This window comes from Diabrotica virgifera, chromosome 3 (genome assembly GCF_917563875.1).
Source record: "Diabrotica virgifera virgifera chromosome 3, PGI_DIABVI_V3a".
Taxonomy (NCBI): Eukaryota; Metazoa; Arthropoda; class Insecta; order Coleoptera; family Chrysomelidae; genus Diabrotica; species Diabrotica virgifera.
In genome coordinates, this window is record NC_065445.1 from 59,585,021 (window position 1) to 59,657,109 (window position 72,089).

A 72,089-nucleotide genomic window follows, 5' to 3' on the forward strand; every position below is an offset into this window, starting at 1 on the left:
GGGTACTTTCGGCCCTCGGTTATAACGTAATCTTTCATTCTGCGTTTAAATTTTTCAAAAATACTTATTGGATTTCTCAGGGTTCGAACAAAATTAATCCATTTAAAAAGCATTGGAGCCGAAACTTTTCGCCTACCCCCTTAATCAGATTTGAAAAAATACGGACTGACATTCTTTTCATTATAAGTCACTTAATTTTTGAGCTAGAGACTTTTTTATTTCTGGAGATACATATTTTTAAGTACTTTAAATTATTTTCAACAAGTTGTCCTTGAAAAATGCATAGTTTTCCCGTCTTTTAACTTTGAAACTATAATATTTAGCACTTGACGAAGAAGAGCCAACATGTATAATAAAGTAGGTATAGCTCGATTACTATTGGTCTTAAAAAAATTTAAACTATCGGTTTTATTTATTTTTTCAAAAGGTATATTTTTGTTAAGTAAAGTTGTTTTGATAAAACGAAAACTTTTGGAGTTATTAGCAGAAAATTTTTTAAAAACATTGATTTGTCGATATAAAACTAATACTTTCGATAGCGAATAAATCGAAAACTATCAATATTATCAAAAAAATATATGGAACGTTTTTTGCTAAGAATGAACGTTTTTACCAACTTTTGCGATTATAATATAAGAAAAAATTTCCACCCCCGAGATGTGGTGGAAACCACCCCCATGGTAAAAGCGCCTTTCGGCATGATATAGATTTTGATCACTGGACTATCCAGTACTTATTCTCAAATTTTCAAGCAGATCGATCCATTCTGAAAAAATTGAGAGGTTTTGTCCTATTTTAAGCTTCATTACCTAGACTAAATCGTGTACTCAAATTTATTTTTATTTTTTGATGCAACAGATGACTTAAGAAAAAATAAGTTTTCTGTTAAATGGTGCATTCTACCCATACCTTTAATGGTAGGGGAGCAAAATATGCTAAATGTGCAGTCACTCGAGCGCTTTGGGGACCTATTGGGTTGTGAAGAGTAGGTCCTAAAACCAAAAAAAGTTAAGTAAAGTTTTCCATTTTAGTGGGCGCTTGCCATTTTTTAATTTAATTTTCCATTTTCAACAATAGTTTTTTCCGATTATAACGCCATCTATCCATAATTCGAAAAAATGTATCGAATAAAAGCTACTTATTTTTACGTAAGAAATCCAAATCTGCAACAAAAAATGGGGGCTCCTATTTAGGATTTTAAAGTAACCTTAACTTCACCTCCGTGGGATGTCGTGTGTGGTGCCATTGTGTAGATTTTTCAAAAATATTGCATAAGTGTATTTTACAGTTTTTCGATCTGATGTTCATTTCGCGAAATATCGCGTGATTCGTATTTAAAATATTAAATTTACCCCCCACCCCCCTCCGTGGGAAGTCGTGTTTAGTATCATACGATAGATTTTTAAAAAACATTGAGCACAAATTTTTTAGTTCTTCGATCTGTCAATTATTTCGCGAAATATTCGCTTTTTTCTTGTGAAATTTTGGGACTCGCCCATTTCCTTACGCCCGGATCAAATCGTCAGATTTTTGAAATATACACGATTTTGCATGTATTTAACTTACCTTATCTTAATCTGACAATTTCGAGTTTTTTTAAGGATAGATTTTTTTTTCGGGCCCCCCTTAACGAACTCCCCTGTGTTAAGAGCCAATATATGGTAGAGGTACATCTGCAGGGTACCAGGTTTCTCCCCATATGATAATCTGACGCGCTCGAGTAACTGCAAAAATCCCCGCTTGGGCTCCCCTACCATAAGGATCGTACTATTTTCCGTGACACCCTTTATTATAATTTAACTAAATTATTCTCTATGACAGAACGGTACTAAACATACATACGTGATGAAAGCTGTAGAAAAATTATATTTGTGTCGTTAATATTAATAGCTAAAGCAAATTTCTTCAAATTATAAATAATGCAAACCTTTTTGTTACTTTCATGGGAGACCTTTCTTTATATGTCTCATAAGATAATCGTTAAAGAATATCTCGGGTTAGCATTCGAAAGTGACTTTTTTTATATTTACGCTATATTTGAAAACGTGCCAGTTTTCAGCAGCATATGCCAAATTGGCTCAACACGTGTTCCATATAGCCGTCTTCTCTGCAAAGCTGATTTATTTACTTCTTCATAAATCTTATATTTCGTTTTATGTATTTCTTTTGTACATTATCTTAAAAGCTTTACATATATATGTTATTATACGTAATAAACATACTACTTCTACATTCAGGCTCTTCCTAAATTCATTTATTCAGACTAAATTTCCTATTAATTTTCAGACTAAATTCCCTATTAAACGATATTTTATATTAACGAATTATACATCAAAAAAAGCTTTTAAATCACAAGCCATACTCCGATACTCAACTCTGATTTTTCGTTATCCATAGTATAGTGAGCAGTGAGCATTTATTGGGAACGAAGGAACTAACATAGATGGGCATGTCGGTTCAACAATAATAATTGTTCAACCCAGCGTTGGTACCCGCAGGGTTGGTGAATCTATTCTTAGTGCTTGTTTCACCACCGGCCGTCTATCCTCCAGTTATAAATGGTAGATGGCGTTAGGGTACGATACGATAGATAGTACGAAGACTTCATTTTAGCCGTGAGTGTGCAGCTAAACTATTGTGAGGTGTGTCATACCTCATACCCCAGTGTATCAACGACGTGACTAAAATCCGTAACAGGATTATTGTTCTGCGTAAATCAGTAATACTGTACGGCTTCTGAAAGAAAACAATGTGGCTGTAGTATGTACCTGCTGTGAAAAAAAAATAAACGAGAGGCACTTCCAAATATGCTTAGAAATCTGCAGCACTTAAAAATAGACCAGAAAGAAGTTTGAAGTTCGCTTTCCAAACAGAGATTTTATATTATTTCTTATATCGCCAAGAAAGGAATAGCTATTTGTTTAACAAGGTAGCAAAGTCATACTTTTCCTCCCGGGAATGAAGTTTACTGCCCGACACGTAGCGGAGGGCAGTAAACATCCAAGGGAGGAAAAGCCACTTTACTCTCTGATATATATATATATATATATATTTGGTTTTTCCACCTCCCTCAAATAAAAAGTAATTTTTTCATTTTAAAGTTATTTATTTATGTAACTCATTAACAAAATTTATTAGAGAACTAAAACTAGCAAGTAGGTACAGTATAACTGTCAACTGTCAAATATAAGTCAAATTATTAATGTAAACATTGTTAAATCAAAATAACAATTAACTGTTTTTTACCATTCTACAAAATACAGGTTCTATAAATAAACGTTAAAATGTCTAGATACTTACGTACTAGAAAATAGATATTGTATAGGGCGTCAATTAGTTATTTGATCAATGAAATACCATGACGTCACTTTTACTTTTATTCCCTAGAGAGCAAAAGTGTTTTGTATCCCTAGGGATGAAAAGTACTTTGTCTCCCGAGGGAGGAAAAGAACAACTTTGCTTCCTAGAATGAAATCAGGAAATATATACTCTTATCCTCTTTATTTTCTCTCTGTTAATAGTCAAGGGCGCACCTGTTTTGAAATGGATGTTGAGAGGCGACTCATATTTTTGCAGAAATTGCTTGGCATTAACTCATATAATAATAATTGAGTTATCGGGCGGAGGTAAATTCCTCACCAACCAGTAAAAACATATAATTCGACAGGTATTTTCCTCACCAAATTTAAAGGTTCCTATTAATCCGGTAGGTATTTTCCTCACCAACTCACTCAGGTAATAAAATAAAAATATAGGTTTAATTTAAGAATGTCTATGAAAGCATCCGAAATCCGAACACAAGACATTAATTTCCTTACATTATAATAATAGTTTATATTATAGATAATATGCAAGAGGTAGAAATTATTATTTAATATTTACTATAATAAGACAGACACTTTACAAAATCCATTCTAGTCATTTGATTAGACTGACATCTTATTAATAAATTTACTACATTTTTCAATTTCAGCTTAACTTGTTTATTTTTGATAGGTTTTGCAATATGCAAACTTTAAATTTTAACATACGTATCTACCTGAAATTCTTTAATTTTTTCAAAGAAAATATATATGGATGGATGCGTATTACAAAACGATAAATTAAAATGCTAATGAAAAGATTCGCAAGCAATCGTAATACGAATAACAGAAGAATTTGCCTCTGTTCACAAATATTGGGAGAAAATGGCATTTTCGTCTATATAAGTTTCAACTAAATAATCAACATATCTATCTTAAATTTCATTTTCTGGTTTGCATGACATTAAATCAAACACAAAACAAGCTGATACGTCTTCTGGTTTTATATGTTAGGCCAAAAGTATGTTTGAGCCACTTGCCTCCTACAGAATAATTTTTATATTCTGATTCAGAAAACCAAAACATTTCTATACCAAGCTTGGTGTAGGTGAAATTTACAACCATGTATTTCAGTGTTCAGACACATTTCAATGATTGCATTATGTATAGCCTTTTCAAAATCTTCAAAAATTTTACTAGCATTAAACTGAATTTTGAGATCTTTAAAAATTTCTGATTTTAACGAATAAAAAATATTGTAAATCTCTGTTTTTTGTTTGGCAGTAAACAGTATAATAAAGAAATATAATGCCCATTAATTAGCCCATGAATAGTGAATAAATGCAAATAATATGTGGTACAGTAAGAAAATGTGCCATCCATATAATAAAATTCAATGTGGCCAAAAGTCTTATATTTGTTTCACAACTAAATACAATTATCCTACTTTTGACACAGTTTATAAAGGGGAAATTTTCCCTCTTGGTCTTGGTTATTTTTTGAGCACACCTCTTCACAAATTCTTGAACCTGATCAATATTGGAAGTAAGTCGACCAGGCATCATTTTTCGCCGATAATTATATATTTTTTCTTATGTAACTGACAACAATCGTAGTATTTGTTTCAGACAAATTAGCTGCAAGCATTTGGCGTATAATTTTTGCTGGTTTTTCAATATTCTCTTTGGCTTTACGTTTACAATAGTTAGAAATAATTTTTCGATCTAACTTCTGACAATCTGGTTTATGATTATGTTGTAGGCTACTTCTAGATATTGTAAAAGTTGCACCAATAGTAAAAAATTTCTCACCACAAGTTGTTTTATCCTCCAGAACACTTCTGCACTTTTTAAAACTTTCACTTTATAAAAAATAAAATTTTCAAATACCAATACCGAGTAAGGTTTACCGCGATCACTTTCTATTAAACATGCCATTTTTGACAAAATTCCAATTGTGACTAAAAATGATATATTATAATTAATTAATTTGCTTATGCCTTTTAGTAAAATCTACCTGAAATAACTGAAATAACCATTTCGGTCTTGGTGGGGAAAATACCTGTGGGATTAAGACATACCCTTCTAAACGCAGGTAAAAGATTATTTTGGCGAGGAAATTACACCCGCCGGAGTTATCCTCTCACTTAAAAAGTTCCGAACATTGTTTAAATAATCAAATTGTCAAAAAATGAAGGAAAAATTCGATTTTTTCTTTGTTTTTTGATTATAACTTTAAAAGTATTCACTTCCGAGAAAGTTGCACAAAAATAAAAGTTGCGTAATTAAATTTCCTGCAACATAGGATTGATTAAAATTTAAAAAAATTGTCACCCTTGTTGCAATATAGCAATAATTGCGAAGAAAACTATAAAAAACAAGTACATATTGGCAATGGTTTTTCAATCAATTATGCTACACTTAGGACCTTTATATTTTACCCAGAAAAACCTTATAATAGAGTAAAATAATACTGTATATTTTTTTTAAGATCAGATCAACATATTTTGCAAAATAAATTTTGAAATCCTGCTTTCGCAAAAAAAATTCATTTTTCAAAATGTTACAGGACTGAAAATAAAGCAGACAGCAAGTTGATTTCTTTTACGTATAGAAGAATATTGTACGTTTCATTTGCAATTTGCAAAATTAAAATCGGTTAACTACCACGGCGTCAGGAATTTTTTTAAATAAACATTTTGGTGCTACGCGCAGGACAGCGGTGTTCGATTCACACAAGTTGATTAATATATTATTTACTTACTCTATATTTTGTTGTATTTTAATATTTTATTTCCACAAAAATCAAACTAATTTGATTATTGTTTGTGAAATTTTGTTGAAACAATTGCATATGTTTAAAAATAATAAACTTTTATTCTCTAAGTAAAAATATGTGAACAAGAATATTGTTTTCTTAGTATTTACTTTTTGAGTTATCTGCGAAAAACCGTCCATAAACATGTTTTTTTTGTTTAAAAGGAACATATTTACTCGCAAATAACTCAAAAATATTGACTTAGTGAAAAAACTCTATAAAACAAGAGTTGCTTAGAATTAGTCATTTTATCCAATTCCGGGCCTATTTTGAACGTATATTTTTTCACTTACGAGAAAATATTTTTCACACCGTATTTTCCATTTTTTGCAAAATGGAGGGGATGTAGAATTGTAAACTTTTTCTTATATAATAATAGACACTTTCAACTACCTATTCCCAAATTTTCATCCTTCCTTTATTTTTCTTTTGGAGGTTTTCGTAAAATTTTGTGTTCCTTGATCGGGCTATTATTATAAAAAAATCTACAAGAAAAATATCAACATTAGCAATAGTTGTTTGTTATGATAAATAGATCAATATAACATAAAATAACACACGCAGTTTTGGAACGAAAACTCTCGTATAAATATTCCATTCATCAAAATCGACCGCTGAGTTCCATTTACTTGTAATAAATACATATATTTTTCAGGAAATCTAAAAAAGTGTTTCGCATTTGAAATGGATCCGCTCTGCCGTTCCTAGATAACCAACTTATAACTCGAAATAAATCTTTTCAGAGAGTGTTTACTGTTACTTTTTACATAACGCAAAAATTTATTATAATAGGCCAAAAGGATACTGCTCGACGTTGATAAAACCGTCAAAGAGATTAGAGATGCCTTTTAACAATTTTGCTTTACCATTAAAAAAAATTAAATTATATATTTACTTTTAGTCCATTGAAACGTTACAATTTTTAGGCCCTAGGCATTTTTTTAGAGGACGCAATTTAATTTTTTTTTAAATGTGTAGGGGTGTATATCGTAAACTAGCAACCCTACGGAAAACTTAATAAAACACAAAATGTAGCAAATTAAATTTTCTGCATTTTTATTTATATTACTTTTTATAGTCAAGTGACCAACAAAAAGATAAAAACCAAAATAAGTGAAAATTGTGTAACAAGTTTCCTTTTGTTTCCTTTTGGAGGTTATAACTTTTTTCCAGTTTATTTTACAATAAAACAACATTATAGCAATATTGTAGAAAGTTTTTCAATGAACAATTTCCACTATAAAGTTGTTAAATTTTATTTATTTATAAATATCACAAGGAAAAAATTCCTGTACTGGCTGTATACCATAAATCACAAAAATTATAAACCCTATTTTGTAAAAGGTATATGTATTTAAAATCCCTAAAAAGGGCTGTATCACAAAACGCTTTCGGAGTCAATATTGCATCAGCAGTGTTATCACCTAAAATAAATATAACTCTTTAAAGTAAAACAAACGTGAGGTTAAATTTTGACAAAGGTGAAAAAAGTTAATAGATAGTTATACTTACAGGTTTACATGCTTTAAACCACCAAAATGTACGGGTAAAAACCCTTAAATTGATTTTAAACAGTTGGGGTTACATTATCTTATCTTATTTTGAAAGATGTTTAAAATATTTCCAGATTGACCCCTGGCATCACATGACATCAACCATATTGGTTGGAAAAGTGAAGGTATAACTTTACATGGCAGAGTTTAGGTGACAACTGATCGGAATGACCCCCGGAAGGATGTCATTACCAGACTCACACCGCACCTTGACAGAATCTAATATGTGAAGTTAATTCAGCCAAAAGAGTATATATTGTATGTTAGTATGTAAATAATAACAGTAGTGAAAATATTCGTTGGGATTAAAAATAAATTTACCCTAAATAAGTATGATTGATGAAAGTTAAATTATAGAATCCAAAAGAAGTGAATTAATACTTTCTTTAGGGTAGGCAATTATCATCACACTAGCCTTAGATGGAAAATTATATTATTGGGTAAGCTGATGTTATTAGCTTGATATTTGGTGTAATTTATTAATAGAAGCATCCAACAAAACAGATAAAAGATGATATAATATGTAGTTTGGCTGAAGAAATATGTATTACTAGATGTAAATATAAATAAGAAAAGTATTAATGAGGAGACTGAGACATCCAGAAGACGAGATGAAACATTCATTTTTTATTTATTTGTCTACGTTTTACAGCGCTCCAAACTTGACCAGATTCTCGAATGCCCATAGCAATACAATAAAAACAAACCGTTAGGCTTACTTTTCTATCTACATATTTTTTTATTAATACAATTTATTTTAATCCTAACACATTAACACATTAACCGCTAAAATTTTTTGTTTGTGCCCTCAGGCTCCACGTGCACAATCTCATTTGTGAATTATATTTAACTCACTGAGCGCCTGGGCCAAATAAAGCGGGAGTTAAATACAACTCGCGTGGCGTTCTATTATAAACCTATTTTTGGTCCTTTTCCCCTCCAACTGTTAGGTAGAGACTGGAGGCGCGTTTTTTTGTGTGTTATCCACAGTAGGCCTAATGCACGGACAATTTCTAGACAAAATAATGTTATCATTAATGTATTATTAATATTGAAAAAGGTCTATATATTATAGCTATTTTTTTTTAATTTTTTTATATGGTCCAGCATTTTGAGTCAAGACCTGAATCAGTATCCGAGGTGAATATTTGTGGTATAATGGGAGTTAGAGTTGGCGTCATTGTCGGAAATTCATCTTTCAATTAATATATTCTTCAATTAATGTTGGTATGTCCACGATATTGCTGTAGCTTTCACCACCACAATGGAGGCACACTGCTGAACATTGCACGCACTTCCAGCTTCCATTGTTTCTGTAGAAGATGAATTTAATAAGCTTGGGGGTACTGGAGACTTAAGGGCCGGTATTTCCTACCTCACTTAAGCCAAAGCTTATTTTAAGCCTTTGCTTAAGCTTACATGCCTGTATTTCCACTTCAATTTGAGGCTTAAGCCTAGGCTTAAACCAAATAATTTTAAGCACGCGCGGGAGTTGGTTTAAGCCTTTGCTTAAAATTTGGTTTCTGTTTTTTGAGTTATTTCTATAAATTATTAATTAGAGAGCTATTTGGAAAGCCAACTTTTGAGTAATAACGTTATTATTAGATTATTAAATAATAATCTATAAATCTATTAATTTATTAATCGTAATAACCGTTATTAAAATTCTTACTACTTTTGGAAGGTGTAGGCACATGAAAATTATTTATTTATACAATGCTTGGTAGGTGTAGGTATATGTATTTTACAAAAATAAACTTACATTCGAATTTGACATTTTAAGGAATATATCCAATAAACAAAATTACAAAGACGGATCTATTGCTTATGCAAAATAACAATAAAAATATAACCAGAGAAAATATAGACAATAAACTAACAACACATGTACCATGTACACAAAATTAAGTAATTGACATTGATACAGATGACAATATAAAATTAAACGTCAACAGTAGTGGTTTTTACCTCAGAACAGTTAGTTCTGGCATTTTGACGTATTCAGAGGTACCAAACCAATTAACTTTTAGTCCTGTCGCCAGGGGGGGGTACAACGGCCTCGTTAATTCAGATGGACTTACCCAAGTTTTTTTTATGTATTTTGACCCGTAGAACACGAATTTTTTGGGTAACAGTTGATCCGGATGTCGATAAGATTGTTATAGACCAAGAACTTGAGGAATCAAATAACAGCGATTTTTGGCAAAACAAAACAATATTTTGTATTTTTTGGGTCATTTTAAGCAAAAAATATTTCTACAAGTTTTTTAGTAGGATGCACAGTTTTCGAGATAAACGCGGTTGAACTTTCAAAAAATCGAAAAACTGCAATTTTTAAACCCGAATAACTTTTGATTAAAAAATAAAATAGCAATTCTGCTTAGCGCCTTTGAAAGTTCAAGTCAAATTATGTCGGTTTTGATTATTTGCATTGCTAAAAATTTATTGTGTTATTGTTAAACAAAGCTACAAACAACTAGTGCGTGAGTGATGTTTCTATGATTTCTCATTTAAAATCGAACGAGTAGGTAGAATAGGTACTAGTGCAATCAAGACTATTTCTACGTTACATGCGTTAAAACACATGTAAAAGCACGGGAAACCCTACGTGTTTATAGCTTTGTTAAACAATAAAAAAATAAATTTTTACCAATGGAAATAATCAAAACCGATATAATTTGACTTAAACTTTTAAATGCGGTAAGCAGACTTGCTATTTTATTTTTTAATCAAAAGTTATTCGGGTTCAAAAATTGCAATTTTTCGATTTTTTTAAAGTTCAACCGCGTTTATCTCGAAAACTGTGCATCCTACGAAAAAACTTGTAGAAATATTTTTTACTTAAAATGGCCCAAAAAATACAAAATAGTGTTTTGTTTTGCCAAAAATCGCTGTTATTTGATTCCTCAAGTTCTTGGTCTATAACAATCTTATCGACATCCGGATCAACTGTTACCCAAAAAATTCGTGTTCTACGGGTCAAAATACATAAAAAAAACTTGAGTAAGTCCATCTGAATTAACGAGGCCGTTGTACCCCCCCTGGCGACAGGACTATTTACAGTTGAGCATCAGTTTAGTTAAGTAAATGATGGAAATACGGCACCCGGCTTAAGCTTTTCCTTAACTTTTGACACAGGCTTAGCTAAGTAAAAGCTTAAGTAGCTATTGAAATACCGGCCCTAGGAGTTTGGATTGGTATCCAAAATTTTCAATGCTTTTTCCAGCCCAATCTTCTAGATCACAATGTTTACCGAGCCTTTTGGTAATGACTGAATTTGGTGTTACACTCGGAGTCTGTGGAAACGGGCTGCATCTTGTGTTGGAGGAAGTGAGAAGATTAAATGCATATTTGTCACTGTTTTAGCGAATCGTTTGGATCTCAGGGTTTCCAGAGAATCGTCTTTATTTCCGCCACATAAAGAGACGAAAAAACGTTCGCAAAAAACACTGAGTAAAGATGATTCGAATTTCTCACTGACAAATTTTCCTCCCTCTGAGGAAATGGCTGCTGGACACAATTTACCGTATCCGACTTGGAAAGCGCTAAACAGACTAAGAACCGGCGTTTCACGTTGTGCTAGTAACCTGAAAAAATGGGGATACCAGGAGGACGATACCTGCGACTGTGGCGCGGTTCAGACCAGCCGGCATCTACTATCATGCACAGAGATGAGAGAGACCTGCACAGAACAAGACTTAATTATAGCAAATGACAGGGCCATCTATGTGGCCAACCATTGGAAATACAGAATTTAAAGTTGTTGGTGTTCCGGACACGGAAAGTAAGTAAAGTACTGACAAATAATTTTACCCAGAGGTTTCTTACAAATAAAACAACCCCTCATGATGCACGCTTAAAAAAAGTCAAAATACTTATTACAAAATTATAAATTTTTCCCACCAGACTCTCAATCGTATTATCGATAAAACTCAAAATACTTTTCACAATTTTTAATACGACTGCACACAGACACCGACACCGACTGATGTGCCACCTAGGATAATTTATAATAATAACAGCAATAGCAGGCAGATGTTCAGTCCGGTCTGGGAAAAGAATAATGTAACTGCAAATTTTGTCAATTCCTGTTTATTACGTAATTAACTTCTAAAATGTGGCTCTAACGGACCCGCATCCAAGCCATTTTCTCTCTCACACACACACAACTTCTAAAATACTATGCACAGATGATAAAAAACGACAGAACTGTAACTATGCGCTGAGCCACTAGAGGGTAGTTGCTTCATTATTGAAATACCCGATATGTTAGACCTTGTTCCGAATGCATAATGACGCAATTGTAGATAGGGTTAAAAATGAGGGGATTAAACTAAAATAATGAAATTCGAACTAATGGGGAATATAAGCGCCGTACAAAATATTTTAAAATCGTGTTTTCGTACGGAAAAATTTTAAGATTAACAATGACGCAACTGAAGAGAGGATTTAAAATGGAGGCATTAAATTTACATAATGAAATTCGAAGAAACAGGAACGAATACCAAAGATATCGTTCTAAGAATAAAAGCCATACCGATTTTCTTAGACGATTACTCTTCATGTAATCAATATTTTCAAAAAATTTAAGATGAACAATGACGCAACTATAGATAGGGTTGACAATGGTGGGATTAAATTAAAATAATGAAATTCGAACCAATAAAGATAAAAATGATTCGATGAAAATAAAAGCCATCGTTGTAAGAATAAACGCCATACAGACGCTTCTGGATGGCGTCTCATCCAGAGACGCCATCCTTTCATTACAGTATCGAAGGGGGTTACTTTAAAATTTTAAATAGAAAATTTGGATTCCTTTCGTAAAAAGAAAAAAACGATTATTCGAGAAATTTTTCGAATTATGGATATATGGCGCTATAATCGGAAAAAACGGTTGTTGGAAATGGAAAATTAAATTGAAAAATGGAAAAAAATAGATAACCATAAAAATGCCACAAGGAAATAGCTTCACAACAACATAAAAAATGGAAAGTCCCCACTACAATGGAAAACGTAACTTATTTTTTTTGGTTTTAAGACCTAATCTTCACAACCCAATAGGTCCCCATAACTCTCGAGTAACTACATTTCACATACTTGCCTTCCCTGCCATACAGTTACAATCCAAAATGAATTTAATATTTCACGAGGTACATATTTTTGAACGAGCTATTTTTGCACGAAATATTTTTGTCATACCTAGTGAAAATGTGCTTCTAAACTTCTAAAACTCGAATGTATGTTTAAAATATATAATAACTAATCTATTTTCAATGATAAATATTTACTTCTACTTTTTCTCAAATATCAAAACTTAAATAGCAAGTTATTGAAGTTTATAAGGATATTTACATTGAGTTTGTTATCACGTTCGGCGATATAATATATTTTGGACAAGAATAAAGAGGGTGCAAATAATATTTATAGCCTTTATAATATTTAGGAGTTTATGTATTATTTTTCTTGTGAGTATTTTTTAGGTATAAAATATATAGCTACATCTTTACAACTAAACCAAAAATACGATCTAACAAGGAAGAAAAAAACATTACGGCAACTTGAACCTCCAAATAAATCTTTTGAAATACTGTTCACTGTTCACGCTTTACTTTTTTATTTGTCCAGCATCAAATATCACAATTTACGACATGATAAATCTGCCTAAGGCAGTGCTGATATATCACGCAGAATTTTAAAGTAAATCACGTCATTTGTAATTTCCAAATGTAATGGTGATTTATCGGACGCCCGACAGTGTAAACATTATGCTTTGCGTTTCCGTTGGCGTATGTTTCAATATGTTTTGTAAAAATAACAAATACCGAGGGATACTTTTAACCGTTGTCCGTCATACTTAGAACCTCTATGTGTAGGTAGTAGGTGCACGGTAGTCAAGAGTTGTTTACTTATGGTTATTGCTTCTGCAATCTTTTTTGCACCACATAAAAATAGAAAAATTAATCATTTTATTTGATCTTAATGAGAAAAGGACTAAAAACATAGCTCGCAAACCAGGCAAAGATCAAACTTTTATTATTTATTATTTTTTAGATTTATACTTTTCTGTTATATCGGAAATAATCCGATTAACTAGATCCTATACGCTGTGAGCTCGTACGTAGAGGGGATATTTAAAAGTTCGTGAGCGACACTAGTGACAAGTCAGGGAATCTTTCCTGGAAATTTGACATAAATGTTAAAGTGAATAATTTAAAATTGAAATTAAAAACATTAATTAGACAAAATATTAGTTATACTTACGTTTTAAATACTGAATTATTTAAGTTTTTTTAATATTCCGTAATATGTAATTATAAATTAATCTATTAATTTTAGTGCCATCTACACGATAGTTGTGAAAGTATCCGAAGTAAGAAATTAATATTTCATCAATAGAACGTCAAAATGGTTAGCAAAATCTTAAAAAAATCGATTACAATTTATTTACTTTGTTGCGTTTTAAATATTAAGCGATAACAATTAAATAATAAATTTAAAAATTACCGGCGAAAGTTGCATTAGTAATCCGCTAGTGGCGGGCGACACCAGCGAAGCTCAGAGCGTATACAAAAAGGAATCTCAACAGTGAACAAGTCGACGGGTTTTTCACAAATCATCGTAAGCATTAATTTTCCTAAAATGGGATTTTTATCTTAAATGGTTCCTTACCATAGTTTACAGCTAATTCAAAATTATTTTTCTCATAATAACATCCTAAGTGTCTAAAATTGATTTTAATTTTTATCGTACCCACCGCATTTCAAGCTCATTTTGTGCCTTTGTTATCGTAAACGGCAAAGTAGTACCGACAGATGATAGTAAGCGCCATAAATCTTGTCGGTTAGGTTTGCATATTTTGCCGCTTACGATAATATTAAATGACCAAAATGAGCGTTAGGATTATTCAGTGTTATCTTAAATGTGTTAGAACTCAGTGCAAATTTTATTTCGCTAGAACAATTTAAAACGAAAATAGTGGTAGTTTTGATAAATCCTCTTATTCAATCGATGCGGTAAGTTTTCTTGTTTCTTCTAATTCCTTGTTTTTATGGGTTATTGTCACCGTCTATGTCGCCAGACCTTTCTGTACATCGCTAACAGTTGCTAATTTGCTGCGTCCATCTTTCTTGCCTCCTCGTCCACACCATCCCTCCATCTCAGTCTTGGTCTACGTTTACTCCTATTTCCTACTTGTACCTGGCTTCATATAAATTACATCTTACGACGCTCTCATAAGCTGACTTATAGTCAACAAAGAGACGAAACGTGTCAATATTAAATTCATTAGTTTTTTCTAAGATTTAAGGTAGCACAAAAGTCTGGTCAATTGTTGAACTAACTCGCCTAAAACCATTTTGATATTCACGAGGAAGTTCTTCCTATGTGTAGGTGCACGGTATTTAAGAGTTGTTTACTTATGGCTCCCTTCCTTTTGCAATCGTTTTTCAACACTAACCACATAAAAATAGAAATAATACACCACTGTATTTGATCTCAAAGGGAAAAGTTCTAATAAACATAGCTCGCAAAAGAAAGATCGAACTTTTATTGTTTATTTATTTTTTTTTTAGATTATGACTTTTCTGTTATATTGAAAATAATCTGATTAACTAAATTCTATACAAAAGACAAAGAGACTAACAAAGAAGCTAAAATGGGAAACAAAAGAAAAAAGGGAAGGCCGAGGAAGACATGGATGGACCAAATCGATGATACAGGTGAAAAGAGAGCCACCAATAGAAGTGCTTGGTAGAATTGGCGGAACCCTACATGCGACGCTCTGAAGAGCTTAAGGATTATGAGAAAGAAGAAGAAAAAGTGTTTATATTCGTCTTTTAACCTGTTAAACGTGCGGACTATGATTCCGCTTGTCTAAATATTTGTCGATTTCTGACGATTAATTACGATCTCGGTCGTGGCGTGCTCGCTAGCTTCAAGTGAGGGGATACTCGATACTCTATTCAGTAGTGCTGTGAGAATTGTCTTAGTGCGTTTAGTTCTGCTGCTACATTGACTTGCGGAACGTGAGTCCGCACGTTATACAATTGTCACAAATCTTCAGGTAAGATTCAATTTTAAAATATTTTGTTTTTAGGGTAAATATAAAAATATTTATGTAATTTATAATTGGGAGTGATCTACTGATTACGTTTTCTGTATATTTGATTTACATAAACTAATTTTTGTTACAGATTTTTTTAAATGCGTTTCGAAAAGCAACTAGCATACCTTGAAAAGCTGCATGCGGAATTTCTCTCTGATTCTGAGCCAGAAGCTGAACCTGGCGATGATGATGATAGCTTGGAAGGAGATTATGAAGAAGTACAGGACCACGATACCGACATGGAAGAAGACATTGAGGAGAGAATCTTAAAATCTCGAAGACAGCAGCGAAGATTGACTTATTTCCGTTCATTCATGTATCTACTTTGAGCAGCTCAAACATTTGTTTTTTATTTAGCCATTGTTTAGTTTCTTAGAAATAATTGTTTTGTATTTTTTTAATTTAGGTTTTTGTGATTTATAGGACTCAAAATGTGAAAAGGATATATCCGTTCACTTTTATTTTTGAAGCATGAGTTTAAGTGCAAGTTATAATAAATTTGTTTGCAAATGTTTTTTTGTCTTTATATTTAAACAGTTAACAAGTTCTCACACCGTTTTTCCGAAAATATTTGTTTTTTGGACCTTTTCTGTATGCGCGGACTGTGAGTCCGCACGTTACACTTTATGTACCATCATGCCACGTTATCTCTGAAAGGTTAATGTTCTTTTTATTTGTATAGTATATGGCTTAACACCCCATGTGGGGTTTCGCCTTCGCTTTCTAGATCCATTTTACGGGGTGGACCAGTCCCCATGATCATTGTATTTGTTTACTAATATGTCTCCATTTCGTCCGGTCTATTGCCTTCCCTTTCCATTTAGTAATTCCTGCCCCTCTTAGGTCCTCCTCTACTTCAGTTAACCATTTCGATCTGGGTCGACCACGTCTCCTTTTTCCTCCTGGTTGCCACAATACCATAGCTTTTGATACTGATTCTGGTCCTTGTCTCCATATATGAAACATTTGGTTCTTTGTACTTTTATTTTCTTTACTATATCTTCACCATTTCATTCTTCTAAGATTCCTTTATTCGTTCTCCTTCTATACTCCTGTTCTTCGATTCTCACTGGACCCAGTATTGTTCTTATTTTCTTCCGTTCATTTATCCCTAATTTCTCTTCTTTTTTTTTGTTATAGTCATCGCTTCTGCTGCATACATCGTTATTGGTATTATTATTGTTGTTTTTTTTATTTGTATCGTTTCTAAATAAAATTTTCTGAAACTGCGTCATTTTGTTTTGATTATATTTAAAATGGACAAATAATTAGAGACCGCATTGAGAAGGAGTACAAAGACCAAGAGGAAGAAGAACAATCCGGTTTTCGAACAGGAAGAAGCTGTACTGATAATATCTTCTGCCTCAAACAACTAATAGAAAAAAAATTAAGCACAAATCAAGAAACCCACCTCATGTTTATTGACTTGCAGAAGGCGTACGATACAGTTCCTGTAAACAAACTCTGGAACGTGTTACGACAGACGAATATTAGTGTCACCTTAACAAAAGCCTTAAGAAATTTGTATGAAGGGTCAACATCACAAATAAAAACTGGAAACAGATTATCGCAAAGCTTCCTGGTTAATAAAGGTCTACGTCAGGGGTGTTGTGTATCACCGACCTTATTTAAAATATATGTTGCAAAAGCATTGAAAGAGTGGAAACGAAAATGCAGAGGCATGGGCGTAGACCTTGGAGAGATTTGCTTATATACATTGCAGTTTGCTGATGACCAAGTTGTTATAGCAAACGATAAAGATGATCTAGAGTACATGGCAAGGAAATTACAAGAGGAATATAGAAAGTGGGGATTAGAAATTAATACAGAAAAAACAAAATACCTGCCAATAGGTACCGAACTATCGAACATCACATTAGAAAATAATGAAATCATCATGCCCTGCGACCATTACACATATCTAGGAATCGTTTTTGACACAACGGGGAAAGATGATGAAGAAATAAAGAGAAGAATAACACAATCCAGAAAAACAATAGGTTGTCTAAACAGCGTACTATGGAGTCATGAAATAGGAAAAAGAAGAAAACGCAATATCTACGAATCTCTTATTAAAAGCAGTCTATTGTACGGAGCAGAAACTTGGCGGATAACCGAAAACAGAAGAAAACTGGAGGCAGTAGAAATGGACGATTTTAGAAGATCAGTAGGAGTGTCACGCAGAGAGAGATTACGTAATGATGAGATAAGACAGCGAATGGGGGTTGACGGCTCTCTAACAACAGACATAGAAAGAAAACAGCTGATATGGTACGGACACGTCCAGAGGATGGATAACTCAAGACTCCCTAAAATAATTATGCAATGGGTACCACCAAACCGCAGAAAGAGAGAAAGACCCAAGAAATCTTGGAGAGAGGGAATAACGAAGGCGATGAGCGCAAGAGATCTTAGAGAGGGCCAATGGGATGATAGAGTATCATGGAAATTAGGCATCGGACAACGTCGCAAGACGTTTTAAAACCGATTGATATATATATAAAATAAAAATAAAGTACGTAGCAGACGTAAAAAGGTCTACATAAAATTTACGTGTTATTAGTGTTTACGTATGTATGTCGAAGAATGGTCAGCATTGTAGTGTTATTCTTTCGAGGAGTTTCCTCTTTTTTAAGTATCATTTTCGCCACACGTTATTACATCTTGTATTTTAAACTAAATAGTCTGTAATATTCTTCTTCTTCTTCTTCTTCTCCTTCTTCTCCTTCTTCTTCTTCTCCCTCTTCTGCTTCTTCTTCTTCTTCTTCTTCTTCTTCTTCTTCTTCTTCTTCTTCTTCTTCTTCTTCTTCTTCTTCTTGATGTGCCTATCAATCCGTAACGAATGTTGGCGATCATCATGGCAATCCTTTATATCGCAACGCGTGAAAACTGCATAGATATTGTATTGAACCAAGTTCTGAGGTACTTTAACCAGGATGTCTTTCTTGTTCCTGGACCTAGCTTTTCAAATATCTTTCCTTGCAAGATGGCTTGTAGAAGGGCATATCCGGATTCATTTCGCATAATGTGTCCAAACTATTCTAACTTTATAGATTTGATGATGGCTCGTACCTCTCGATTTTTCTTCATTCTTCTGAGGACCTCCAAATTTGTGACCCGGTCAGTCCACGGGATTTTGAGAATTCTCCGATATAGCCATATCTCAAATGCTTTCAATTTTTTGCACATATTTTCGTTCAATATCCAGGATTCAACACCATAAAAAAGGACAGCGAAGACGTAGCATTCTTACTTTTACGACAATATGGAGGTTGTGGCTCTTGAAGAAGGCCTCTATCCGGTTGAAACTGGATCTAGCTTTTCTGATGAGCGCTCTTATCTATTGGTTCTTGGTCTATACTTCATTTATTATAGTTTCGAGGTAGTTGTAGTGTGTCACTCTTTCTATAGGAGTTTGGGTGTTGTAGAGTTTACGTTTTGTTATCTTTTTCTTGCTAATATTCGTAAGATTTGTGTTCTTTACGTATATATTGAGTCCATATTGTTGACTAAAATACATAATTTTGTTTATAAGGATACGTTTCTGTGATCTATATGTGACAAGCCTTGATCACACACAAATGTAAATGTCCCGTAAAAATAGTAGTAATGCAAATTTAAAAATATAATTAAACAAAGAATTTTATAAGGCCATTATACATGCTGCGATGTAAACAACATGTATTTCTGGCAATACTACGTTACCACAGACGTTTATTAGTTCATCCGGTCACTGGAAAGTTTCTGCATATGCAATGCTGCTAGTGGTCAACGTGGTCGCTCTCAGAAAGGCATAATATATTGACCTCGACGAGAAACGTTAGTTCAGGAGTTTGGTGTATAAATGCATACTATAAATAACAGATTATTACTTTTCTTGGCATTCATTTTTAAAGGTAAAGAATTTATTAGTGTAGCGGAACATAGTTTCTTCGATAAACGAACGATAAAGAAAGTGATAAAATAATGTATTATTCAGCAAGTGAGAAAAAAGACATATTTCTCACGAGCACAGAACACGAGGCGAGTGCCGCAAATCAAGCGAGGGAGAAATAGGACATTTTCTCATGTGTTGTACTCTGTACTTTTTCTATGGATGCGGTTTTGTCAAGAGTTCAAACTTCAAAATTAAATAATTTAGGTGTTTTTAGGTATATTATACTCATAACTTGAAATAAAATACATATACATACATGTAGGTATTTAATATTCTTAAAATTATATACGTTATTTATTTCTTTACCTTCTTCTTCTTTAGGTGCCGTGTCTGTATTCAGACGTTGGCCTTCATCATGTTTACAATTTCTTGAAATCTCTCTCTATCGGCTGCTGTGCGAAATAATTCTTCTACTGTGCAGCCACACCATTGTCTAATATTACGCAGCCATGAAAGTTTCTTTCGACCAATCCATCTCTTTCCTTCCACTTTTCCTTGTATTATAAGGCGAAGCAGATGGTATTTAGGTCCTCTAATTATATGGCCGAAGTATTCCGTTTTTCTTCTCTTTATGATGCTTATGAGTAGACGTTCTGAATTCAGCATTTGAAGAACATCTTCATTGGAAGTGTGCGAAACCAACGATATCTTTAGGATTCGTCGATAGCACCACAATTCGAATGCTTCTATTTTGTTTAGCATTGTGGTTTTTAACGTCCATGTCTCACAACGATACAATAGGATAGACCACACATAACATTTCAGCACCTTCTTTCAAAAATTCATCGACAGGTTTCTGTTAAATAAAACTGGTTCCCAGGTCATAAAAGCCTTCCGTGATATTTCGATCCTAGTCATTATCTCTTCATCAGAGTCACAATTTACATTTAACCAGCTGCCAAGGTACTTGAAATGATTTACCCGTTTTAACTCCTCTCCATCAAGAGAAAGCTGACCTTGATCTATATTAATCTTTCCAACTGCCATCCACTTTGTCTTTGAAATGTTGATTTTAAGGCCTCTCCGATAACTTGCTTCACTGACTAGATTTAGTAGTGTCTGAAGATCTTGTAAATTTTCAGCAGGAATGGCTGTATCGTCAGCGTATCCAATATTGTTGATTACTTCTCCGCCTAGCCTTACTTCCCCTTGTCTGTCATCCAAAGCCTCCCTAAAGATTTCTTCAGAGTACAGATTTAAAAGGGTGGGTGATAAAACACAACGTTGTCGTACTCCACGTTTTATCGGCAGTTTTTCAGTACGACTGTCTCCAATTTGTATAGAGGCTACTTGATTGTAATATAAGTATTTCAGCAGTCTTATATCGAAGTGGTCAAGTCCTGTTGCCTGCAGGCAATCGAAAAGTGTATCATATTGTACTCGGTCGAATGCCTTCTCGAAGTCGATGAAAAAAACATAAACGTTTTTTCGGAATTCACAACTTTTTTGTAACAGAACGCGCATACAAAATAGTGCTTCTCTAGTTCCTAAACCATTTCTAAATCCAAATTGCTTATTACCCATTCTAGTTTCGCACAGAAGGAATACTCGGTTTTTTATAATACTTAAGTATCTTAAGTGTGTGACTCATCAAACTGATTAGTCTAAAATCGCTGCATTTGGTGGGCCTGCTTTTCTTGGGTAATGTTATAAACAGTGACTCCAACCAATCATCTGGTATTTTTCCTTCGTTGTAAATTTTGTTAAAGAAAGTAGTCAAGTAGGTAATGTTTTCCTCATCTAAAAGTTTAAGTAGTTCAACAGGGATTTGATCCGGTCCAGGTGCTTTATTGTTTTTGGCTTGTTGTATTGCTTTTATGACTTCTGACTTCAGTATCTCCCATTCTTTGCACTGTTGTTCGTGATCACAAATTTTTCCGTCTGCGGTTTTAAGTACGTGAGCATTTTTCTGTTTTCTAATTCCGGAGGTATATTTAAGTTTCTTGTGGAGGTTGAAACCATCATGCTTTTTTGGAGGTCTTCTCTTTCTTTGCATGAATTCTCAAGCCAGGATTCTTTGGCCTGTTTAATTTTTCTTTTTATGAGTTTGTTAATTTCACGGTATTTGATAATATTTCTATTTTTGTATTTTCGTCGAAATTCCATCAGGTCTGGAATTTCTTGGTTCATCCAGTCATTTTTTGCCAACATTGTAGGTGTTTTTAAAGATTCCCTAAAAGGGGTGATACACACGCGAGTAAGTACGCGAATTTATGGCTCGCGACCTTTTTCGCGCGTGTATCACCGCAAGTACGCGTACTTTAAGTCCGCCGAGTAAGTACGCCGTCGATCCAACAAGTTTGAAATTTTACTCGTAACCCGTACGTGTATCACTCCCACGAGCCGCGAGCCTCGAGCCATCATGTTATTGCGTTTAAAGTTACACTTATATTTTCACTAATTAAGCAAATTGCCTAGAAATAATTCAATCGTTTATTGTTGAAAGGAAAAAAGTTACATTTTATAAGTTTGGAGAAAACCCTAAAACACTATTTTAAGCTATACTAAATTATTTTTGATTATTTGTTTTTGAGTAAACCTAATTATTTATAGGCCGTTTTATCCTCCTGATGAAAATATTACCATCTTATCTATGATATTTTGTTTGTTTATGCCTACCTTGTATTAAATTAAAATAGATCAAAAACAAGTGCTATCCTTCACATCATGATTTTGACAGCTTACCACACTTATAAAAAATCAAATTATTCTTCTATTTAACAAAACCTGATCAAAATAATCAAACTCTACTAAAAAACATAAGATTTCAGCAAAATTAGGTACACAAAAAATAAAAAATTTAACCACGAGAACAGTTTCTAAATTTTTTGCAACCGACGGCGACCGCGATCTTTAAAACCGCGTACTTTAAGTCTGCCGTGTATCACCGACGGCGAGCCGAGTAAGTCCGCGTTCTTTAAACCCGCGTACTTAAAGTTTGCGTGTGTATCACGCGCTTTACGTCCTCCAAAAACGAGTTTTGAATATCGTATCGTATCGTTATTTATTTACAAAATTCTAATTGACAGTTATTTTTGAACAGTTTTGAAAGGTGATTCCTTTTAAGTTTTGCTTCAACACATTTTTTGACAATATTAGTAGTGTGTGTATTATTGTGCTGCAATACCTGGGGTATCTTATGCTTAATGAGAGATACAACATACTTCAATTGACTATACATGGGAAAATTCAGGGCAAGAGAAGTGTAGGAAGGAGAAGAATATCATGGCTGCGTAACTTGAGGGAATGGTACGGATGCACATCAACCTAACTATTCAGAGCAGCAGCATCTAAGATCAAAATAGCCTTGATGATTGCCAACCTCCGTCGCGGAGATGGCACGTAAAGAAGAAGATTGTGCATGTTACCATGTAAACTTACATTATTATGCTTCCAATTTTATTTCTCCTTTTTTTTTTTAATATATTGATATTTCGACACCCCCATCGAACGAGGTTGTAACTCATTTTTAGCGATTTTACAGGAGAGGCAAAAAACGAAAACATGAATTTTTAAAAATTTGTAGCGAAATGATTAGACCTTTTTACACCAATGTGATATGATATTTATAACATAATAAGGGATTACTGTGAGATGTATGCTTTGTAATTTTATTAGCTATTGAGAATCTTGAGTTTGATGGAGATACAACCGTGAGATCAAACATAAGTATTCGTAGAAAAAGGTTGTAACTCGCCTAACAACCATTTTACACTCTCCGTGTTAATCATTTTTCCCGTTTAACTATTAAAAGGTTGTAAGTTTTGAATTATTTGCAATAAAGCTAGGAGAAAATTTGTTTTTGTGGTATATTTAAACAAAATATCCACTCAAAGTTTACACAATTGTAGGTAATTGGAAATTATAAATTTTACAATAACATTAATATTCTATCACTATGAAAAAAAATGGTATAAAATATCTTAAATTTTTCGCATTCTTATTGCGGATCTGTAAATATTTATTTTAAACTATTTTACTTTATTACTTTACTCTTTTACTATTAATATCTACTTCAAAATTAACATGTGTGTCCTTAAATAGGTTAAAATTTAGAATATGCTTCTGATTTATTTCAGTTACGGATTTAGGCCTGCCTGATGCTTTGTCATATCGTATCATGGTTATCCAGAGGTGTGGAGCATATACGACTTAATATTTTTCGGTTTTTCTATAATGCATACATTGAATCAGCCTCGTTTTGTGAATGTGCTATTTCAAGAAAATACATGGATAATATTAATATTAAACTTTTTTAATACATAGAAGTACGTAGCAAACACTATTCTATACTTATTTTGTCCACCGCAACTATCAAAAAGGAAAAAAAGTCCGTAGATCCTTTTTGACTTTTATTTCGATAAATTGACTTATGAGATGCACCATATGTTTGAATACTTTATAAATTAAACATACGTGCAACAAAGTTGTAACTCATTTAAAAACCTTGTTAATCGTCAACTACAAAGAAAGTAAATATTTAACATAGTGAGTATCCAGTGCTACTGCCTTTTTCACGCTAGAATGGCACACGTAAGTTAAAATACAACTTTTTTCAATGGAGTATTAGCCAAACTATTGAGAATTAAACTATGTCGTTTATATTGACGTGGGCCCGTGTGCGCCATTTTTTGCTGAATTCGCCTGTGTTGAAATCTGAAAAAAGATGTAACTTGAGTTACAACCTTGTTCGATGGTAGTGTCGATTTTAACCGTAACTTTTTATTTTTTATCTTAGAAAGTTTAGTGAAATAATTATTTATGAAACAGTTCGTGAAGTATGCTTTTTGCGAACGCACGCGATATTTAGAGCACGAGCGACAGCGGAGCGAGTGCTATACATCGCGTAAGTTCGCAAAAATCACTTTACGCACAGTTTCATACAATATTTTATCTAGTCTACCAAAAACAAATAAAAAAACTGTAACTCTTCGTCACTGGAATTGATTTCTATTCTACAATTTTTAGAACTTTGGCATTTAAAAATTCTAACTTCTTTCAAACCACAAAACTGTCAAAAGTTTTGTCGTAATTTATTGCTCATTATGTCATCACCATGACAACGCGAAAGTTAAGGATATTTGATTATATGAAAGTGTGTTAAAAACAGTAGGAAAAAGTAAGTCCCATTTAAAATACATTGTTACTTTACGCACACTTTAAACACTTTACGCACTGCCATCTATAATGACAGTTTTCACAAATTAAAAACTTACACATAATATGACATAGAGTAGATAATAGAATTTTATAGGTTTTGCAAAATCTATAAGATTATTAATATTAAATCTTTTTAAAATTCTCAGTCGCAAAATGAGGTGACTTTAAAAGGGTTGGTAAAGGTGGTTTGTGTATGTTATTACAAGTTTTATTTGTAAATAGCTTACTAAATTTTTGGCTTAAAAATTTTTTTTCCAAACCAGGTTCTTGGGAATTAAATAGGCTACAATTTAATATTTAAATATTTTTTTCGTATCTCTGATGCTAATCTTTCTATTCTGAAGGAATTGCCATTTTTTCCAAACTACAAAAATTCGTTATTCGCTTTTAACTACATTTTTTTTAAGCTGATCATTCTAAGCAGGTCAATCTTCTTCTTCTCATCCTTCTTCAGGTGCCGTGTCCGTATTCAGAAGCTGCTGCGCGAAATAATCCTTCTACCGTGGAACCACACCATTGTCTAATATTACGCAACCATTAAAGCTTCTTTCGACCAATCCATCTCTTTCCCGCCACTTTTCCTTGTATTATAAGGCGAAGTAGATTGATGCCCTCTAATTATATTACCGTAATATTCTGTTTTTCTCCTCTTTATGATGTTTATGAGCAGACGTTCTGAATTGAGAACATTTTTATTGGAAGTGTACGAAACCCACAATATCTTTAGGATTCGTCGATAGCACCACAATTCAAATGCTTCCAATTTATTTAGTATTGTGGTTTTTAACGTCCAAGAGCTAACATATATAATAAATTATAGCTCTGTTACTATTGGTGTTAAATAAAATAAAAAAAAACGGTTTTGTTTATTTTTTCAAAAGGTACATTTTGGTTAAGTATAGTTGTTTTGCTCAAACGAAAACTTTTTAGTTATTAACAGAAATCTTATTAAAAACATTTATTTTTTCGATATAAAACATTTATTTTTTCGATATAAAACTAACACTTTCGATAGCGCATAAATCGAAAACTATTAATTTTATCAAAAAAATGTATAGAACGTTTTTTGCTAAGAATAAATGCTTTTATCAAATTTTGTGATCAAAATATAATTATATATAAAAAATTTTCACCCCCGAGATGGAGTGACAACCACCCCCATGGTAAAAGCGCCTTTCGGCATCATATAGATTTTGATCCTTGACTATCCACTACTTATTCTTACATTTTCAAGCAAATCGATCCATTATGTAAAAATTGCGAGGTTTTGTCCTGCTTTATTACTTGGACTAATTAAAAATCAATTTTCATTTTGTCATCAAATTTTAAAGGGCTGTAACTTTTTTATGTGCAGATTTGTACTAAGGTAAGTTAGGTTCAATCGAACTATTTTTGGTCCCAAAATACGTGATTTAATTTATGACCTACATTTTTGTTACACCCTGTATATAGACCCCCTAATATAAAAAAACTTCCACATTTTTCCTACCAGGAAGCAAAAAAAATGGAAAGAGGATATCAAAAAAACAACCCATATATGAGAGATGATAAAGGGATGTTGCTAAATGAGCCGGAAAAAATAATGGAAAACTGGCAAAACTATTTCACAGAACTGCTAAATAAGAGCGAAGTACAAAAGGAAACAAGCCATGAAATTGAAGATGATCAGATAGCAATAGAAATACCCACAGAACAAGAAATAAAGAACGAAATAAAGAGCTTGGAGGCATCGCACTATTAGAAATAGTTTACAAAATCTTGGCACAAAGTATAAGAAAAAGGCTAAGTCATTATTCGGAAAAAATACTGGGGGAATACCAGGCAGGTTTTAGAAACAACAGATCAACGACTGACCAAATATTTGCCTTAAAAGAAATACAGACTTCCTGTTACGAACATAAAACAGTACTATATGCTTTGTTCCTAGACTTTAAGCAGGCTTACGACACAGTAAATAGACAGCAGATGTACGAACTGATGAAAGAAATGGAGATAACAAGTAAAATTGTTAGGATGATAAAGATGACGATGGAAAACACAACAAACGAAATAGCTTGGAAAGGGTATACATCCAAAAAGTTTGAAACCAAGGAAGAATTACGACAAGGAGACCCACTATCAACCATGGCATTCAATCTAACATTGGAAGGAATAATCAGGAAAAGCAAAATAAACATGCAAGAAACGATATTTAAAAACGGCCACCAATGCATAGCATTTGCAGATGATCTGACGCTATTAGCAACAAGCAAAAAAGAACTACAAAAGTTAATGAAAAACATAATAACGGAAGCCAAAAAATTCGGACTTAAAATAAATGAAGAAAAGACAAAGTATATGATAATGGGAGAGATCCAAAAAGAAAAAGAGAATAACATCATAGTTACATATTATTATAAAAATACTCGTTCAAAAGAGCCACAGAAATTATTTACCTGGGAGCCAAAATAGATGAAAATGGTCATGAAGAAGGGGAGATAATGGCAAGAATAGCTAAAGGAAATAACAAATATGGAGCATTACGCACATTATTGAAATCCAAATACGTATCAAGAAAAACAAAAATAAGAATTTATAAGACTGTTATCAGACCTACAGTAACATACGCAAGTGAAACATGGGTGCTCAAAAAGTCAGAAACAGACCTATTAGGAAGATGGGAGAGAAAAATGCAAAGAGAAATATATGGAGGTATGAAAATAGAAGGTCAGTGGAGAAGAAGAACCAATAAAGAATTGGAAGAACTATATCAAGAGCCAACGATTACGACGACGATCAAAGCACAGAGAATACGATACTTGTGTCACATAGAGAGAATGGGAAGTAAACGAATGTCAAAAATGGTACTCTCACGAAGACCAATACAAAAGAGGAGGAAAGGCAGGCCAAGGAAAAGATAGAAGGACAGTGTATATGAAGACTTGAAGAAAAGTAACATTGAGAGATGGAAAGAACTAGCATTGGACAGAAGGAGATGGAGAGAGGTGGTGAAGGAGTGTATAAAAAGACTGAAGTGTATTTAAATAAAATTTACAAGTTTTATAAGTTATGTAAGTTATACTAAGTTATTTATTATATTATTTATGTAATCAGAAATGTAAACATTTTAGCCCTAGGCCTACAAGGCCTGTTGCGCTTAATAAATAAATATAAAAAATTTTCACCCCCGAGATGGAGTGACAGCCACCCCCATGGTAAAAGCGCCTTTCGGCATCATATAGATTTTGATCCTTGACTATCCACTACTTATCCTTACATTTTCAAGCAAATCGATCCATTATGTAAAAATTGCGATGTTTTGTCCTGCTTTATTACTTGGACTAATCAAAAATCAATTTTCATTTTGTCATCAAATTTTAAAGGGCTGTAACTTTTTTATGTGCAGATTTGTACTAAGGTAAGTTAGGTTCAATCGAACTATTTTTGGTCCCAGAATATGCGATTTAATTTATGACCTGCCTTTTTGTACCTTGTTGTATATAGACCCCTAATATAAAAAACTTCCACATTTTTCCTTTGAATTCATTATTTTTTCCAGGGGTAACTTATTTGCCGGTTATAACCACGACAAAAAAACAACCGGAAAACCGATTATTGTGGATTAAAAAAATCTGTTTTAGGTTATAACCGACAGATTTTTAGGATTTCCCCATCCCTACCTCGTGGTCTGCCTGAAACAGATCACATTTGGTAATTTAATGGTAAATTAATATATATTATTGTGTTTGCATTTTATCAATCAAAAGCAAAATAAAAATTAAATTAAATTTTTTTTAAATAACGCGGGCACATAAATTTGATACACCCTGTATATTGAGCTGTTTTAAAATTTATTAGAATTTAGTTTGGATGTAAGTAGATTTCTCTTTTAATGAGCTTTCCGATGAACCATTAAAGACTTTTGTGAATAATTAAAGTAAAAATAACGACGTATTTAGATTTAAAATGGAAAAAGATTGTTTAGGGTAGAGGTAATTATTAATTTCTCGAAATTGATAATTTAAAAGAAATTTGGAAATTTAATATCTTTGTGTCAACCCGAGTGAATGTTGTAGAGTTTCCACGAAAGTAATTAGGATGGTAGGAATAATTTTAAAAATGACTGTTTTGTTTGTCGAATGGAAAAGTCGAGGTTTCTGATGTTTGGCAATGTGGAAGGGGAAAAGTAGTTAGAATGATTGAGGAGTTTGAAAAAGAAGTCATTATGTTTTTGGCATCGCTAAAGAGCGGTTCGACGTGTTAAGTGGATCGATAGTTAGCAGATACCAGTGGCTGTTTGATAGTGGAGAATAGTGTTGAAAAGTGGAACGAGAGACAGATCAAATTGAGACGAAATACCTCTTTGATTCTGTATTATTCTGAGAAGGAGAGCAGAGAATTTTTGGAGTTTTGTTTGAATCGAGTACGTGTCAAAAGAGACCCGGCTTGTTGGAGAATTGGTGCTGGTATGCTGATAGTTTTGAAGCTGGTCAACGGAGAGAGGCTTTGATGAGTAGCCTTTAACATAGTCAACGAGGGAGAGCTGCTTGGGGTCACGAGAAGACATCCGAGTGAGTGAAGCAAAAGGTCAGTCAATTTATGTGAAAGAGATTTTTATGTTCGGGAACTAAATTCTTGAGTAAAAAGCATATGAATTAAAATTCCAATATTTCAAAATATAAATAGTAAATATAGGTAATCTTGGGAAGACATAAATTTGTTGTGTTTAGTTTGTTTTACCAAAGTCATCGGGAACAAACCGATAAATTGTTTTTTGTTAACTATAATAAATTTAAGTGGTAATAATTTCATTCGGACATCTGTGTCCAGAGGTTTTTAGATTCGATAGATTTCAGAGTATTGATTTTGATAAATAAAAGACAATTCTGTATTTTTATTTTAATATTTTGCTTTATTTCTTTTCCCTATTTTATCCCGATTAGGATCAACTCAGAGATACTGAACCCACGAGAGAAGATAAGTATACCGTGAGATAATTTGGATTTTTTTTAATAGTATAAAAAAGGCACCCTGAGATTTTTTATTCAATTTTTATGTATGATTTGCGACAATTAAATAATTAATCAAATAAATAATTAATATAAAATTAATAAGAAGCAGATCATAACAACATGGCGAGCCAACGTTAGGGCATTAAAGTATCTCTGGTTGTGAATTTGAAGGGAATAGGAAACGGAAAAAACAGGTGAAGGTGAATTTATTTGCCCGTCGGAAAAAGTTTGATATATTTAAAAATTTTGAAATATTTGTTTGACTTAATTTTTTTTATCTAGGTACAGTTTTTACATATTTATTTTATTTTTGATTGATTTGAATTTTGAAATATTTAAAAATTTGGGGGATAAATTGATTATATTTGGGGAGAGAAAAATTTTCATCTCGACAGCATACAAGGTATTTTCGAATTTCATATTAGGCGGGGATAAATTTTAACTACATGTCGATAACAACCAGGAGCAAAAGCAAAGAAAACAAAAAACAGGAAGAACAGGAAGACATTTTCGAAACAACAATCATGGCATCAGAACAACAGGAATTATCAGGAATAGATAAAGTAATACAACTGATGGAACTCCACTTACAAAGATGGGACGAAATATTAAATAAAAGGGATAAAAATCAGGAAGAAGCATCAAAGAAATTGGATAAAATGGATAAAATGCAAGAAAATCAGGAAGAAACAAAACGAGCAATGAAGGAAACACAACAAAAAATGGATAACAATCAACAGGAAACAAAACAAGCAAAGGAAAAAGAACAGGACATTCTGGAAATGGACAAGGAACATGAGCAACGAAAAAAGGATAATTTTGACAAAAAACAAACGGTGGAAATGAATTTGGCAATGAAGCAAGGACAGAGAAGAAAGAGGAGAAAACAACAGAAGATAAATAAAAACAATGAAGCATGGGATTCCTCGAAAAAAGAGATGAGCCCAGAAGAAGAAAAAGAAGAAAAAAGAGTAACAAAGGAAATTGACGATTGGAATTCCTCGAAAAAAGAGATGAGTCCAGAAGAAGAAAAAGAAGAAAGAAGATTGATAAAAGAAAATTAAGATTGGGATTCCTCGAAAAAAGAGATGAGCCCAGAAGAAGAAAAAGAAGAAAGAAGATGGATAAAAGAAAATGAAGATTGGGATTCGTCGAAAAAAGAGATGAGCCCAGAAGAAGAAAAAGAAGAAAGAAGATTGTCAAAAGAATATGAAGATTGGGATTCCTCGAAAAAAGAGATGAGCCCAGAAGAAGAAAAAGAAGAAAGAAGATTGACACAGGAAAATGAAGCTTGGGATTCCTCAAAAGATGAGATGAGCCCAGAAGAAGAAGAGATCAGAATAGAAAAAGAAGGCGAAAGAGATACCTTTGAAACTGTGTTATTTGAAGAAGAAGTAAACAGGGGAGAAGCCAGAATTGAAAAAAGTTGTATTTGCACAGCAGTCGCGCTGAGATATTATTTTATTTACGAAAATGTAGGCGGAGGAGAACCTCAACTTCGTTTTGTGCAACATCCCTTAATCGAACTAGAAGTTGATATTCCAAAAGAGGACAAAGAGGAAGAACTAACTCCAGAAAACGTGGACTATGAAGACGATGTAGAATATTTGAGAAGTTTAGACCCTAAAGAATGGAAGTCACAAGATCATTACAAAGTCCTAGGTATCCCAAATATAAAATACAAAGCAACAGATGACATTATCAAAACTGCCTACAGGAAGAAAGTCTTAAAGCAACATCCTGACAAACATAAAGCGCTAGGGGAAGAAATCAAAACAGATGATGACTATGTTACCTGTATAACAATGGTTTATGAAACTATAGGAAATATAAGTAGGAGAAGAGCGTACGATTCGTTTGATCCACAATTCGACAATGATCTACCTTGTACTAGTGATATAAAAAAAGACTTTTACAAAGCGGTTACGTATTATTTTGACTTAAACTCCCGATGGTCGGAAAAAACACGGGTGCCCAAATTAAGAACTGAAAATTCGACAAAGGAAGAGGTGGAACACTTTTATTCGTTTTGGTATGATTTTAAATCATGGAGGGAATATTCCTATGAAGACGAAGAGGAGAAAGATAAATGTCAAGATCGTGATGAAAAAACTGAGAGATTAAGAAGAAAAAAAGAAGAAATAAAATTGATATGTGGAGAAGAAAAGGAGAAGGAACTGCGTGGAGTATTGAGGGAATGTGAAAATTTAATAAATGAAGAAAACAAAGTAGCCAAAAAGTATGAAAATTCATTTGAGACTAAAAACTTAGGAAATTTTCGATCGAAAACTTACCATATCCCATCTAAGTACAGACACTGGGAAAAAGAAAACAATTGTTTTTCAGGTGGGACTCAATATTTTGACACAATAGAAAAGTGTTGTTGTCGAGAGAAAATCATTTTTTTTTTGTTGCACTTATTTATACTGATTTTATCTCAAAACAAGGCGGGGATGTTATTGTGTTTGCATTTTATCAATCAAAAGCAAAATAAAAATTAAATTAAATTTTTTTTAAATAACGCGGGCACATAAATTTGATACACCCTGTATATTGAGCTGTTTTAAAATTTATTAGAATTTAGTTTGGATGTAAGTAGATTTCTCTTTTAATGAGCTTTCCGATGAACCATTAAAGACTTTTGTGAATAATTAAAGTGAAAATAACGATGTATTTAGATTTAAAATGGAAAAAGATTGTTTAGGGTAGAGGTAATTATCAATTTCTCGAAATTGATAATTTAAAAGAAATTTAGAAATTTAATATCTTTGTGTCAACCCGAGTGAATATTGTAGAGTTTCCACGAAAGTAATTAGGATGGTAGGAATAATTTTAAAAATGACTGTTTTGTTTGTCGAATGGAAAAGTCGAGGTTTCTGATTTTGTCGAGGTTTGGCAATGTGGAAGGGGAAAAGTAGTTAGAATGATTGAGGAGTTTGAAAAAGAAGTCATTATGTTTTTGGCATCGCTAAGGAGCGGTTCGACGTGTTAAGTGGATAGATAGTTAGCAGATACCAGTGGCTGTTTGATAGTGGAGAATAGTGTTGAAAGTGGAACGAGAGACAGATCAAATTGAGACGAAATACCTCTTTGATTCTGTATTATTGTGAGAAGGAGAGCAGAGAAATTTTGGAGTTGTGTTTGAATCGAGTACATGTCAAAAGAGACCCGGCTTGTTGGAGAATTGGTGCTGGTATGCTGATAGTTTTGAAGCTGGACAACGGAGAGAGGCTTTGATGAGTAGCCTTTAACATAGTCAACGAGGGAGAGCTGCTTGTGGTCACGAGAAGACATCCGAGTGAGTGAAGCAAAAGGTCAGTCAATTTATGTGAAAGAGATTTTTATGTTCGGGAACTAAATTTTTGAGTAAAAAGCATATGAATTAAAATTCCAATATTTCAAAATATAAATAGTAAATACAGGTAACCTTGGGAAGACATAAATTTGTTGTGTTTAGTTTGTTTTACCAAAGTCATCGGGAACAAACCGATAAATTGTTTTTTGTTAACTATAATAAATTTAAGTGATAAAAATTTCATTCGGACATCTGTGTCCACAGGTTTTTAGATTCGATAGATTTCAGAGTATTGATTTTGATAAACAAAAGACAATTCTGTATTTTTATTTTAATATTTTGCTTTATTTCTTTTATCTATTTTAGGACCAACTCATCGGATCAACTCAGAGATACTGAACCCACGAGAGAAGATAAGTATAACGTGAGATAATTTGGATTTTTTTTAATAGTATAAAAAAGGCACCCTGAGATTTTTTATTCAATTTTTATGTATGATTTGCGACAATTAAATAATTAATCAAATAAATAATAATTAATATAAAATTGATAAGAAGCAGATCATAACAATATATATTGTTTAAACTCTGACATCTAGTTTTTCTAAAAAGTATCTGATTTGATGTAAATGTAACGTGCTGCTATTCAAACAGTCGATTTATTTAAATTCTTCCATGAATTTATTCTGCAAAGGGAAGTTTGCGCATCAAATAAGAACTACATATAATTCAAACCGACAGACGTTATCGTACATGTTATTTTAGAGAACAACGGAGGCTATAATTGCTTTCAAAAGAAAGAATCTGAACATTGAAGGTTTTGAGAATATTAAAAATACCGTAAATAATGAATTTCAGACGAGAATACACTTTTGCAATTAAACTGTATAAAAGATGTTTTAATTGACTGACAATTTAAATCTGAAAGTTTAGAGAATGTTTTTCTCTAGTTATATTAGGGGAGCAAAGTATGCTAAATGTGCAGTCACCCGAGCGTTATGGGGACCCATTGGGTTGTGAAGAGTCGGTCCTAAAACCAAAAAAAGTTAAGTAAAGTTTTCCATTTTGATGGGGACTTTCCATTTTTAATTTAATTTTCCATTTCCAACAATCGTTTTTTCCGATTATAACGCCATCTATCCATAATTCGAAAAAATGTTTCGAATAAAAGTTACTTACTTTTACGTAAGGAATCCAAATCTGCAATAAAAAAATAGGGGCTTGTATTTTAAGGTTTTAAAGTAACCCCTTACCCCACCTCCGTTGGAGGGGCCTCTTTGCTGCCATTCGATAGATCTTTCAAAAATATTGAATAAGTGTATTTTACAGTTTTTCGATCTGATTTTCATTTCGCGAAATATCGCGGGATTCGTATTGAAAATATTAAATTTACCCCCACCCCTCTCCGTGGGAAGTCGTGTTTTGTATCATTCCATAGATTTTCAAAAAATATTGAGCACATATTTTTTAGTTGTTTGATCTGTCATTCATTTCGCGAAATATTCGCTTTTTTCTTGTGGAACTTTGGGAATCACCCATTTCCTTACGCCCGATTCAAATCGTCAGATTTTTGAAATATACACTCTTTTGCATTACTTCACTTACCTTATCTTAATCTGACAATTTCTAGTTTTTTTAAGGATAGATTTTTTTTTCGGGTCCCCCTTAACGAACTCCCCTGTGTTAAGAGCCAATATATGGTAGAGGTACATCTGTAGGGTACCAAGTTTCTCCCCATATGATAATCTGACGCGCTCGAGTAACTGCAATAATCCCCGCTTGGGCTCCCCAACGATTACGGAATATTACGAAAAATATGTGTTGACTGTAATTATTTCCGTACAGGAAAACTAAATATTTTCGAAATTAATTTGGTGGTTATATAAGGTAGCAAGGGTAAAAAGGTCACAAGAAGATTTTACACATGGCCCATAAAATAGAAGTCATCTAGATAGTTTTAACATAATTTACCAATCCTTATTTATTAAAATTTAAAGGTTTATTATTCTAAAAAATGGTATACATTTTTTTTTATAGTCGTATTACTCCGTAGAGTAACTAGGTGCATTTTTCCGTTGGAACTTTACCAGCTGCAGACGGGGGATGTGAATTGCATAGTGTAGAATTCCTTCCCTCTGGTTTTCACTGCAGCATCCATTTGACTTGCAAATTGTAGAAGTCTTGGAGGTGTCACCAGGAAAGTGTACCAATAAGTTTTCAATTTAAAAATCTTTTAGTAATATTTTTAATATTTTCAATATTAATAATTTACTATTAGGATTGAAAACTATTTCGTCCTTCGGCTTATTATTCTGCTGGTGAAGCAATCTATTGCGAATCTTCACTGTTATTTTATACCCTGTGTGGTTCTGATTAATCTTAAGAACATTTTATTTTATTTAGCGTATGGCAATTTGATACACAACATTATCACACATATGTTATAGTCTAACATCTAATGTATTAATATATTCAATCGACGCTGGTGTTGCAGAGGCGAAGTCCAGAGGATCTCCATCATACTTTCTCCGAGGGCATTCGGCAATCATATGCTGGATGGTCTGTTTCTCGGCGCCGCAGTCGCACTCAGCAGAGGTTCTCATTTTCCATTTATAAAGGGAATCTGCGCAGACTCCATGACCCGTTCTTATCCTGTTAAGAGTTGACCATGATTTTCGGGGGAGGTCAAAACCTGGTGGAGTTTCTGTGATGCATGGTGTGTTTCTCATTATTAGGTTCGGTCTGTCGCTCTGCATGTTCTTCCACTGGGAGTTCATTTGGAAATTGTTGGAACTCAAGTTTATTGTATCTCTAGTCGGAGGTTTTTTGGAGCGCAATCGATGTGAGTTAGCGTCGGCGACATATGTGTGTATAGGTAACTGCGGGTTGTTAAGCAGCTTTTGGAATTCTCTAAGCAGAGCATGCTGACGACGAAGGTTAGGTGGAGGTATGTGGCTCAGTAGTGGAAGCCACTCCACAGGTGTAGACTTGATCGTTCCAGATATGAGACGCATGGCGACATTGAGCTGAGTATCTATAATTTTTGTGTGAACGCTGTTCAGCCAAACAGGGGAGCAGTATTCAGCTGCGGAGTATACGAGTCCAAGGGCTGAACACCGAAGTGTACTTGCTGTTGAGCCTCATGTAGTCCCGCAAAGCTTCTGTATGATGCTGTTACGGGTTCTCAGCTTTGCTGCGGTGTTCTCAAGATGTTTCTTAAAGGCGAGTGTTCTGTCCAGGGTGACGCCGAGGTACTTGGGATTATAGTTGTGCGTGAGCAGTTGGTTATCAATGTACACTTTAAGTTTTGTGTGGGCCATATGTTGTTCAGGTGAAAACAGCTAACCTCGGTTTTTTGGGGTTAGGTTTAAGTCTCCATTGTTTAAAGTACTTAACCAGGCGTTCCAGATCTTCCGTTAGGATTGCCTCGGAGTTTTGTATTAAGGAGTTTTGAGTTGCAAGTGCCCAGTCGTCTGCATATCCAAATTTTTTAGATCTGGTAGGGGGCATATCAGCTATATACATACTAAATAGCAGCGGTGCAAGTACGGAGCCCTGGGGGAGGCCGTTGTTAAGCGTTCTCTGTTTGCTCACTGTAGTTCCCATGGTTACATGAAAGTTTCTACTGCTCAGCATAGTATTTATGAGTCGGGCGGTTGCTTTGCAGGGGATTATTTTCAGGAGCTTATAGATGAGGCCATCTTTCCAAACCGTGTCATATGCAGCCGATAAATCGATGAATGCCACAGACGTCTTCAGTTTTCTTTGGTAACCTGCCTCTATGTAGGTAGTTATAGAGAGCACTTGGTCAGTGGTGCTTCGTTGAGGCCTGAATCCTGCTTGTTCAATTGGTATTTTTTGAAGTAGCTTTGGACCGATTCTGTTCAGGACCAGTCTTTCGAGGAGCTTGTAAGCTGAACTGAGTAAAGCGATGGGGCGGTAACTCGCTGGGTTGTCTGTTGGTTTTCCAGGTTTTAGAATGGCTATGATTTTTGTTTGTTTAAAGATGTTTGGTAGCTTACCTGTTTTGAGTATATCTGTATAGAATTTAGACAACCAGGTTTTTGCAAATTTCTCACAATGGATCAGGAATTCGGGAGGTATACCATCTGTACCAGGAGCTTTGTTAGGTTTAATGTCTTTGATGGCGTTTAAGACTTCTTCTGGAGTGAACGGTGCGGAGTACTCTGTATCTGATGGACAGGCAGCTTTTAGATGTTTAAGCTCCCTTTTTATAGTAGTGGTAAACTTTTTATCACATGCTCCTCTGGAGGTGGCAACTATATGTGATGCAATTTTATTAGGGTTGAAGTCGTGGATTTGTCGTGTTGCCAGTTTGTCACTTCCGAGTTTTCTTAGGAGCGACCACGCTTTACGGCTAGACTTTTTGGAATCTAACGATTCGACTTCATTTGTCCATTTCTTCCTTCTTGCTAATCTTAAGAAAAAAAAATAAGTAAATGGGAAAATTAATATGTAATAGGTACATAATATATGACAATAAGCTCTATACACTTTTACGGGTCCAATAAATTTGTGCGTGATAAAAATTGACCACCAGCTACGCATTAAAGTGACTCGTTTTGCATATATCACGGCAGACTCGGTCAGACTAATTCGTACTTTTACATAGTACAGACTAAAAAATATTATATGTAGAATATACTATTTTATGGGCCATGTGTAGAAAAAACTAGTAAAAGTGTAAGTATAAATCTTATAATTATACTTACTAGTTTTTTCAGGTCGCAATTGGAGTGGTCTAAGATTTGAAGTAAATAATCTATAATATTTTATAAAAAATTGGGCAAACTAGATAAAATAAAAAAAATTATCTAGCCGGGCCGAAAAAAATTAACAAAAAAAAACGGGATATACATACAATTGGTAAGAGAGATACTTTCAAGATCTCAGTACCTGCTCATACCACTTTTGATATTAATTTGCTCTTTATTAGGTCTACAGTTGGATTAAAATTCCTTCAAATTTGATGATAAACTTTACTTACACAATTGGAGCTTGTTCATGGGTAGTAACTTAGCACCTCTCTTGACAGAAATATTCCGTTCATTTTCAACTTCAAATATCTCGAAAATTAATTACTTTATCGTTACGAATAAAGAGTATATTAGTTACCTAGAAAGTATTGTAGAATCTAAATATTGTGCTAAAATAACAATTCCGCCAGTGGCGTAGGATCTGGGAAGGGTAAATTATTCACTGTCGCCTGTCGTAGGCCTCTGTCGTAGCCAGAAACGTTTGTTTATTATAATTTGGTAGGGTATACGGTAACTACACCTCTGCAAAGTATCACAAGGATATGTCAAATAATCATACAGAAGTAAAAAACTTCGTTTGTATAATGGTTATACCATTATACCAACAAAGTTTTTTACTTCTGTATGATTTTTTAATTATGGTATACAGCCAGCTACTGGGATTTTTCCATTGATTTTGATAGTATGTCAAATACAGTAGAGCGTCGATTATCCGAACGTCGATTATCCGAACGTCGATCAACCGAACGACCGGTTATCCGAACTCCCGAATCCCGCGCCCCGCACTCGAGTACTGAGCAAGCGTTAGTAATTAATGCTTAAAATGTCTTCAATTTTCATCAATGTTGTATCCAAAAATATGTTGTTGCTAAGACTGCACTTTTTTGTTTAATTGCTATTTGTCATTATCAAGGTATAAACAAATATGCAGGTATATAAATATGGCTTTTATTCACTTTTGGATAAATATGTATGACTATCTCAATATAGTTCGATTATCCGAACAAATCGGTTTTCCGAACACCCATGTCCCCCGATTAGTTCGGATAATCGACGCTCTACTGTAGTTTTAAAGTACTGGGTAAAAATAGTTATTCAATTTTTAAATAAAACACCCTGTAACTCAATAACGAGGCACATCTTATTAAGTGAAATGGGTTAATTCTTAATATTTTCAGGTCTAGAATCTACACCTTAGAGATTGGACATTCTTAATGAATCACCCTATATACATTGTAAATCATGATTCGGGAGTGCTCTTCATAATATTCAACGTGTTTTGGCTTGTTTATTTCTAGTGCATCTTTATTGTGATTGTAGTGTAATTGGTAGTTACTGTTTTACGGAACAGATTCCCCAGATCGAATCCACATATTTCGTGGTAAGTTTAGTAAAAAATTATCCTTTGTGCACCATGGACTATTTACCAATGCCTGAACCTGCAACTTTACTTTGTTTATATCGGTTTAACAGGTTAAACTGAAAAATATATCAAAGCCACTCTACCTAATGCAAGCTTTGATGTACGTCGGGCACACAAACGACTGGAACTGATTTCTGCTTGATTATACATTTAGCAAAATGTAATGGAGTAGCCACAGATTTGACATTTTTATTGGAAGGATAACATGCAAATTCATGATAGGTCCTATCAAGGGAACAAGTCAAGTTATTTCAATCCCTATTTTGCTTCACAAAGTTCTCGGTTATTTCATTATTTGCTAATACATTCTCTACGGAGTCCTGCACAAATATTTTCTGGTTGCCTATTCATACTGGAAGAGCGGATTTAAAGGAATATTTGCACTGGCTAGGTCTGGCTCACATTTTTCATTTATAAATCAATAGTGTGGGATTGGAAACGTTCTATATTCGAACTAGCAATTTTCGGGATAAAAAATAATTAGAGTTTACCCTTTTTTTGTCAATTTGAAACGAAAATATACCTTTCTTTTATTTAATCGATTTAGTACAACATATTTTTACAAAATTTGTTGAGCGAAATTCAATTTTTTTAAAGATTTTGAAATTTTTATGTACCTTTATTTTTTTAATCGATTTAGTACAACATACTTTTACAAAATTTTTGGAGCAAAATTAAATTTTTTAAAGATTTTGAAGTTTTTATACAGGGTGTTTCTAAATAAGTGTGACATACTTTAAAAGGGGTAATTCTGCGAAAAAAGATTACAGTTTACATTATATATTTTTTTTTCTTTTTTATTTAAAAAGACAAAGTCGCATCCACCCGAAGGTTATTAGCGACATTTCTGTAACATTTGTAATAATGTTAAATCAAAAATTGGTAAAAAGGAATTACAATTTGTATACAATTAAACCTTTGGAGCAATAATTGGATTCCACGCACTAACACTTAATTTTTGGAATGAACTTTTAGATCGCTAGCGACACTCCGACACTCTCTTTCTGATGCATCATTAGTGATAGCGTTACGCGCACTAGTATCTGCTTGTTCATATTTCCTTCAATGGCTATGTGGGATGGTATCCACAGAAAGACGATTCTTCTGAATCTTTCTTGAGCTTCCATTAGTTCGGCATTGGTTCTTTTCTCAATGGGGTGTTTATGGTATATATTTTGCATAGCTTTGACTGTGCTAAGAGAGTCGGAAAGGACTGGGCAACAAGGGAGGTTTTTAATATATACATAGTTTGATGGCTTTAAACAAACCAAAAAACTCTGCAGTATAGATGCTGGAATTCAGAGAAAGATGTAGGAGCATAACAAGGCGATGAAAAATTCCATCAATATTCTTTTGAAGTAGACACTTGAATCTTAATGTTGGCTTAATTGAGATGTGTCACTTTCCCAGTCTGACGCCTCACTGCCAAGATAACGATGAATTTTTTTCTTTATGGACGTGAATTTTCGTTTTATGGATCTTTCCTTTAAATGGGGGTAAACTAGACTGAGCATATGGGAAAAAGCTGATAGGTCTGTGGTATATTTTTGAATTGTGGTTATAGGATCTGTTGATCCCGTGATATTCATTAGGAGCATGTTAAGTTGATCAAAGTTTAGAGGGAAAGGTAGAGGGTGATTTTCTATAAAGTTTTTAGCAGGGTCAAGTAAGAGAGATAATGAGCATTCAGAAGTGTTTGCTGAACTAATTTTAGCTTTTTTAGATTTTGCTTGGACTTTAGGTGGTGGAAAAATGTTACATTCTTTTGAAGGTGGATCTGCTTCAGCAATTCATATAGCGACCACTGGCGGGTTAAAAAATATATCTTTCCTTTTTTTCATAGGCTCCGCGCTGTTTTCAGGCTAATATAAAACATTTTAACGCTTACAAAGTAATCGAAATAAGTTTATTTATACATTACATTCATACTTATGTCGATAATTGATTTTTTGCATAACGGCGAGTTATATGAAAAAAAATTAAGATAGATTTTATGTCACAAATTGAATGAGAAATTCAAAAATGATTTCCAATTTGAAATATATTAGTAGCGTACTAACAGACCATTACCCGTATGCGCGCCAATGGCGAATATAAAATTCTTAGCTGTATGCCAAACAATGCGCAATAACTACCCCTTAAAATCGACAAAATTTCATTTGCATATCTTAACTAGTTTTAGAGCAATAAATAAATCGTCAGTTTGGAAGAAAAACCTTAACACCCCGTGTCGAGGAAACGAAGCATTTGCGGACATACTTTTATAAAGTAAACTGTCATTATTTTTTATGTAGAATTACCCCATAAAGTTTGTCATACTTATTAGAAACACCCTGTATAAAAATTTCAGAAACGTTAAAAAATTTGAATTTCGCGACAAAAACTTTGTAAAAGATAACATGTTGTAGGCAATAAAATAGCCTACAAATCAAAAAAGTGTTTTCGAAGATTATAACCAAAGATATCCTCAAAAAGCGGTAGGCGTCTAAAAAAATGTTTGATCTTTTTTAGGTTATATTTGAAGAAAACTGAAGAAAAAGGGTTATATTTTAAAATTGAAACACAGTCAAAACTGTTAAAGAAAATACCGAAAAATGATTTATTGCTATTTTGACCATGATGCCCACCCTTTAAAAATCTGAAAAAAAAATCATGGAGGTAATTTGACATCTAGTAAGTGATTTATGTTTTTTTATTTATTCATTGATTTATTTATTTATAGTACAATACAAATGACCTGGTCTCTTGTGACTAATCCAGGTCGTTTCCTGATGAGATTACAGTAGTTTATCTTTACATTATTATTACTTTAATTTTCTATATTTGACTAATTAACAATAGCCCTAATCTACTACTAATTATGAAAACTACAAATTGTAAGCAATCCTAATAAACAATTCTAATGAACAAATAATAACAAATAAACAGAAACTAATAAACAAAAGGTAAATTATTAATTTTTTTAACATATAATTTTTATAAAAGTGCTCCCATTTCTCATTCTCAGATGATAAATGCCAGCACTATTCATCTAAAAATAGTCACGAATAATTTTAAGAGCAGGTCTAATCGACTTTATGATATTCTTAATGGTATTTCGGTGAGCCTCAGACCATTAAGTTTTAAAATTTCAGGTTTTAAGTTTAATTTTTTTTTGATTAATAATTATTATAATTAATAATTAATTATTCCAATATTTTATTTTATATTTTTATATGTAATTTTAATTTTTTTTCTGTATAATTTCTTATTCAAATTCATAGAGGTTGGATACTATTTACTTGATTTCTTCTTCGTCTAATATTATATGATTATAATTGATTCTTTGATATTATATCTGCTAAATTGTTTAGTGTATTAAATAATTTTTCATTTTGTATTATATTTTCTATATTTATGCCAACAAGGTCTCTGCTCATTCTTTGTAGTTCTTGTGTATTTGTTTGTCTTTCGCAATTAAATACTATGTTTTCTGGTGTGCCTATTTCTCCACATTCCCAATATTCATTGTCTTTTAAGTTAAATCTTTGTAGGTATGGAGGGTACAGACCGTGCACTGTAAGAAAATGTATTAATCCTGTTTTTGGGTTAAAATAATTTGGTATATTATTTAAATTTGGAATGAAATTATAGCGACGTCTTGCTTTAGGGGAATTATCCCATTCGTTTTGCCATTTTCTATTTAATATTTCTTCTAATTCTCTTTTTGTTCTGATTTCTATTATCTAGTAAGTGATATATTTTTTTAGCATTTTGTTCTTCCTAATTTTCTTTTAAATAGAGTTTAAAATTAAAAAAAAAATACTTTTTGAATTTCGCGCCAAAAATTAAAAAAAATATTGTGTTAAAGGAATAAAAAAACCTATAAAATTAAAGAAAAAAAGTTCCTACGATAATGAGAACCCAAGATATTACCAAAAAACTAAAAAACACGTTTTAATTTTTTGTGTGTTATGGGTGGGGCTAGGGGTCTAAAAATTGTTTTGATCGAATACTTTTTAATGTAGAACAACCTAGTATTTTTATTTTTGGAATATCGCTGGGGGCATTTTTCTTTGTCTAAACCGGCTAGGGCTTGACCCTTAAAGCAATTAGGTATAGGGAATGTTTAAGCAATAAAGAAGTACCCTAAAATATTATTTCATTACAATACTAAAATACTGGGTGTTTCATAATTTAAGAATACTCATAAAATACTCGAGTTTAGAGTTTCGACCAACCCTGTATATTAGAATTAAACATATCCTTATATTAATAAATGTTAACACTATTAGACTATATTAAAAATAATATATACGCCCGTAATATAAGCCCTTACCCACCCAAATCTATAAAAATAGTGCAAGCCCTTTCCGAGATAATTGAGGGTTTCCATACATAAAACTCACTCTGTATATCGTATCTTAGACTATTATAATGTACGCTGAATAGTCCACAGCTTTTCTATTCAACATTCACCGCGAATATTGGTTAAAATATTAGTGCAAACTAGCCTTACTCAATCAAACTAATCTTACTGAACTTTAATTTAAATCATATTTTTATTTCCCTCTTTTCCTGTTTTTATACTTTTAAAATATATCTTTGTAAATTATTTTTTTACAGTGATCTACACAATAAAATTCTCAAAATTAATACCTAAAATCCTTCTATTCTGTACACAAAAGCGGTCTCTACTCAACACAAAAATTTGTATATTTGAAGACTCTTGAAGCGTAAGTTTTTATTCGTATACAAACATTGCCGCTGCATTCAGCTGCGCCAAAGAAAACATTTGTAAATAAAAATCATTACGACATTTTACCACAACGATACAAAAGAATTTTTCATTAAACCTCAAAAGTATTTAAAAAGAACAATATTACATTTTCATCATTTGCTTAAATAATAAAGAGGTTAGTAATTAAGGGAAAAAATAAACAGCTCAAGTAATTATTATTGTGTAAATGTGGAAGTTTATAACTAAAAGCCTTTGGTGAATTAGTTAGCGTTTTTCTAAAAGTCTTTATTAAATTGTGTGGATGAAAAGACTATAACATAGAGTTCTACTCTGACGTTTAAATAGCTGAATTAAAATTCTTTAAAAAATGTTTACTAAATTTATATGTATAAAAAATTTTAACTATAATAATTGATCACAGCGTAATATAACATTATTATGATTGTAACTTTAGTTACATGTTATTTTGAGTATATCATGAGTATTCTTCAGATGTGTATCATGCAATATACTACCTATTGTTTATATCATTTAATTAAAACTAAATATGCATTTTTCTTTATTATTTACACAGCTGTGCAAAAGTTTACCCAAACTCCTTTTTTGTACTTATACCGGATGGGAGACAAGAAATGTTTTTCTTATGTTAAGTTTGAGACACCCTGTAGGGATGACCAGGTATAAATGTAAGCGTATATTGGAATCATATTGTAGTCTTACGCTTTATGAAAATTTTTTTTAGAATGTCCTTGATATCTTTAGAAACAATGAAAATAGACGGTTTTATTCTTTAACGTGTGTTTTCACCGAAACAAAGGTTTGAGGCACCCTGTAGGGAGGAAAAGGTAAAAAGGTGGGTCATACATCGATATTATGTTGTAGTGTCATATTTTGTGAACATTCTGTTTTTTTAATTTCTCTGATATCTCTAATAACAAATAAACTAGACGGTTTTATCCTTTATGTGTTTTAACTGATTACATGCGATACGTGAGGAGGTCATGTCTTATCATAGCACTAAGGCAGGCCGCACATCAAAGAAATATGATACGTGAAACATTAAACGTGAAACATGAAACAAATAAATTTAAAAAAAAGTAACCGTTTCATGTGATATGCTAATCGATAAAACAAAAATAAAATTTGTATAGTCGGCAATGGATAGTGACGTCGTCGTTGCTGTCGGCGGCGCTCTTTAATTGCTTTTTAATATCAAAGAAACGTGAAACATAAAACGTGAAACATGAAACAAATAAATTGTGAAGAACGAAACCGTTTCATGTTATATAGTGTAGGAAACAGGGGTGGAACTTCGCAAATAAATCCGGTTTTATTTTTTTTCTAGTATATCAAGGGGTGCTTTTAATGAGACTAACTTTTTCTTAAAAGATTTCGCCCGGGAACACCCATTTTCATGCCTTTAAAGAGGGTAGTTTGTGGTTTTTGCGAAACGTAGCCCTTCCTGTACGTTATTTAAGAAAATTCCCTAATAGAAATATGAAGAGGACTATATTTCTTACCATCTATTCCGCAAAAGCATATATCTATCACACACCGTTTAGCGAAGGTTTCGCCCCAAAGTTAACAAGTTTTTAAAAAAGATGTTTTAAAAGAAAATTATTTTTCCCTAACCGTAATGGAAATCAAGAAGCAACCCAGCGACAATTAATCTCAAATAAATGCCTGATTTTTGGTGTAGGTTTCATTTAAGGGCAATTGTCTATTTTTTAATTACAGGGTGTTAAATTTTAAAAAGCCCCTTTTTATATATACCATCTGAACCGCTAATGCTAGCGTAAAAAAACTTTCAGCGATTACCCACGTACAAGTGTGTGTGTGTGTTCACAAAGAGGGGATGGCATTAGATAAACTTTTTGCCACAGATATTTGAAAGTTGAAGATTGAAGATGTCATATTAAATTTTTATTTTAGAATCTTTAAGAAATTGTATGATAATATCATTAATAGTTTTGGTATTGAAGCTTAGTAGATGTGTAATATTCAGCGGTAAACTTACATTCCGCTCCTGAAGTCTAGCAATTAGTGCTTTCGTATGGTTTTTATTAAGTTCACAATTAAAGATTATATGATTTAAATCTGCAGTAGAGTAGTTATCACATGAACAGAGAGAGTTGATACGCATTCCTATTTTAGCTAAATGTGCAGGAAAATTGCCATGGTTTAATCTTAAGCGACTTAGGGATGTGGAATAAAACCGAGTAACGTGATAATCAAATATGTGTGGGATATTTTGCGGAAATTGTGGGTATATGTAAGTGTATGGATTCCTCGAAGTTTGTACAAACTTAAGCCAAATAGTTTCCCATTTCTTTCTTAATTTTTTATGCAATTCTGGAATGTAATCGCTGGAGATTGTTAAATCTACTATTTCATTTAAAGTTGCCGAATTCTTTGCCATTTCATCCACTATCTCATTTTCTTTGATTCCAGCATGTCCTTTTACCCAGATAAAGACCAAGTCACTACTCTTATTTTTAAATCGAGCGATTGTCTTTCTAATATGGCATAACAACTCATTGTTGTGTTTTTTGGTTATTGGTTGTGATATTGCCTCAAGAGCAGATAAAGAATCTGATAGTATAACCGTGTCTCCAAAGTTCTGTTCAACCGCGTAAGTTAGGGCTCTTTCAATAGCATAAAGTTCGGCAGTGAAGATAGATGTACAAGTATTATTTACAAATTTGTATAATCCACCCCCATATTTTCTCCGAAACCACCCAAAAAAAAGGAAAATGAATAAAGAAAATATACAAAAATTGAATTTGGGCCATCACTGTGGCTTTAAGGTGCAAAGAAAGTAAAATATATATAGGTCATAATATGTAGCAGACAATGTTTTCTTTTACTTGTCGTAATATTTTATCAATAAAATGAATAGGTGACGGAAAAACAAACAAAAACTGGAGCCCGCTAAAGCATTTCTGAGGTTTGCGGCGCCACTGTGCCGTAACGGTTGCTTATACAAAAAACATGCATAGGACAATATTTGTAGAGCAAATAGTGTTCTTTCATTCTGTATAAGCGCTGTTTCAAAAAAATATATAGGTAATGAGAAAATCGTAAAAACATAACCGCCAAACTTATTTTCAGTGATAGGGGTAGTGTCCGCAGGGATGTTGCAATAACCATAATATATATATGTATTAATAAAAAACCCTACTGATGGAGTAGGATTTTTCCCTACCCCCTTTAAAGGAATGAAAATGGGGGTTCGGGGGCAAATCTTTTAAAAAAGTTAGTCTCATAATAAGCACCCCTTGATATATCAGAAAAAAAAATAAAACCGGACTTGTGTCGAGTTTGCGAAGTTTAAACTCTGTTTCCTACATTTCCTACAACCTATAACAAAAGTTGTTTGAAATTAAAAACTATGTTTTAATATACAATTACATCATTATAATCGAAAATTTTTTTTTAAATGTTTCCTCAAATTACGGATACTCATCATCATTTTATTACAACTATGATAACTAGTTTATTATCAAATTTACGAAAAAAAAGTTATTCGTCATAAAATGCTCTAGCTGGTCTAAAATCTGACACAACTAACAGATATGAAGTTTTTGCAATATTATATGAGGTATGTAAAAAATATGAATTTTATGAGTGCCTTTATTATTCACAATATTTTAATTAGAAGGATGTAATTAAACATTGCAACACATTTTTTAATTCCAAACAACTTTTCTTAATAGCAGTTCTCGATATTGTGAAATATAAAGGTACTTTACTTTTGAGTGAAATTCATATTATTTGACATACCTCGTATAAAATTAATATAATTTGACATTTGATGGTTGCATCTTAGATTATATACGATGCAGAGTATTTTATAAATTAATCTTTTTTTTTGTAAAACTGATAATAAAATAGTTATCAATAGGTTTCAAGTTACGCAGACATACTGTATAAGAGCTAAAAATTTTTTTTTGTTGAACATTCATTATTGTTGAAGCTTATTACTAAATGTATTTTAGGTAAGTTTTAGAGAAAAATGTTTTGACCACTTTGTATAAACATTTTTTTAACTGATAATTTTCGGTTTGTGTATTACATTTTTGTTATTTTTCTTAATTTTCTCAAAAAGAAATAGTTTATTTTGTTTCGAAAGTAAAATAATTTAGTGTATTTTAAAGACCACATCCTAAGCTTTAAAAAATCAGCTATAAAATTGTAATGAATCTGTTCAAACTTGAGTAATACCGTCTTAAATTGATGGTAATTCTGTAAAACTACGAAGTTTTCAAAAATTACATTTTTTGGGACGTCGTATTATTTGAAATAAAGTTTTGAGATTTTTTTTTCAGAGAAACTTCGTTTAGAAGGATGTCTGAAAGGTAAGCTGTGCAAAATTAAGAGTTTTATAAAAAAAAATTGTATTATTTACATATTTTTAAATCATTTTTAAACCAAATTCATGTAAGTCTCATTTTCCGCCCACATCATACTTATGCCCATACATTTTATTTCTTTTTATTACCAACATAATATAGACAAATTATTCTTCTTTCATGATCAATTTATAAAATTTCATTTGATCCATCAGTTAGAGAATTACATTAAAGGTGATACAGTAGCGATCAACAGGTAGCAAAAACGTGTTCCAAGATTGCGGCTGTAATTTTGAATATTTTTTCGAGATATTTGGCACACGTATTCGTAATATAATAAAGAATGGCGGTACAGAGCCCAATTTGAAAAATATATTAATATGTGGAAATTACTCTGTAATTAAATACAATATTAAGAAAACGAGCCTGTACCGCCATTAAGAAGAACAAAAAAATACACTTTCTTCAAATAAACCTTTTTATCCGATGCCTAAATTTTGTGTCAGTTTGGAACTACTAATGAAATAAAAAGTTTTAGTAGTTCCAAAATGACACAAAATCTAGGCATCAGATAAAAAAGTTTATTTGAAGAAAGTGTATTTTTTTGTTCTTCTTAAGGGCGGTACAGGCTCGTTTTTTTAATATTGTATTTAATTACAGAGTAATTTCCATATATTAATATATTTTTCAAATTGGGCTCTGTACCGCCATTCTTTATTATATTACGAATACGTGTGCCAAATATCTCGAAAAAATATTCAAAATTACAGCCGCAATCTTGGAACTCATTTTTGCTACCTGTTGATCGCTACTGTATCACCTTAAAATAAATCAACGGTGCACTTCGCCGTACGCTAGTTTACAGTGCGCCAATGTTTGTGAGAAAGGTGACTTTAGAGTTATAAATAAAAAATATAGAAACTAGAGATTTAATTTTAGAAAAACCTCTATGAAAGTTTTTTTGTAAAATTTTCTGAATTTTTCAACGGTTTTCAAGTCAGTTTTTTTCTACAATTTATATTTTCGGAGTTATTTAAAAAAAATATCTAATTTCGCAGTAAATTTGTGTAATAAAAAATGAAGCACCCACTTATCGAGTAGAACTTTTTGATATGTTGTTTATTAAACATTTCTTAATGAAATTACAAAAAGTTCTATCTTGTTTGATTTTTTCCGAATTGAAAATCTATATGCACTCCCCTATTTATTGAGTTTTCAATGATGAAGTGCACAAAGTGCACAGATCAAGTTCTCGAACACAAATGTCCAAAATAAATACTCTGTTTTAACAACGTTTTGTTTACTTTTTTTTTTTCGGAAAAAACACGCTTTAACTTGAAATGTTATGGGTTTGTAGACACCTAAAGAAGACAATAGACGAGTATTATTACATTCCGCTAAAAATTTAAAATTATTTTTAAATTTGTAAACTTTTTTTTCTGTTTCAAAAATTATGCCATACTTGTTGTGATTAGTGTAGATATTCACATGTTTTAGATTTTAATTTATTACCTTGGTCGTGGAATAATATTTGAGAATTTAGTAGGATTTTACATTATTGGTGTATTTTATCTCCAACTATTTAATTTGTTTTTTCTACAACCGTGTTAAAAATGAAATTTTTTTGAAATGAAATTTTGAACCGTTAAAAATAATACTTTAAGGCACTACTGCTTTTAAATTTTTAAGGCAACACAGTTAAAAGTGAATTGTCAATTTGTGAAACGTCAAAATATTTATATTTCATTTAATATTATTGGTTGTTTATTTGGGTTTATATGACTGCGGACACTAAATCCATTCGCAAATTTTACTATTTTTTATGTTATTAGTAGGGAGCGGATTTATATGCGATCAATTTTGATGAAATATGGGAATTCATATGCAGAAAAAAATTAAGAAATATGCGCAAAATATGCACAAAAATTAAAAAAATGCGCATTTCGAGAAATCACATATTTTCTGTTCTATTCTAGTGGGTTTAATAAATATTATCTTTTAAATAAAAACATTATTTTTTATATATGTACGCAATTTATTCACATTTTTTTACAAAAACTGATATCAATAGTTACCTATTTAGAATAAAACAACAATAAAAGAAAAAAGATAAAGAAAGAAATCTTAAAACTCATCATTTTACTACGTGCTTTTGCAGATGCAGAATAACATCCCATTGTTGTAAAGACGCTCGAGATAGGTTCTGATCCAGGAGTAAACCGGGCTAGATTCTTTCGGCATATTGCACTATTAACAAACAAAAGTACCTACTTTTACACAAAAACTAAACGTTCGCATTGACCGACTAAAGGTGACTAATTTTATTGATTTACGGGATCTGATTTAAATCATATTATTAAAATTTCCGTTAGAGAATCGTAAAACGATGGTTCGAGGTGTCAATATTCTCTTAACCATAGGGTATTTAAAAGAATTACCAAAATTATAACTATGTAATAAAATAAAATAAATCCGGATTTCTATAATATAATCTTAACATCCTAAAATCATTTTATGACGGCGCACTATACGTACTTTTTGCCTTTGTGACTAAAGATCAGGTGTTTTCTAAGAAAACCCGAAAAGGCAGTGAATGAGATGACTACCTCAGAATCGAAAAGATACGACAGCATATGGGGGGAATATTTTGTGTCGAATTAAAAAAATTTAGAATTTTTTTGTCTGGATAAAAATGTTTTTAAATAGGCACATAATATGCATGTTTCTTTAAAAATATGCAAAATTTGGTAAAGTTCTCAAATATGCAAAATATGCAAGCAATATGCATTTTGCATAAAATCCGCGCCATAGTTATTAGTCATTTTTTCGTATCTTATCCTAAAACTAATACTAATATTAACATCTAATAGACAACTCTACTAATAAATAATTATTTTTGTATTTATTTTTTTTTAATAATTTTTTTTTAATATATTTCTTTTAGTTTTTTTTTAAATGATGTTCTCAGAGTTCCACAGCAAAAACTGCAACATTCTTCTTTAGCCCTCTATTTAATTCGAAAGCTTTTTACTATGGACTGTCCAAGTTCGTCATTCATTTATATCTACATATTTTTTTATTATATATTTTTTCTATTATTTCTTTTATATTTTTTTTGTATATATTTTTTTTTATTTTTTTTTCTTTTTTTTTATTTATATATTTTTTTTCTTTTCTTTTTTATTTTATTATATAACAATTTACAACAAATACTTGTTGTAATGTTAATAAATAATTTAAATTAATGGGATGGTGGACATCAGTCAAAGAATACAGTGAATTTAAAAACATATTAACTTTATTAGAAATAAGAGAACCGGCCAAAATCATTTAATATTAATAGTACAACTTGCGCCATTTGAAAAAGTTGGTTTAAAAGGTTTTTTAAAATTTAATTTAAACTGTATTATTGCATTTTTAACACGTTTGTAGAAAAAGCTTATGTAACGGTATAATATTTTCGCTAAAAATTTTTAGACAACATTCCCCTCAAGTGTAGACAACCATTTCTACCTTTTACGGGTCATAGGTTTTATGGATTTAGCAATTAACAAAAATATGGTATTTTATAAATTTATAACGTTTGTAGAAAAAATATTGTATGATATACGTGGTAAAAAGTACATTTTTAAGGCACTCATGTGAATTGCAGAATTCGCTCCGCTTATTCTGCAAAATTTCACATGCGTGCCTTAAAATTGTACTTTTAACACTTATAATATCAAAAATAACTATTACAAGTTATGGATACATAATATCTAGAAGGCAAACATGTTTCTATACCACACAACATTCAATATTTTGTGCCACCATTCGTCTAGTATCACTATTAATTATTAAAATTTGTGTTACATATCACGCTACTCTATTTTCTCATGGGAGTGATAATATTCATTTCGGTAAAATATTGTTTCTCGTTAGGATGTCATATTTTGCATAACTGTCTTATATATCTCATGCTTTCCAATTTGTGGCTACAACGTCTTAGAGTGTTTCAACGTATCCTAATATGTATGTTTAGTCTACTAGGATTTGGAGTTGGTGCATATTTAACTAGTTTGTACACGTTGAAAGCAGATGTCTATTTCCCTGGAGTTTTTAGGATTATCACAGTGCAATTTTTGGTCAATTAGTAGGCAATTTTATTTTAACTAATAGATAATATGTGATATACTTCAGTACTAGAAGTTCTAAGTATATATTTGTATTAAACAACTAGAATATTAACATAAATAACTATGTTATTAATATATTAAAAATCTTAGCATTTTCTGCTAACGACAGGTTCGAACTTTAGGGCGTAGGAGCAAAATTTCGCTCCAATGTGTTTTAGATGCATCAATTTTTCTTGAAAACGATGCTTAAAACAGCCACACATCTTACAAACGTCTTCCAATATTTTCTACCCTTTCATAGTGAGCCACTACCATCAGTACGTAAGCTCATCCTTGCTCACCACTTGGGTTTAGACTTGAATCGACAACTACAGAACAGGTTCATAGGATATACAGAATTGTGAATCAAGCATTTCAGGACAAAATCTACAACCCTGCAGCCTTCCTAGATATTTGGTAAACTTTCGATAAAGTACCCCGCACAAACCTTATGGAAATTAGGTCCCAGTGGATTTCGGTCATACTTTGGGAAAATACTCTTTGAAGCACCCTGATAAAAAGTTCTCATGGACACAACTCAATCGTACGAAGGATTTTCAAGATATAAAGGCACAAACTCGGAAAATTGTAAGATTTACTGGGTATTCGAATTCCCTGAGTTACTGGTTATCTGGAAACATGTAGAAGTTTGGATTAAAGAATAGTACTAGTAGTCTAGGATTTTTTCCTGGTTATCCAATGGTGACCTTTATTTGGACCTTGACCTTCAACGGACGTCATCTTTTAGAGTTTCGAGGGTTTTCGGCATTGAATTGATATAAACAGATTACTCATGGGCTTTTGGGATCGCTAAACACGAATATTCCATCAGAATTGACCTCCGGTGGCCATGGTTACTGCAAGGGACGTCATCTTCTAGAGTTTCGATGGTTTTCGGCATTTAATTAATGCAAATGAATTACTGGAGGGTTTTTTGAGCTAGCTAAACACGAGTATGTCACCAGAAGCGACTAGCGGAGCACGTGGTTTCCAAGGTCAATGAAAGGCGATCCTGGAGTTTCGAGGGTCTTTGGAACTACATTCATGTAAACGGATTAGTTATGGGTATTTGGGGTTGCTGAACATCAATGCGTGATCAGCACAGAAGAGGAGCACCTGGTGCCCAAGACAGGTTATCTTCTGGAGTTAAAAATCTAAGAGTAATCCATTTGATTCCTCCATTTGATTTCTCCGAAACTCCAGGAGATTACCTTTCTTAGGCACCAGGTGTTCCTGTGTCTGTGCTAATCACGTATTCGTGTTCAGCAACCCCAAAAACCTACAACTAATCCGTTTGCATTAATGTAGTACCAAAAACCCTCGAAACTCCAGGAGTCCCTTTCATTGATCTTGGAAACCAGGTGCTCCGGGAATCGGTTCTGGTGGCATATTCGTGTTTAGCGACCTCAAAATCCCTCCAGTAATTCATTTGCATCAATTAAATGCCGAAAACCATCGAAACTCTAGAAGATGACGTCCCTTGCAGTGGCCCTGGCCACCACGTCCTCCGGAGGTCCATTCTGATGGCATATTCGTATTTAGCGATCCCAAAAACCCATGAGTAATCTTTTTATATCAATTTAATGCCGATTACCTTTGAAACTTTAGAGGATTACGTCCGTTGAAGGTCAAGGTCAAAGTAAATGCCGCCATTAGATAGCCAGGAAAAAATCCTAGACTACTAGTACTTTTTCTTGATCCAAACTTCTACATGTTGCCAGGTACTCAGGGAATTGGAATACCCAGTAAATCTTATAATTTTCCGAGTTTGTGCCTCTATATCTTGAAAATCATTCATAAGATTGAGTTGCGCCCATGAGAGCTTTTTATCAGGATGTCTCAAAGGGTATTTTCCCAAAGTATGAACGAAATCCACTGGGACCTAATTTCCATAAGGTTTGTGCATGGTACTTTTGGCACTCGGATCTTTTAAACGAACTAAGAGAAAAACTTCCCCTCATTTACTTCCTAATTGTAAAATCCTACGAGTATGACCGTCACTTTTTTGTACAACCCTGGAAGGATAATACGTAACTGTTCCCAGTTGAGTCCGATGTTTGCCAGGACAGTGTCAGTTGGCAGTTGGCCATAAAAATATATGCGCTCGGTGGATGTGTGTACCAAAGGTTCTGACAGAGGTCGATTAGACCAAACAAATAGGAGCAGCACTTATTTCCTGGCCCGATATGACAGTAATGTTTATAAGGACCCCGCAGAAACCTTATGGGAAATGGCTCTCTGTCAAATGCTCTGGAACTTTATGTTCTGGTAGTCTTTGATGTGTAGAACAAAAGACTGAATGGGCGCGTAGCTCCAAAAAAATCATGGTTTCAAGATATATGCCTCTAAAGTTATAGGTACAGTGAGGCCGTTTGAGTTGGAATAAATTCATTTTCTCGAGAATGGGTGACTCTGGAGGTAAATTACGAATCAGGTCGATTTTTATTTTTAAATTATAATTTTTTTGGCATATATATCATACTAGTGACGTCATCCATCTGGGCGTGATGACGCAATCGATAATTTTTTTTTAATAAGGATAGGGGTCGTGTGATAGCTCATTTGCAAGGATATTCAATTCTCTATTCACTGATATAAATATTAACATAATTATTTAAACAGGTTGCCCAAAAATTTTAGTTGAGACAAAAAGAAGAATGTATATAATTTATTTAATTTGAAATACATTTTACTGTTGTCCAAAAACAGAAAAAAATGTTAATTTGAAGAATAAAAATTGCTTTTCACTTAAATTAAATGTTCAAACTGCTAAGGGGCACGTGGTGGCAGCTTTAATATTGAATTGAAGCGAAAAACAATATTTATTTATCAAATAAACGTCTCTTCCTATTTTCGGACAACAGTAAAATGTATTTCGAATTAAATAAATTATCTGCATTCTTCTTTTTGTCTCAATTAATTTAATTAAAAAATATTTTTGGGCAACCTGTTTAAATAATTATGTTGGAGTTTATATTAATGAATCGAGAGTTGAATAACCTTTCAAATGCGCTATCACACAACCTCTATTCTTATTTAAAAAAAATTATCGATTGCGTCACCACGCCTAGATGGATGACGTCACTAGTATGATATATATTATGCCAAAAAATTATAATTTAAAAATAAAAATTGACCTGATTCGTAATTTATTTCCAGAGTCACCCGCTCTCGAGAAAAGGAATTTATTTCAACTCAAACGTCCTCACTGTACCTATAGCTTCAGAGGCTTATATCTTAAAACCATGATTTTTTGGAGCAACGCGCCCAATGAGTAATTTTGTTCTACACATAAAAGACTACCAGAACCCAAAGTTTCAGAGCATTTGACAGAGAGCCATTTCCCATAAGGTTTCTGCGGGGTTCTTTTCTCGATCGTATTGTAACGGAAGACGAAGCTTAGCTTCCTCAAAAAACTAAATCAAAGCGATAATCCATGGAATAGCATCATTCAAACTAGCCCTCAAAACACAAATAGGAGAAACATTTTTGTAATATATGGTATACAGCCAGCAATAGGAAAACCTTTTTCCTCGTGGATTTGTAAATAAGAGAAACTTTTTCTGAATACAATAAAAGTGATGCACCTCTTTTTTGGTACCGTTAAAATTTAGAAGCCTATTAAAAATATTTCAAAGACAAACATGTAATATAGAACAACGACGTGACATGTTGTCGGCGAAGGTGTTTCTGATTGATATCAATAATCGGGAAAATAACTTTATGTATCGGCAAGAACTTCTACAATGACAAATTTTGAAGCACCCTCCCTACAGCCCAGGCCCCTTGTATTTAGATTATCATCTTTGCCCAAATTAAATTAATTTTTGGTGGAAAGGAGTGTGTTTGTCCCTGTTTAAGTTCAATCTCGTCATATCTTCTTCTTCTTTACGTGCCATCTCCGCGACGTAGGTTGGCAATCATCATTGCTATTCTCACTTTTGACACTACAGCCCGAAAGAGTTCAGTTGAGCTGCATCCAAACCATTCTCTGAGATTTCTCATCCAGGACATTTTTCTCCTACCTATGCCTTCCTTGAATCTTTCCCTGCATAATTAATTTTAGGAGTTCATATCTGTCACCACGTGTTATATGACCCAAGTATTGAAGTTTTCTTATTTTGATGGAATCTAGTATCTCCCTCCTGTTTTCCTTAGTACTTCCTCATTGGTTATTCTGTCTGTCCAGGAGAATCCCAGCATTCTTTGATATGCCCACATCTTAGATGCTTCCAGTCTATTGAGGAATTGTTTATTGAGAGTCCTCAGCTCCACACCAGACAAGCGAACAGAGAATACATAACATTTTAGTACTCGCTTTCTAAGATTTAAGCTGAGGTCTCCACTACATAATATTTGTTTCATATTAGTAAATGCACTTCTAGCCTTTTCTATTCTAATTCGGATTTCTTTAGTGTAATCGTTTGTTTCACTAATGTTTGTCCCTAAATAGGTATAATTCTGATCTCGTTCTATCGTCCTATTATTTACGTGTAGATTGATGTTGTTAATATTTTTCTTTGATATAACCATGAATTTCGTTTTCTTTATGTTTAGTGACAGACCAAATTCTTCACTCGTTTCAACAACCTTCTCTAAAATTCTTTGTAGATCTGTAATAGTTTCTGCTATTAGTATTGTATCATCGGCGTATCTAATTTCACATATGGGTAGGCCATTTATTTTTATGCCTGCTACTTCATCTTCTAATGCTTTTTTGATTTCTTCTGAGTTTGCATTAACCTTCGGATGACCAAGCGGGGAAAATTGTGACCCCAGCGTAGGTTTTTCTTTAATAAATTCAAAAGTATTTTTAATTTTTAACTCATTATTTTTTTATTTGACTTTAATATCATTATAGATATCCTCATATTTTGAAATAAAAAAAATTCCCTATATTTTACGAATAAAAAATATATTCTGAAGTTGATGTTTAGTAAAATACCGTATCATCATCATCAGGGCTTTTCATTCCAGGTGGAATGTTTGCCGCTCTTACTTTAAGCTCTCAGATTCGCTTATTGCGGTGAATCACTCCGCATTCCACTTGTATGTTGTCAAATTTTGTTGTATGACTTGGCTTTCGTTACTATTTTCTTCCACTCATTTCGATATGTGCATAGTTCCCTCTAGTTTCTCACTTCCAGAATTTTGATGTCTCTCATGACCTGGTCCTCCCATCTCTCTCTGGGTCTTCCTCTTGGTCTTTCAGTTGCCGGTTTCCATCTGGTGATCTTCTTAATCAGTCGGTCGTTTTTCCTTCTTTCTATGTGTCCCAGCCATCTCAGCCTCTGTGATTTAATAAATCTAACTATATCTTCTCCCTTCATTATGTCTCTTAGTTCATGGTTCATTCTTCTTCTCATTTCTCCGTTGTCCATTCTTATCGGGCCCATGATGCGTCTGAGGATTTTCCTTTCGAATATTCTCAATTTTTCTTCATCTTTTTCCGTGAGGCACATTGTCTCAGCTGCGTACGTAACTACTGGTCTGATTGCAACTCTGTATATTTTCAGTTTTGTATTTCTGGATAAGTTCTTGTCCTTCATAAGCCCATGATATCTCCAGTATGTTTTGTTGCCTGTTAGTATTCGTTCCGTTACTTCTTCACTTCTCTTGTTTTGGCCATTCACTATTACTCCCAAATATTTAAATTGTTGGACTCTTTTCAATTGTTAAATTGTTAGAGCAGAGTAGATATTTTGTTTTTCCTTCGTTAATTTCTAGACCTCTTTTCCGTGCTTCTTTTGCCAGGATTGTTACTGCTTCTTTTAATCTTTCCTTGTCTCTTCCCATAAGAACTAAATCATCTGCATATGCAACTGTTTGTGTTGAGGAGTGGGCTATAGTTCCTTTAATTTTACTGGCCTTGACTGTTCCTTCTAGTGCTATGTTGAATAATGTGGTTGACAGGGAGTCGCCTTGTCGCACTCCTGTTTCTATTGCAATTGATTTTGTGCTACCTTCTTCTGTTGTTACTTTGGCTCGAGCCCCATCCATGGTCATTTTTGTTAATCTGATTAATTTTGCTGGTATATCTTGATTTTTCATTTCAATAAATAATTTATTTCTTCCAATACAGTCAAAGGCTTGTCTGAAGTCTACGAAGAGGATGTGGAGTTCTATGTTGTGTTCGTGGCATTTTTCGATTGTTTGTGTAACTATGTGGATCGCATCTGTAGTGGATCTGCCTTCTCTGAATCCTTGCTGGTAGTCCCCAATTTTTTTCTCTGTGAATTGATTGAGTTTTTGTTTGATGAGGGCTGTTAGAATTTTATATGTTGTACTCAGTAGAGATATTGCTCTATAATTGTTACAGTTTTGTTACTTCTCCTTTCTTTAATATTGGTATAATTCTGCCTTCTTTCCAATCCTCGGGCATTTCTTCTGCTTCCCATATTCTAACTATTAGGTTATAGATGCTTGTTAATAACTTTTCCCCTCCGTTTTCAATGAGCTCATTGGGAATTTCATCTGGGCCTGGTGTTCTTTACTGTTTCATTTTTTGAATGATGGCTAAATATTCATCACGTGTTGGCATCCCTATTTCATTATCTCTAATGTCTTCCATTGCGCCTACCTCCTCTTCCGGGCTTTCTTTGCATCTATATAGTTCTGTGAAGTGTGTTTCCCATGATCTATTGTCAATTTTAACTACTGGTCTGCCTTTTCTTTGTTGAGCTTTTAGGTATCCAAATAGTTTGGCGCTGTCTTTACTATTCATTTCTAGTTCCTTTAACAGCTCTTCGATCCACAGTTTTTTTTTGTTCTTGCAACAATTATCGGCTGCTTTCTTTTTTTCTTTATATTCGTTTCGATGATGCACTTCTTTAGTTGATATCCATTTATCTCGTGCTTGGTTTTTCTGTTTGATTTTGTTTTCGCATTCTGCATCAAACCACTCTTTCCTTCTTTTTATTTCCCTCTGTACTAGCACCTCTTCAGCTGAATTCAAAATGGATTCTTTTATATTTTTCCATATGTCCTCTGTGTCATTTGCTTGTGTTAGGTTTTCCTTTAGAGTTGTCTCATATTGTTCTCTTAGTTCCTGTACTTTTAACTTCTCCAGATTCCATCTTCTTTTGTTTTGTCTTGTTCTCTCTGCTTTAATTATCTTCATTTTGATTTCTCCTATTACTAGAAAATGGTCTGTGTCCGCGTTTGCTCCTCTATATGATCTGACATCGTGCATTATTGCTTTCCATTTTTTGGATATTAGTATGTGATCTATCTGATTGCCATCTGTGGTGCCAGGTATCAACCATGTTACTTTATGCTCTCTTCTGTGCATGAAGTTTGTACTTATAATGTAACTGTTTGTTATTGCTGCTAGTTGGCATAATTTTCTTCCGTTATCGTTTGTCTCGTCATGAATAGTTTCTTTCCCTGCTACTTCCTTATACTGGTTTTCTTTGCCTACTTCTGCATTGAAGTCACCAACCATTAGTACTATATCATTTCTGGGTAATCTTTCATACATATCATTCTTCCAGTTGTTCATACAATCCAATTTTATCATTTTCTGGTGCATTTTCTGTGGGTGCATATATGTTTATGATTGTCATATTGGCTTGTTTGTTTTCTACTTTTATATACGACAATCGTCCATTTATCGCTTTAAATTCTATAACTTTGTACCTAATCTTACTGTTAACCATGAATGCTGTACCGTTTTTCCCTTGCTTATTTTCGCCCGAGTAGTATATTGTGTAGTTTTTCTTTTTGATATTTCCTTCTCCTTTCCATCGTACTTCTTGAAGTGCTAGTATGTCTATTCTGTATCTTTGCATTTCTCTTGCTACCTCTTCCATTTTTCCTGGTCTCAATAATGTTTGAACGTTCCAGGTTCCTACTTTTACTCTATTTTTCTTCTTGGTTTTTCTTTTTCTATCTCTTTTTCTTATGTTTGATTCGTTGTTCTTTTTCCGTGCTAGTTTCGTCTTCAGGTTTTCATCCATTTTCTTTACAGTCTCTTTACATTCCATAAATGCGTTTTCTATATTCGTTTGCCGGTATGTTTTAGTGATATCAGTCGTTTGTTCTTTACTATGTGCTACTTTTACATACAATCTCATTTTTTTGGCTTTGTGCCGGAATTATTTACAGTCTTGGTAATTTTCGCCATATTTTCTGATTCATTTTCGTCATCTCCTTATGATCTTTCAGTATATGTTCTTCCTCTGGGTTTTCCTTGAGGTGTTTTAGTATTCATCGTTTCGCTTTGTGTCCTCTTGTATCCTAAGCTTTCCGCAGTATATGTTTTGTCGTTTATTTTTAGCTTATTATAATTTAGCGATGCCTTCTGACCCCTTTCTCTTGCTTCCTTTAAGTGTTGTTTCAGTATTTTTCTCTGGTCTTGTATCTCCTTGGAATAATCTTCACTTTGGTAAATGTCTGTTCCTTTTAGTCTTTTCGATTGGTTCAATATTTCAGTTCTTTTGGAACCGCTTTTAAGTTCCAGTAGTATAGGTCTCGGTAACTGTCATGGGGGATCTCTTTGTATACCAACGCGTTTTATGTCTATTATGTCTGTGTGTTCATTTAGTGGAACTTAGATTTTAATTGCCATATTTTGTATACTTTTTATCATATCATTTTCTTGTTCACCTTCTTTCTCTGTTATACCGTATACTATAATATTTTTCTTTCTTACCTCTCTTTCTAGATCTTCTATTCTTTTTTCGTGTACTTTATTTTCTGATTTTAATGCTATATTTTCAGCTTTTAATTCTGCGATTTCCAGTTTCATGAGCTGTAAATCATTTTGCACTTCATTTAGTTTTTGTTCTATTCTTATGCCTATATTATCCATACAATCTAATTTTTCACTCATCTTTTTCATCATTTCCTATATCTTTTTTCGACTATGGATTATTTTTCTAAATCTCTAGGCTAGCGTTAGAATCTTTCTCACTTCGACGGTTCGTAAGACTTTGCTTTTATCCAATCTCAGAGATTAGAATTTTACTATTTTGTTACGTAGCGTAAAATGAGCCACACCCGTTTCAACCACGCGAAGGTGTGTCCACTTATCCACGCACCAAAAATATTCTTATTTTTCGAAAGTATTCTTATTTCTATTTTCTGTAGATTGTTCTTTTTATTTTAAATCCGGCAACACTGCTTAAAATTCAAGCAGAACTTCGCCTCTGGTATACTGGTTTTCTTATCTGCTTGACCACTTAGCTTTTTGTAGTGTTCCAATGTTTATTATTTATCAACCACAACAGTTACCTTATAAAAAACGCTGTTCTGTTTATGTTTGTTTATTTCCACTTTTTTTGTCCCAATAGAACGTCTTCACTTTTATAATTTACGTTTCCCACTTGCTTTGTATTTAAATTTCACTACACCACGCGATATTCGGGGAAAATGCAGGAGTAAATTTAAACACTTTATTTGCGTTCCAATTCCACGTCGCCAAGCCCAAAAAAATACCGTATATTATGTGTAATTCCAAGTAGTTTTACGCTAGTGACGTCGACTTTGCAAAGTAACAAGACACTTACTCAACATACACACTACACATGACACTAATACTCATGTTGTGACTGGCTGAATGACATAAAGTCTATGCCATAAAAAATATTTAAAAAAAAACAAACTTCATTTTTTGTTAACTGTACTTTTTGACGTTTTTGACCTGGGATCATTTCCCCCCCTTGGTCATCCGTGTAACAAAAAAAGGTTGGTCATCGGAAGGTTAAACAGTGATGGCGACAAGACACAGCCCTGTCTAACGCCTCTTTTTATTTTTATTTTATTTTCTATCTCTTATTCTACTTTTTATCTTTTTGCTTGCCCCGGGCACTCTGCCTCCCTTCGTGTCGCCTTTTTTTCTGTTCCATTTTGTCCAACGTTCTCTTAACATCTATCTGAACTGCTCTACACCGATCTGACGACTTAAGCATCTCCTCCACCAGCTTAGTGACTGATTGCATCCTACTTCCTAGCTCTCTGTAAAGCAAGCTCCACTCGGCCATCCATCTATGCAGCAGCCTGATTTTTGCATGAGATTTTTATGATAGGGTAACAAATTTAAAATAAAACGGGATAATACCCGAAGGTTGGCTGTATACCATCTAGTTAAATAAAATTAACATGAAGTAAAACTCCCTAGTGTAGTTGGTATATTTAATAAAAATTCTAAAAATTTTTAAAAATTAAAACGGATTACGTTCATAACGTTTTCGGACTTATCAGTCCATCATCAGTGAACTCTCTGTCTTTGCTAAATAGCCACAATACCAAACACTCGTCAAGATATATGTTCTAACTACATGGTGAAATTTGTAAATTAATTTGGATTACATTGGATGCCAACGGATTACTACTAGGAACATGATGCTCTACTCCATTAATTAAGAAACTTTTTATGAATAGGTCTACATTGAACTACGTTTAGTCAGTCAATCTAACGAGCAATCAAACTGTTTAGTCTTCATTGACAGACTAAACGTAGTTCAATGTAGACCTATTCATAAAAAATCTCTTAATTAATGGAGTAGAGCATCATGTTCCTAGTAGTAATCAGTTGGCATCCAATGTAAGCCAAATTAATTTACAAATTTCACCATGTAGTTAGAACATATATCTTGACCAGTGTTTGGCATTGTGGCTATTTAGCAAGGACAGAGAGTTCACTGATGATGGACTGACAAGTCCGAAAACGTTATGAACGTAATCCGTTTGGATTTTTAAAAATTTTTAGAATTTTTATTAAATATACCAACTACACTAGGGAGTTTTACTTCATGTTAATTTTATTCAGGTAACAAATCAATTGGAAGTTATGTCGGACAAAATATATGTGAAGTTTTCGTGGTCTGGCCGTTCCAAATTTTTAACCTGTTTTACAATTAAAACTTCCCCTGTTCTAGTGTTCCTATATATCAAAATTTGTCCGACTAGACATCCCTAAGCTATTAACAAATTTTCAGCTTGCTATTAATCAACTTTTTTTTCATACGCGGGATCCAGACCTATGATTTCTATACTATACCACAAATATAAGATTTAAAATGTATACTAAAACTTTATTCTATTGTAAAAATTTCTTATCTAATAAATTAATCTTTAATTCTACTATCTCCTTTTCCTTTTAACAAAATTTAATTTAAATGATTCGGTAGACTGTTCTTATTAATATAAAAAAAAACAAAATTTAATTTTCTCCTAGATTATGTATTTATCTCTTTTATGAATTTATGAATGAAAAAATTATGCTATAAAACTGGTAAATTGACGAAAGATAAATATGGTATGTAATATACAACAACTGTCTCCTTTTCACAAATAATCTGACTAACCTTTTTTATCTTCTTTACTTCTTATCCTGGATTGTGTTGTCTGCTACGATCTTTCTATTCCCAAATTGTTTCACCAATAAAAACAGCACTCGCTCGAACTCTCTCCTCTATTTAGTCTCCGACTCGATACAAACAATATCAATCTTTATAATTCCAAGATTTTTTCTCTCAGCTCGATATCTTGTGCAAAATTGATACAAACCGGTTACTCGTTTCAGACAGAACACTGAAATCTCTTCGGACACGAGGAGATTGTACTTCTCGACTCGATCACGATTTCGTCTCAACCACTTCACACAAAATTACTATTTTTCGAACTGGACTGCTCCCTACCGATCTTAATTACACAGTAACTCTGTTTTTCCTTCATCAATCTAAGACTCAAATGCTCTGTTCTCCCCCCATCAAACTCTTCGCCAATCACAAGCATTACATCCCTACTTTCATTTCTTAAGAACAAATAGTCTTGTGTACAAATTTTGTGTCTTTTCAAATTTCCAAGAGATATTAAAGTCTAAAATTTTCTTATATCCCAGAAAACCCTATATTCTTAAACTAAATAAAATTCTTTACCGTCGATTTCTTTCTAGGAAATCATTTAGAAATATTATATTTCTATTCCAAAGTGGCACATTAGCATTCTAAAACCGACCGTAATTTAGTTCATTGTTTGAATTGCCTAAATCCGTACGTAGAATCTTTATCACTGACGTTTTTCTCTTTTCACGAAACACTGCTTACGGCTAAATCATATTATTTACAAATTTTGGCTGTATACATGGAGATGAAAATTTATGATCTCGTGATCTTTGACATAAAATTAATTCTCTAAATATTCCCCATAAAAATTAGTTAACACTATAGAATGGTATTTCTAATTCCTCTCTAATTACAGCATTTTCAATGACTGTTTTGCTCAAAACCATGCACCTAAAGTGCGTTGGCGAATTTTCATAAAATCAGACGTCTGTCTTTTGCGTTATGTAAAAGCTCGCCACTGGTATTTATGCCTGTCCGGTTCTTAATATTTCGCAGCCATGACATTTGCGGCGACCTACTCCTCTCTTGCTCTCAATGTCTCCTTGGATGATTATTTGATGTATTGCGTATTTTTCATTTCTCAGGATATGGCCCAGATATCCAATTTTGCGTACCTTACTCAAGTTGAACAATTTTCTATCAGTATTTGCTCTTCTTAAGACTTCCTCGTTTCTCACCCTATCTGGCCATGGTATGCGGAACATTCTTCGCACGTTATACATTTTGAAGGCCTCCATGCCCTCGATGACTTTATACAGGGTGTTTCATTAATAATTGTCCATATAGAAACTGGAGAAACCTTAGGTACAAAATACAAAGATTTAAGCTAAAACACTTAAATAAAATGTGGTTCCTTACTGAGTTACAGGGTGTTTTATCTAAAAATTTAATAATTATTTTTGCTCAGCATTTTAAAACTATTTGACGTATCCTTTTTATACTTGGCAAAAAGTTCGACTGCAATTCACCCTATTAAATTATGGTAAACAGTCTTTTCTAGCTACTACCAGAGGTGTACCAGAGGTCTTAACGACAGGGGATAGTGAATGGTTAACCCTTCACAAATTCTACGCCACTGGAGGAATTATTATTTTAGTACCATTTTTAGATTCTCCAATACTTTCTACGTAAAAAATATATTCCTCATTGGTAACGATAAAGCTATTAGTTTTCGAGATATTTGAAGTTAAATATGAAACGGCAGAGATATTTTGATTAATTTATGATATATGATTCCTATGATTAAAATTTAAAAAAATTTTGTACCAAGTACTTTAAGACTATGTGGCGTATCCTTATCATACTTGGCAGAAAGTGTAGATACTGTACACCCCACTAAACTAAAATAAATAAAGGTTTCTAGCTACCACCAGAGGCGTACGACAGAGGATAGTGGCTGGTTGACCCTTCCCAAATTCTACGCCACTGACGAAATGGCTATTTTAATGTAATTTTTTGATTTTTTAATACTTTTTATGTAAGTAATATACTTTTCATTCGTAACGATAAAATGATAAGTTTTCGAGATATTTGAAATTAAAAATGAAGCGACACAATACATTAATCAAAATAACCGCGTCGTTTTTTTAACTTCAAAGATCTCGAAAACTAATGACTTTGTTACGAATTAAGAGTATATTATTTTCATAGAAACTATTGGAGAATCCAATTGAACTAAAATAGCAATTCCGCCAGTGGGGTAGAATTTGGAAAGGGTCAACCATTCCCTTTCCCCCGTTGTAAGCCTCTGGTAATAGACAGAAACGTTTATTTAACATAATTTAGTAGTTTTTTCAGTATCTACACTTTATATCAGGTATGAAAAGGATACGTCGAATAGTTTTAAAATGCTGAGCAAAAATATTTTTAAATTCTTAGATAAAATACCCTGTAACTCAGTAAGGAATCACATTTTATTTAATTGTTTTAGGTTAAATCTTCGTATTTTGTGCTAAGGTTTCTCCCGTTACTATATGGACAATAAATGAAACACCCGTTAATTTAGTTATTTAATATATATGTGTCGGTTTTAGAACGTCTTTCGACGTTGTCCGATGTCTAACTTCCACGTCCTTCTATCATCCCATTGGCCCTCTCTAAGATCCCTTGCACTCATTGCTTTGGCTACCCCTTCTTTCCATGTCTTTTTGGGTCTTTCTCGTTTTTTGCGGTTTGGTGGTACCCACTGCATGATCTTTTTGGGCAATCTTGTGTCTTCCATTCTTTGAACATGACCATACCAAATCAACTGTTTCCTCTCAATGTCTGTTGTTAAGTAGCCATCTATTCCAATTCGTCGTCTTACTTCCTCATTCCGAACTCTTTCCCTAAGGGATATACCTAACGATCTTCTAAACACATCCATTTCTACAGCTTCTAATTTTTTCTGTTGTTCTCGGTTATTCTCCAAGTTTCTGCTCCGTAAAGTAGGCTGCTTTTAATAAGTGTTTCATAGATATTGTATTTTCGCTGTATTCCTATTTCGGAGCTCCAAAGTATTCCATTTAGGCAGCCAATTGTTCTTCTAGCTTGTGTTACCCTTTTCTTTATTTCCTCATCGTCTTTTCCCGTTCTATCGAATATTACTCCCAGATACGTGTATTCACTACAGGATGTGATTTGTTCATTATCCTCTAGTTCGATATTGGATAACTCAGCTCCTATGGGTAGGTATTTAGTTTTTTCCACATTAATTTCCAATCCCCACTGTTCATATTCCTCCTTTAGTTTTTTTGCCATATACTGTAAGTCGTCTTTATCATTAGCTATGATCACTTGGTCATCAGAAAATTGTAAGGTATATAAACAAACCTCTCCGAGGTCTATACCCATACCGTGGAATTTACGTTTCCACTGGTTTAGTGCTTTTGCAACATATATCTTGAACAAAGTTGGTGAAATACAGCAGCCTTGGCGCAGACCCTTGTTAACTATGAACTTTTTAGATAGTGTGTTGCCAATTTTTACTTGTGATGTAGAATTTTCATATAGATTTTTTAAGGCGTTGACTAGAGTGTAGCTGATGTTAGTTTCTTGTAGTGATTTCCACAATTTAGTCACAGGAACGCTGTCGTATGCTTTACGGAGGTCAATAAACAGTTATTTAATACGTACAATAATTAAAGTGTATTAATAAATTTTTGTTTTTTCAAAAATCTGTTTGTTATGGCTTGCACACATATTATGGGCCATTCCACGAACATACGCCTGTTTTGGATTACTTCGACAACGAATATTTTACTGTGCAACATAAGAAGTACGAAAGTAAATGGCGCTAATAATTATTCCAATAAGCAACAATGTAATTTGCAATTTAGTTTCGTTCTTCTTATTTTGCACAGTAAAATATTCGTTGTCGAAATAATCCAAAACAGGCGTATGTTCGTGGAATGGCCCATACATTTTCTTACGACAAATACATGTCACTACACAATTTGTAATAGATCTTTACTATTGTTTAACTAACACGGTATGACTACAATTTGTCTATTATTGTATCCAACATTTTATTTACTACCATATAATTTGTATGCATATTTTCCCCATTAAACAATCAATTTTTCTATTTTCGTTGTAAATTACTTCTGAAACACCCTACTAGGTGTTTAAGTTTCCCACTAAGAACGTCAAAAATAATTTATTAAAACCCTTATCTCAATACCATATACAACTGTTTTTATACTTCCTCTTTTGGAAGCTATTAACCAGAAATATCGTGTTCTTCGTGCTACTCACTAATATATCATACAATACTAAACTTTACACCGACAGAGATATCGCGATATTGATCCGTCGATAAAATAATACTATTTAATTGAACCAAAAAAATATTCGTAACTGATTCAAGCATAGATATTACACAACAGTTACAAGTTAAGGTTACTTTTGGCCAAAATTGTTTTCACCCAATTTTGAAAAAATGTGAAAACTTTGCATTATCCACGTCCGTCTGTCCGTCTGTCTGTCTGTCTGTCTGTCTGTGATCACAACTCCTCCGTCAATATACCAGCTAGAATGACAAATGAGGTGTCAAATGAAAGCTTATAATCCAAGGATGGCACTAAAGGTGAGAAATTTTACTTCAGCTGTCTGTCCGTCGGTCTCTCCGACCTCGAATATAACTCCTCCGTCTTTATACCAGGTAGATTCACAAATGAGGTGTCAAATTAAAGCTTATAATCCAAGGATGGTAATAAAGGTGAGAAATTTGATCTAGGCTTTCTGTCCGTCTGTCTGTCCGACCGCGAATATAACTCCTACGTCATTGTACAAGGTAGAATGACAAATGATGTGTCAAATGCAAGTTTATAATCCAAGGATAGTAATAAAGGTGAGAAATTTTAACTAGGCTGTCTGGCTGTCGGTCTGTCTGACCGCGAGTTTAACTCCTCCGTCCTTATACCAAGGAGAATAACAAATGAGGTGTCAAATGAAAGCTTATAATCCAAGGATGCTACTATAGGTGAGAAATTTGATCTAGGCTGTCTGTCCGTCTATCTGTCTGTCTGTCTGTCCGACCGCTAATATAACTCCTACCGTAGGAGTTATATTAGCGGTCGGACATTGTACGAACGGTCGAACGTCATTGTATCAGGTAGAATGACAAATGAGGTGTCAAATGAAAGCTTATAATCCAAGGATGGTAATAAAGGTAAGAAATTTGACCTAGGCTGTCTGTCCGGCTGTCCGTCCGACTGAGAATATAAGTCCTCCGCTATAACAGGCAGAATGACAAGAAAGTTGAGAATCTTGACATAGGACTTCCGGTTTTAGAAATGCGACCAGAAGTACTGTTTTAGAGTCACCGGAATAATACAAGTGATATATTATTCGACGCGACTTCGCAAGAAGAGAACAAATATATACTTCAGGTCTCATAACTGTCTGCCCGTATGTCTATCTCCGCCGTTATTAATACAGATAGAATGACAGATGAGGTGTCGAATAAAAGTTTATAACCCAAGGATGGTATTAAAGATGAGAAATTTCACATCGGACTTCCGGTTTTAGAGTTGCAACCGTATGAGCTGTTTTAAAGTCACCGAAATAGTATAAGCGATATATCATTCGACGTGCCTTACCAAGATGAGATCAAATGTAAAATTTTGGTTTTTATATCATTTCCGGTTAAAAAGTTCTAACCATAAGTGCAGAAATATTACATGTAACACATCAATCGAAGCGTATTGAAAAATTAAGTTTGAATCTTTAGTTTCGGTTTTGAAGTCATTTTTGTTTAAAGAATTATGACCCAAAGTTTATTAAAAATGACTCAAAATTAGTAAAATCGTATATCAATCGGCGCAAAGTTACACGAAGTGTTCAAATATCGACTTCCAGTTCTACTTTCGATTACTTTGAGTGAAAACCTAGGACTTACGAAGTCCAATTACTTGTTTATTCAATAATTATGAAAACGGTACATCATAATATTTATAAAACTGATAATAATTTTTTCGTAAAATAATATAGGTACAGTATGATGCAAAAGTATGTAATAAATTCATTATTTTAGAATCACACGACTTCTTATTCTCTAAGTGCTATCTCTGCGACGAAGGTTGGCAATCATCATGGCTATTTTGACCTTCGAGGCAGCTGCTTTCAACAGTTTCCTAAACTACAACCAAACTATTCTCTCAGGTTCTTCAACCAGGATACTCGTCTCCTTCCCACGCTTCTCCTACCCACTATTTTTCTTTGAATTATGAGTCTCAAGATCTTATATTTTTCGAGTCTCATCATATGTCCGAGATATTGCAATTTTCTTTCCTTTGTTGTGTTTTCACTGCACCTGTGCGCTGGTAGTCTGACTCAGATGTTTACCGGAATAAAGCTAAGGACACATTATTAATACGTGTCGTGTTAACATGTGTCAACACGGCACGTCAGAATGCGATATATCAGAGAGGCCGGACATATATCTGTGTAGCAAAACGTGTGTTATGCTGACATTTTGATGTTCTTAAACTAGTGAAATAGTACTTACAATATAATGGAGCACCTAAAAGCAGAGACGGATTGGTTAGATGAAGAAGAGGAAATGGTAGCTGTTTCTGCGGCATTGCTTATGCTACGATATGAATGCAGATATTACTGGGTTCATCCAATAAACGAACATAGACACGAATTTGGTGAATATCATGTTAAAAAAAATCATACTTTCGTACTTCTTTGTTCCTCCATATTTAAACGGATAGAATGTATTTTAAAAATATGTAACAAACTCCTGGCGCTGTCTTGATGTTTTAACACACTGTAACACTCTGACGAAAATCTAACTACTTTAGATATTGAAAACACGCGTTAAGACGTGTTAAAGTGTGTTATCGGTTTCTGACGACACATCACAATAGTATGTGTAGATCTATTTAAAATAACGTAATATATATTTCTATGACACGTGTTAATGCGTTTTAACACGACACGTGTTAATAGTGTGTCCTTAGCTTAAGCACAGTATAAAGAGGGACAGTAGAACCACTCTCCGAAAAATTGGAAGTAAAATCTCTAGTCGCGCATGGCGACCGCACAATGTTGGCAGTCGCTTTTGCCCCACTCTCGCTTTGCTATTCGCATAGAAACGTACGGCTTTTAACAGGGAAACCCGCATCCACCACTGGTGGATTACCAATTGCGTACTGCCGGTATTACTTCCTGAGATCAAAGCGCCGACAGAAGAGTGATTTTACTGTGGAACCTCTATATACTGTGGCTTAAGGGTACGCCCAAGGTGAGCGAATAATAATTCGTTTTTAGGTGTCAGCGCGCAGGTGCACTTTGGACAGGCCCGTTTAAATACGAAGGATTATTTGCACACCGACTCGGCGTAGGCTCTCTGACTCCACAACCAGCGTGCATTTTGAACGTACCCATGGGTACATCTAAGAAGCACGCCGGTTTTCGCCGACAGTCGAAATAACGCCGAGTCGGTGTGAGAATTAGGGTGCATCCAAATTGCACATTGGTTTTCGGAATCAGCGCTGAGTATATGTGCGTATGACCCTTTGTATTCAGTTGTCAGCGCGCATGTGCACTTTGGAGAGGCCTTTTTAGATACGAAGGATTATTATTGGCACACAGAAACGGCGCTGACTTTGAAAACCAGCGTGCACCTTGGACGCTCCCTTAGCCTTTGTATTTTACAGGCACTTTAAATACCAATGCTTAAGCCGAATTTCCGTGATACTTTAAATACCAATACACTTTAAATATCAATACAGTTTAAATACAAATCATTAGGCCTGATTTCCGAACCATCAGCTTAATGAGCCATATTTTAAAATTATTTCTAAAAATTATACATCAAAGGATATAGAGACTGTGCGAAGAGAGAATCAGCCGTACACAGTTTGGTTTTCGGAATGCATTGGGTACAAGAGAGGCTCTCTTTAGTATACAAGTGATATTTCAACGATGTAGAGACGTAAATTGCGATATTTATGCATGCTTCATTTTTTACCATAAAGCGTTCGATACAGTAAAGCACGACAAGCTGATAGAGATACTAAACAATATTGGAATAAACCCCTGTGATTTAAGAATTATCAGCAATATGTACTGGAAATAAACATCAACTATCCGGACAGATGCAGGAGAATCAGACGATATCAAAATCAAACGTGGGGTCCGTCATGGATGTATATTTGTGG

At 33.3% G+C, this 72,089-nt stretch overlaps 1 protein-coding gene across 1 annotated transcript; it reads left to right on the forward strand.

Moving 5' to 3' along the window:
- The first annotated feature begins 15,877 nt into the window (after positions 1 to 15,877).
- Positions 15,878 to 39,137, forward strand: LOC126882490 (dnaJ homolog subfamily C member 2-like). Its single transcript, XM_050647455.1, has 3 exons — positions 15,878 to 16,085; positions 31,347 to 31,967; positions 39,118 to 39,137. The coding sequence occupies exons 1-3, from the start codon at positions 15,878 to 15,880 to the stop codon at positions 39,135 to 39,137; spliced, it is 849 nt and encodes a 282-aa protein (XP_050503412.1).
- Positions 39,138 to 72,089: the final 32,952 nt, after the last annotated feature.

What these genes read in the sequence shown, in the direction of transcription:
- LOC126882490 (XM_050647455.1), top strand. Translation starts at nt 15,878, where the DNA reads ATGCGTTTCGAAAAGCAACTAGCATACCTTGAAAAGCTGCATGCGGAA. An exon ending in GCGAAGATTGACTTATTTCC is followed by an intron (nt 16,086 to 31,346) that starts GTTCATTCATGT and finishes ACGAAAATGTAG; the next exon opens with GCGGAGGAGAACCTCAACTT. An exon ending in GAAAGATAAATGTCAAGATC is followed by an intron (nt 31,968 to 39,117) that starts GTGATGAAAAAA and finishes TAATATTTTCAG; the next exon opens with GTCTAGAATCTACACCTTAG.